The sequence below is a fragment of the Corvus hawaiiensis genome, chromosome 10 (genome assembly GCF_020740725.1).
Source record: "Corvus hawaiiensis isolate bCorHaw1 chromosome 10, bCorHaw1.pri.cur, whole genome shotgun sequence".
NCBI classification, from domain to species: domain Eukaryota; kingdom Metazoa; phylum Chordata; class Aves; order Passeriformes; family Corvidae; genus Corvus; species Corvus hawaiiensis.
In genome coordinates this window covers 25,814,061-25,880,594 of record NC_063222.1, presented here as the reverse complement: position 1 = coordinate 25,880,594, position 66,534 = coordinate 25,814,061, and the positions used below count along the sequence as shown (strand labels likewise).

The following is a 66,534-nucleotide window of genomic DNA, read 5'->3' as shown; positions in this document are numbered from 1 at the left end:
TAAAGGCTTAGGAGCTTCAGGAGCATGTTTAATATTCAGATATTTGTAATAACAACTGAGAGATGTGAACAACATCAGTGCCAAGAAAGTGATTTCCTTACACCTGTTTTTGTGTGGTAATTCAGGGAGCGCTGCCCAGGAGGGCTGGTCTGGGCAAGGGACACTCCTGAGGCAGAATCCAGCAGCTCATCCTGACACCATCCAAGGTGTGGGACACTCAAAGCTCACAGACACATAACCTTCATTGTCACTGTCACCTCCACGGAATTTCAACTTCTAGTGACCTCTAAACCTGCACCCAGGGGTTTTTTTGTATCACTGGGATGAAGGATTCCAATCCCTCATGAAAAAATGTTAAACCATGCCATTAGATGCCTCTGTCTTACACAAATCCTTGCCAATTCTGATCATACCGGTTCCAAGGTTTTCTCTCCAAACAGAGCAGCTGGATGATTTGTTTGTTTGGGGGTTTTTAATGATATTTTAAGTGGGAGTGGGAACGAAAGCATCAGACAGCGCCAGACTTTGAACAAAGCCTCGGGGGCCAGCAGGGCTGTGAGTGTTGGTGTGTGGGTGTTGTTCCTCACACCTTCTGCAGACACCAGTGCAGAGGGAGCTGCACCTACACCCACCCCAGAGAACCCTCACCCCGCCCCCCCAGTGTAAATCTGGGTGCATTGACTGACTTTCAGTTGTTTTCCCCTCTCTGAAGATCTGCTGTGCTCAGCAGGAGGCTGCTGCTCCTTTCCCCTCTTGCACATGTCCAGATCACAAAATGGGATCCTGTTCTTCAGCCCACTGGATGGTCCTCTGCAGGCTCTGAGCCCGGGTGAGTTCAGAGCGGAAGCATCAAGCAATGCAAAGGTCCATGTGGAGGTGTGGAGGCTTTGCTGGGCTGACTTTGTCACAACAAACACAAAAACCCCATCAAGGCACAGAAGCTGAAAATTCTTAAAAGCAGCTCCAAAATCAGCAAGTTTTCCACGTTAAGGAAGACACAGAGATCCCTTCCCTCTACACCCTGAGGTGTTAACACCATCACTCACTAACCAGAAGATTTTATGTCTTGAAGCACATGTGAGGTTAATATCTCTGTCACCAGAAATTTTGGCATTGTTCTATCCCATTAATATTTACCTTGTGATAATTTATTTACCTCGTCCTTAGGAGGTGTTTACCCTCTCCACACGACAAAACTCCCAGCATTTATGCCCGTTTATTTCCACTCTCAGCTGCTCTCTCATCCAAACTCCTCTCCTTTAAACACCACAGTGAAATTCTTGACTCAAGCTCTTGTCATTACTTAATATCATGAAATATAGAGGAAAATACCTTGGGAATCAGTCTGGGGTAGAAATCTACGTGAACCAGGCAATTCTCTGCTCTTACGAGGCAGCTTTGAGAGCAAAGCTCCCTGTCCAGCCTGCAGAAAAATGATTTTACAGCTTGAGCGACCCCAAAGCGCACAGGGGGGACTGAACAGTCTTGATCAGCAGAGAAATGGACACTGAGGTGTCCCCAAGATCAGCAGAAGAGACTCCAGGAAAAGGGAGGGGAGACAATGGAAATGCAGGAGCAGGGAACCAGCCAAACCAAGGGAAAAACCTCAATCCCAGCATTTTTCCAGCCTAAAATTGGTGTTTCCACAGGATGCAGGAGTGGCCATGGAGCACTGATAACGTTTTTCCCTAAGAGCAGGATAACTTTGATGGTAAGAGTTCAGGAGCCAAGCTTGGAGACAGGAGTGCCTGCACCATCCCTGGGCAGACAGGAAAATTATGGATTATGCTAAAGCTGTGTTGGTAATGAATTTCACCGTGAGCAGTAAGAAACCCCCCACAAAATACCCCTTAAATTCCCAACTCAACAGCAGGAGCTCTGCTGAGCCTTGGAAAACATTTATCCTTACAGCTAATATTGAACTGCATTTTTAAGGAAATATGGCTAAGGAAGGAATCGTTTATGAATGCCACAGAATTCCCAAAGCAGCACTCACTCCAGGAAAACTGTGCTCCAAGGAAGGAACACTGGACTACTACAGTGACCTTGTGCTGCCTAGAAAGTTTACTAGAGCTGCATAAAGGATTTCACTGCAGTTGATAATACACATATAATTAACCCAAATTAACACAAAAATTAATCAATAAATTAAAGAGAATGAAGTCATTACCATAGCAATATAAAACTTCCCATAACATCCAGATTTATTGGAAAGGAAATGTGAAAGCCAATGAAAGGAGTGATGGAGGGGTACTGTTACAGGTTGTTGGATCTAAGTTACTATAAATTAAGCACCTTTTTAAATGAAACATTTTTCTGTGTGGTTTGGAAGAATTGAAGCTGGTGGAACAGATCCCAAAGGAATGGGAAGTGATCCCAATGATAAAATAAAAATAAATGCCAGAACCGCTGTGATAATATTGACAGAAATAATTATTATTCACCCACAAGGAAACATCTCAGGATCATCAAAAATGAACTGGCCACAAACACTCAGGTGGAGATAGAGGTGAAAAATAAGAAAGAGAAAATAATATTGTGGCACAAAAATGTCTGAGATAGACATAAATGTCCCAAAAACTTGATGAAGAGAGTTACGTAATGCCATTAAAACATGGGAGAATAATAAGGCAAAGGACAATTGGTGACAATGATGACTCATGGATAGAAGGAATTTTTGATCCTTTTTTGTTAGAAAAAATGTAATGCGCCTAATTTGAAATATAATGGTTGTCTGGTATTTGTACCAGGCTGAAGCAATAACACAATAGACACTTAATTGCATCATTTAAGCTTTACTGTCTGAGTCAAAAAAATTGAGATATTGTCAAATCAATATCACTACCTGGTGATTATTGCAATTAGAATGAGGGGAATGCTCCAAAGAAAAGGGTTAAACTCAGGATCAAGCAAGTTTTAAACTAATTTTTCCCATCCAAAAATCAACTTCCATCACTTTTTCATTTTTAACTCTTTTTTTTTTTTTTGTTTTGGTTCTGTACAACACTTCTAAAGTTCTGGGTGAGATTTAACAGAATGCCAAATTTCAGAGGCAGGGTAGGAAGATCCCAGCAACAGAAGAGGTTGGGGCTCTCCCTCTGTCAGAAAACTGGGAAGGTTGAACACCTCAGCACTTCTGTTCCTATTTGGAAGATTCTCCATAGGAGTGACACCTCCTCAATTCTTGTACACGTTGATTTCCATAAACACACTCATATACATTTCTTTCAGCTGCCTTTAGGAGTCCTTGATCAGGGAGATGCCCTGGTCAGGCACGAACCATGAGGATGGAAATCCATGCAGAGGTTTAGAACTGAGACAATCCAAATGTCGGTTCAACAAATTATTTAAGCACCTCCATTCATTTATTCTTCAGTCATGGAGAAAGCAACACTAAAAACAATAAGAAGGGAACTGAAAAGGGAAAAGCTGATAAAAACTGTGGGGAAATGCTGCAAAAACGTTTAATGCAAGGTGTCCCCAAGGCGTGACACGTCCCCCTGTGCAGCATCCGCCAGCCCCCTGGGCCCGGCCTCGCAGCAAGGGTCTGAGGCACCAGTGACTGACAGCAGGAGAGCTCCCAGTCTTTAGGAAAGGTATGGAACAGTACCTTGGCAAAGTGGCTAAGACTGGAAGCACCATGATAACCCCAAATCTGCATTTTGAGGCTTTCCCAGGCCTGTGGAAGGTGTGTGCTGCGAGATAAAGCACCTGGCTCTCAAAAGGAGGCTTTAATCCATTAGATATTTGCCATCTAAATAGCTCCACTCTGCTAGACTGAAGCTTTCCCTGGAACAGAAGTGCTGTTTCCCTTTCTTTTCTTTTCCCAGTTATCTTGTTGGACAGCTTTCTCCACTCCAGTCCTTAGCCTCCATTTAGGCAATTCTTTCCCTTTCCTTTTAACAGAACTACAATATCTGATGGTGGCAAATGTGCAAAGCACAGAAATTCCTGAGTCTCACTCCAGCATCTTATTCCACTGCCCCATTTTCTCATTTGTTGTGTAATTATGGGCAATTAGGGCTGAGAACACTGAGGTCGGTTGTGCTCCTTGAAGTTTTTGCCATAAAATCTCCATTTTAGCCCTGCTCATTGAAATCCAAATGGCCCAGAGGAGAAAATATGCAGGAATTTGATTCAGTCTGAGCAAAGTCAGAACATACTTCTTTCAAGTGTCCAAATCCCAGAGCTGCCCCTCTGTGGGCATAAAATCAAAACTGGGACTCACCCTTGTTCCTTTCTGGTCGCAGTTCCTGGAATATGGGTAAAACACATCCAGGGAAGACACAGCTGATACTCGGAGTCTCTGAAGAAGTCACAGATATCACTTCTTGTCTGAAAGTTTAAAAATTATCTGATTGCAACACTATAAAACCAAGTAAAACTTCAAGGTAAATCAGTGTAAGGAGATAACTCATTAATTTATGTGATACTCCAGAGAGGCTGAACCTCACACCTGGAAGAAAAATATTTCCTTACACTTCGCCTCCCTTTGGTGTGCTGATGGTCACATAGATAATGCCCATTCAACAATTAACTCCACTCCTCAAATTATTGAATACATCACTCAGTTCATGGGAGTTTCTGCTTCCTGGTTGCTGCAGCAGGGATACAAGAACCTTTCTCTGTCTGGTGCGGATGCACTTCTGCTCCACTTCCTCGGAACAATCCCTTTGCACCCTGAATCACTGCAGCAAAAACCAAACACAAAACAAGTCAGAAAATCGCCCTGATTAAATCCTACTTCTCTCCAGTGAGAGCTCCATAGTTGCCCAAACTGCTGCTTCACTAAGGCACTATTTGCTTATTTTTCTATAGGATCTGCAGCTTTAGTGACACCATAATTACAGCAAAGATACACGTCACTTAAATTACCACAGCAATTAGACCAGACTAATGTGCCACAGTTATTTCCTCCAGGACAAACAGTAACTTTTCCAGGATCCTTTATTCCTTTGTAAGGTGCCAGCCAACACTTCCAGCCTCTCTTTGCTTTCTCTGTGCCAATAATGCTTTGGAAGTGGCAGCTAAAGTTTCAGAAGTGAAGGCAGTGAATGTCACGTGTAGACCTGCTCAGGGATGAGCACAGCTCAAGTGTTTTGCTGTTGAGGTGGCAGCTCTCTGCTCTAGGATTGAACCAAAATATCCATGGAAAGCAATTGTTCATGTTAGAAAGGCTGAACTTATCTCCAAATGGTTCCTGCATTCAGAGTTCTGGCCATGCAAAACCTCATTGCAAAAGAACAGCATCAAGGTGATATCCTGAAGTTCCTGTGTCTCACAGATGGAGAAATGAAGTGACACCAGGTTACATAAAATATTGATGTTCACTTTTCAGTTACAGGGTTTTATGTGTTTTGCATGTAAAAGGTCTTTCCTGCTTGGAAGGTTTACTACCAGAATAAATTATTATTACAACGTGTCTTCATTTGCACAAGTGCTTCTTCACCTGGCAGCAAAGAATAACTTGAGAGCTGATATAGAGACATTTTTTTAAAACTCACATTTTTCTAGAAAATTTAAGTGCAAGGATATCTGTACAAGCTGTGTAATTTATCACAGTGATTTCTGTTACGGCACCTCTGCAAACAGCAGGAAGTTTTTCACTGCATTTCAGTTCATACATAATCCACAGCAAAGATGGTAATATTTCTCTTAGTGTTAAATTATTTCCCTCTTGCAATGCCCAAATCCCATCAGATTGGGCTGACAGGGATCAGACATTCCCTCCTGTCCTGTCAGCAATTTCGCCCCTGCCTTGACTGGCAGGGCTGTGCTGGCAACCTGCCAGTGGAGCATCCTCTCACAAATCCAAACAGCCCTGATATTTTCTCTCTTTATGGTAATATCAAAGTTACCCAGGGCTTTAAGGTCGTTAGGACCTGCACAGAAAATCTGCGCCTTGCTCACTCGTTGAACTGTAAATGAAACAGCCCAGCTCCATTATCATTAGATCGGGTGTTATCTAAAGCAGGCTGAGGACAATTCAGAGGGACAGATAATGACGTTTGCCTTGGAACTGGGAAAAGAAATGCTGAAAAGTAAAGCTTTCCTCTCACACTTTGCATTTTAAAAGTCACCCTTCCCCCTTTTCACTGCATTTTAAATAGAGAACATAATCGAGCCCGTCTGAAATTCACATGATTGAAAAACTCGCTTCATTTTCCCTCACTGGATGTGAAGTGTGAGGAAAACCAGAACCAACCTGGAGTAAACCAGGCAGTCCCAGCAACACCTAGAAACAGTAAGTACATGGTGTTTTAATTACAATAATTATGTGCCGAAAGGATTTATTGCAGGGGAACCATGGAAGCACAGCTCCAGCTCAGCCCTGCACAGACCCCCCTCACCTTCTCCTGCAGCTCTGGTCCCACCTCCCTTCCTGCACCACAGGGAGATCCCTGACTGGAATAACTCCAGGAGCTGCCCAGTCCTTGGAGCATCCAACTCCACTTGGAGCTGGATTGAAGAACCAAATTCATCAGAGTGAAGAGAAAGATCACTCAGGCATCTGAAATAAACCACTGACAGTTTTGGCTGTAGGAATGTAGACATGGAATATCCATTTGGAACACATTTTGGAGACAGCATGGAAGATGCAAAGCACTTACTCCAGCGTGGGTTTGGCTTGGGACCATCCATAAAGGCTGTGGACATCGTAGTGTCTGACTGGGGTCCCATCTGCGAGGTATTGTTGAGCTTCCATGCACATAGTTTTGTAGGGTAATCCTTCTGACCTGTATCCCAAACCTTGTGGAAAGGGAAGAAACATATTTATTATTATCAATAGGCATATACTAATCATTTGAGTTACTTTTCCTTAATTTTCCTAATCTGTTAGGCATTCAGTCTCTTTATACTGTCACTTATTTATAACTATAAAAATGTCTTCTCCAAAATGGACTATTTCCAATATTCCTCTGCAGGTATCTGGGTCTGTGAATGTTTTAATAGTTCGGTTACAGATGCTCTTACTACAGAGGCTCAAAGAATAATCAGAGTAGATCAGAATATATTTCAAATCTTTTTAAACACTGTCACACCAACCACACAAACAGAAAAATGGGTGTGGTGGGGGTATGATCTGTGTCTGAATATTAATTTCCTGGAAATTCCTGAGAAACCACTCATGAAACCTGAATACAACAGTAAGCAGCGAGATATGCTAATAAACCATTAATAAATAATTCCTAATTAGTACAGCATTTCAGGAAAGCCGAGCTAAGAAACCAAAGCATTTCAAGCATTTGACTGCTCACATAAATGATAATGAAAAGAGACACAGGGATATTTTCTAAATTTTTAATTAATTGCATTATTCATCTGAGAAAACCGAAAAACAGAGAGCTCAATTCTCTTCCATGCCTCAAGCAAAGCACTTAGACACAAAATAGGGATCAAAATCCATATGCAGTGAGGAACTGGAAAGAACTTTATTTTTACAAAGTGCTGCACAGCTCCTGCTCCTGCTGAAGTGTCTGGGCTTGCAGTGTGCCCATAATCTCAGAAATAAAGGGCCACATTCAGTGAGGAGCTGTGGGTTTATAAACCCATCTTTATTTAGGCTTTTAGGCCCCATCTACCAGGTAAGAATTTACGTAGGAACCAGAAAAACCTAAAAAAACTGTTCTAAGGAGGGATCAGACTTACCAGGCATATAGGGAGGATTATTTAGGAGGTCATTCCTACAGCCATCCAAGGCACCATTCACAAAAGCTGCTGGTTCATTCATGTCCTAAAAACACAGAGAAAAACCCCATAGTCTGCTACAGAACACCATAAATTCTGAATTACACGTAAGCAGCATTGCAGCGTTCCTCAGGAGCCCCTGCAGCTGCCATCTCAGCTGGACATCCCATGTTCCATAAAGGGGCTGACAAAAAGGCAGGAAAGGGCATGAGGGCATGGAGTGACAGAAAAAGAAAAAGGGGGAATGGCCTTGAGCTGAAGGAGGGCAAGATTAGGTGGGATATTGAGAAGGAATTGTTCCCTGGGAGGCCCCGGCACAGGGTACCCAGAGCAGCTGTGGCTGCCCCTGGATCCCTGGCAGTGCCCAAGGCCAGGCTGGACATTGGGGCTGGGAGAACCCTGGGATAGTGGGAGGTGTGGGAATAGAAGATTTTTAAGATCTCTTCCAATCCAAACCATTTTGTGATTCAGCGAGTCTTTGTTTCAAGGGAACAACCTCCAAGATCATCAAGTCCAACATTTCCTTACTGAGAATTTAACATGGGATACTTCTGCCAGAGCAGTGCAGATATTGGGAACTGGGGCCCTCTCCACCAATGTCTGGCAGAGAAAAACAATCCAGAAATCAGATTTCTACACTTACAGTCCACAGGCCATCAAACTTGAGGCTTCTCGAGGCGTTGGGGTTGCTGTAGGCCTCCAGGATTTCCTTCTTCCACCACTCCGCCGTGGAATTGCGGAAGAAGTCTGGGAAAGCAGCATGTGCTCCGTAGAGCTGTAAAAACAGAAGGAAAACAAGTCAGATAAGGGGACTGAAGACATCCCATTCTGGAAAAATTCTGGAATTTTTAAATGAAAATTTTAAAAAAGACAAAAAATAATTACTTGTTCACTGATTTCTTTTGGCTCTTAGGATGATTTAGCCAGTTTCTGCAACTTATTTTTCCATGAGATTTATCAATGAGTTTGCTGCTATTTTCATTAATTAATTCCATTAATTAATGTCTGTATTTGAGTCCAGAACCAAACCATGTCAATATTTACCTGTATTTGTGTTTGTTCAGGTAGTGACTCATTGACTTGGACATTGGGAAGAAATGGCCAGACCTAGCAGGACAAAGAATATTTCAAATACTCCAACCACACTGAATCCAAACTGCGCATCAACAACACACAGGTTTCAATACTCCTCCCTGCACAGTACCTTGGAATATAAAATTTCATTGGTACCAGGCCGTTTTATGAAGACATCATTGTCCACACCTCTGGAGAAGGTAGGATAATCGGTTTCATTCCCAGAAATGGCTGGATCCTACAATTAAAAACACTTTTGTCCTTATGCTCAAAACTCAAGTTGAATATATCCTCCATTTTGTGATGCCGTATTGAAATTTGAAAGCAATGTTCCAAACTGACCAGGATAATGATAAATCTCATTCCTTCTGCTTTGATTTTGTCGATCAGAGCCGGTAATCCAGCAAAGCGTGGGCTAATGGTGAAGTCCATTTGCCGGTCCATGTAGTCAATATCTGCATACTGGACATCCTGCAGTTCAAAAAAAACCCAAATAATTTTAAATGGGTTTTTTTTCCCTTTTTTTGCCAAATATTGAAAATCCACCAAAATAAGTAAAATACAGAGCTTTTGAGGTGTAAAACTGGAAGCAGTGGTAACATCAGGCTGCAGTTGTTAAATGAATATTACACATCTGTTATCAAGTCCAAAACAAAATAAACCTTTCACTGCTGCATCTGATCTGAGGGTAGGAATTGATACATGATGATAGAGGAAAAAACTGGGTTTGTCCAGATGTGTGTACACAGAAATTGCACCTATATTTCCGTTGCTATGGGGAAACAATGGAAACTGTTGTTCTACCTTGAAACACTGATATTATTATATTTAAAATGAAGACACATTCAATTTATAGCATAATTTTGTTAGATCTCTGTGCTATTCCAACTATCCCAACAACAACCTGGGCCAAATCACAGCTGATTTGACCAGGAGCATTGCAGCACTGAAAAGATTGCTGCTTCATTTTTTCCTTGCTTGTTTTTCTTCTCGATCACTGCTCCTTCCTGTCATTCTTTGGTGTGAATGATAAAGAAAATTAAGCAACTTTTAACACAGCCCAGAGTCTGTGGAACTAAACCTGTTCTTCTCTACCCCAGTGGGGTTTTTTTGGCTGGTTTGTGGTTTAGCGTTTAAATGGTTCTAGTCAATGCTACAAAGCCAAAAAGCTCAAATGTTATTTGCTCCCAACGTACATAGGGAATCTGAGCTGCCTTCATTTCCTCCACCAGCTGGGCGATCTCCGAGTCGTTCGCGTATCCGTAGCGGCACAGCTGGAATCCCAAGGACCAGTAGGGTGGCATGACTGGGCGGCCAACCAGCTGAAAATAGGAAAGGAGGTTTGTGGTGAAGAGGTGAAGAGGAACCAAACCAACCCCTCCCCCCCCCCCCCCCCCCGCCCCCCAAGCCCAGCATTATTCAGGCTCCTACTTCAGTGTATTCTTGAACCACGAGTTCAGGAGTTGGGCCCAAGACCATGTAGAAGTCGAGAATTCCTCCGATGGTGCGGTAGGTCAGGGCAGGGGTGGGCTGGAAAGTCACATCTGGAAATGGAGGGAAGGAAAGGACAAAAGGAGGCCTGGATTTGCCACTAGTGCAAAACACTGACTGTAAAAAAGGAACACACGGAGGAGGATGGAGAGAGACAATTTACAAAGGTCTGGAGGGACTGGAAAAGAGGGAAAGGCTTCAAACTGACAGAGAGGAGGTTTAGATGGGATGTTGGGAAGAAATTGTTCCCTCTGAGGTGGGGGATGAGGCCCTGAGGTTGCCCAGAGAAGCTGTGGCTGCCCCTGGATCCCTGGAAGTGTCTAAGGCCAGGTTGGATGGGGCTTGGAGCAACCTGGGGCAGTGGAAGGTGTCCCTGCAGGGGGGTGGAACAGGATGAGCTTTAATGCCCCTTCCAACCAAGACCATTTCATGATTTTATGAAATAGAGTGAAGGGTTTCTTACCCATCGCATTGCTGTTAAGCAAGAGAACACCGTGGGCATTGCCATCTTCTTCAAGAGCCATATAAAATGGCTGATAACCGTAGGAGTTCATCTTGTACTGCGAATAAAATAAAATACATTTTACTGGGGAAACAGTGCAAACGTTTGATTATTAACATTTAGTAATAAATTCAATAAAAGACGAGACAATTACCAAACATAGCAAATAAACCTGAAATTTATACACCTAAACCCTACCTAACCACAAAACAGATCTGCAGAAGGTCACTTTGAACTCCACAATTTGTCAGTCTCGTCCAGACTGCTCAGGCAGGAAGGAAAGCAAAGGTATTGCTGCACGTAAATGTCACTGATGAGAAGGTGCTTCCTCAGGACAAAACCTTCCCTGCTTTGCAAACAGGACCAAGTGTCTACGTGCTCAGGAGGTACTGGTGGCATTCTGTTATATTTTATTATCTCAAAATATATTCAAAACCTGAACTGGAAGTTAGAGCTATAATTAGCTGCTGCTATTTCATTGGCCATTCCCTGATAATTGGAAATTTGCTATCTTGTAGGAAATAAGATAAATCAATAGAGGTAAGATTTCTGCTTTACCCCTGTAAGTACTAAATTAATCCCCAAGCAATAGGAATTGTTCTGACTCATGTCTAATTTTCAAAACAATGAGCTGAGAGGAATGAAAAAAAGGAGGAACGTGCTGTTACTCCTAAGCCATTTGTCACCTTCCAACATCTGACTGAGGGCCTGAACTCTTCACATTGTTCTTGCAGATCACAAATAATGGGTTTACAGAAGGCTTTTGCCATGGAGACACCATCTAAATTATAAGTGATGATAAATACAGCCAGAGCCAATGCCCAGTACCAGCAGATACTTAGTGGATTTTAAAGTCCTGCCAAATATTTCTGCACTCTATTGGTCCAAAACATCACATTTTCTTCTTCTTTGCCTACTTACAGTTGGAGGCTGGTCCCTGGTGAACATTCCCCAGGTGTGCCAGTCCATGTTGTGTCGGAACGTGGGGTGCTCAGCTTCTCCAAATCCGTAGATGTACTGGGATGCCAAGCGGGTGGAAATCTGAATGAACATGTCGCTGAAGGTGAAGGTGGGCAGGCCTGAATCCCAGCTGGAATGGGAAGAGGAAAGGGAAAATAAGAATAGCGTGTGCTCAGTGCTGTGTTTGTGGCAGACACTTTGTTTTAGGCCACTCTTTTTCTCTGGAAATCAGTAAAAGTGGGCTAAGAGTGTTGTGGTTATCAAGAAAACTTAAAGCACACAAAATGGGCGTGTCTAATAACTGCTGAAGAGTTTAGGGACACGAAGTCCTCTGTGTCTCTCAGAGAGGAATTACACACAGGCATCAAGCACTGCAAGTTGCATCATATTTTGGCAATTTAGTGAGAAAATGCATTTCAGGACACTGCAATCCTATTTTCCTCTCAGACTGAGCACTGGAGCCACATGGAATAGAGTAAATAAAGTGCTTTATACAGTTCGCTGAACTTTCTGTGCAGATTACACTGAAATTCCATTCACAGGTCATATTTATTATAAATCAGCATCTTTCCAGTTAGAAACCAAACTGCAGCCTGGTGGGCTCTGCCAGAGAATTCCATTGTTCCAGGAGATTCAATTGCAGGCTGAATTACTATTCTGGTTGGCAAAAGGCAACTCAACTCACAATTAAGTTTTGAGTACTTTAAGAAATTTTTAAAAATTGTTTTTTTGACTAAAAACCACATTCAACTGTTCTCTGTTTTCTAGCTCTGACTTAATCAAGGAAGAAATTGCAGCTCATGCTAGACTTGTGTATCATGTTACCAAAATCCATCTCAAGGTAGTTGGGACACTACTTCCTTCAATTTTTTTCCTAACCATTTCCCAAAACTGACCCAAATGGCCAACCCTTAATGATCAGTGCTGTGGTCACCCTAAGGAACATTTTAGGAAGTGTAGAAAATCATTGTGCCTGCCAGAAACTTGGGAAGCGCATGAGGAACAGCCTTCAGAGCTGCCAGTGTTCCTCACTCCAACACATGCACCGAGAAAAGGTTTGTCTTGGAAAGAGCTACCAAAACAAGGAGAGATAAGATAAAGGGGCAGTGGCTTACATGACTGTCCCCGTGCTTTTGCGGCGGATTCGGATCCCAAAGGGTTTGATCTGGATTGCGACCTCATAGAGCCGGTCCTGGCTCGTGCTCGTGGGGGAGCTGGGCAGGTTCAGGGGCACTGGAACCTCATATCGTGGGCTTTGGGAATCAGAGATCTGTGAAGCAAAAATCAGGTTATTTCAGCAGGTCAGTTGTCTGAAATATGAACCTGATACCAGTTTAAAAACTCTTGCTGTGATGAGTATTTTCTTTCAAATGCATATTTCTTGAATCAGTTCCTTCACAGGATTTTGTTGGGGAAAAAAAATCCCAACCAACAAACCTTAAAAATTTATTTTGGATCAGGAGCAGCTCGTACAATTATCTATATTAATTTAAAGTATAAACTTATATTTAAAATATAGATGCATATACTTTGCAAGTGTAATAAAATAATTTTCTGGTTCATCTTTTACTCAACTTTTAGAGATCCTTTTTAATGTTTTCTGAAAAAACATTAAAAATGTATTTATTTTTAATGCAATTTAATGTATTTAATGTATTCTGAAAGTGGAAAGAAGTTCGTTTTTGATGTCTCACCACTTGGCTCAATATTATTAAACTCATGGCAATAAATTACAGTTAACCAGTGTATAGAATATTTTAGAATGATTTAGAATAATGGACGTAAAAATAAGTTGTAGAGTCGTGATAGCGCTTACAGATACGTTTACCTGCATATTAACAAAATATTTTCAAAGTTCCTGGTTGACATGACATCTACACACTGACATTACACCTTTGATTCATGTGATTTCTTTGTAAAATGGAGTGCTAGGATTCTAGGACGCAAAAAGATGCAAGCTAAGAGCAATAATAATTGGTTAGAAGGAGAAGCATATTTACACAAGGCTGCTACAGTCTGTGAAGTATAAATTTGGCTACAGAAAGCCCTTTGAATTTCCATAAATAAAACATTCTAGGAGTTCTGGGCTGGCATTACCTTGAACTGCAGCATGTTGTTGCGATGATATTTCACCTCCAGGAGTAGGGTGCTGATTGGGGCCGTGGCATTCTCGTTAGCTCTGACCTTGGCACTGTCCAAGCTGAGGGTGGCTACGATTCCAGTGGAGGAATAATTTAGGCTCATGACAGAGTAAGGATTGTTGGAGCTGTAATAGCAGGCAGGAACACTCGAATTTGGTGTCTCCTGGTGCAAAGAGAAAGGAGTTTCAGGTTAGTGAGCCAGCTGGATTTTTTATTAGGTATTAGCGTGGAATCCTGTTTTTACCAGATCTCTATTAAATGTAGAATTTGGGGGAAGATTAATGGAATCCTGAATAATAAAATAATACAGAATAATCTCTACACTGAAGCAGATATCCAGTGAAGGCTGTACAAATAGTTCAGTCAGGAAACTGAATCCTCATGCAGTGAGGATGGATTTCATTTCCCCATCTCTGTGATCTTCAGGTCAATCCCTCAACATGGTTTAATCTTGGCTTGTGGAAATTCCTAAAGCTTCCTCCCTTTTAATCCCATTGCTCTCTGCTTGCCTTCAAGGGGATGTGCCCAAAACCCATTTCATACTCAGGCAACGTCAGAGCAGATCTTTCCACTGGCTTTATTCACACAAATTATCCTTAATATATCCAGTGAAAATTACATCCTGCTCTTCTGATATCTCCTGACATTTCCAAAAGTCCAAAATTACAAAAACTTCTTTTAATAGTGCAACAAAACCAGAGCAGTTCATCACCCACTTCAGCAGCCAGCACAGAATTCTGAGCTCCATTCCTATGGGAAAGGCCCAAAATGGACATTTGAGATTTAGAAGAACATGGAATAATTTAGTTGGAGGCACCTCTGAAGTTCAACCCTGCCAGGACATGTTGCTCCCACATGTTTATTAATAATTAATAATAAAACCACATGTTAAAGAACTTCACGTCAGGGATCGTGGTTTGGAAATAGCTCCTTGGTGTGGATACAAACAATTAAGTTCACAAATGAACCAAAATTTCTGTGCAATTCAAGGATTTCCTCTCAAACTGAGATCCAGGGGAGTTGGTTTGACTTAAAATGTCCCTCAGTGACTGTGAAGGTGACACAAAGGGGCTGAGCCTTGCAGGCCACGGTGCCAGGGAGAGGCAGAAGGGGCAGCTGAAGATGCAATTCTACTTTTTCATAACTCTAACATTATTTCTTTCCATCTTTCAAAAAATACCACATTTTTCCTCAACTTCTGATATGATTTGGAGGAGAATTTATACATGGTTGCCAACTGGTGAGGTAAATAAAATCCACCAGTACAGGCCAGCTGAGGCCGGCGCCCCCATTGTATTTAAACCTGACAAATCTCCCAGACTACATTTATTCTGTAACAACCACAGAGGAAAACCTTTTATTCTGGATTTTTTTTTTTTTTTTTGTCTAATTAACTTAGAGAAATAACGACTTACTTCCCAGGTACAGCCAAGTTGTTCACATTTTTCTTTTGTTGGATCGAGGTTGGGATAACAATCAAACCTTTCATTGGTGCTCACACTGAGAGTCCAGTTGATTGTGTAAGATTTTCCCAGTTCAAGCTGAAGTCCTCTTATAACAGCAACCTTATAAATATTAAACAATAAACAGTTATTAAATGCCAAACCCCATCCAGCTTTCCTTTGGTCAGAAGACGTGCTGGTCCTCAAGAATAATACACTTAAAACTTGAAAATTCACAAAATCCCATCTTGTAAGATTTGGTACAGTCTCACTTTCACAAACGCACACAACTGATATTTTTACAGATAAAATCTGAAAAATTAAGATTCTAAACAAATGGAATGAATCCCACAGCTTCCTTGGAAGCAAACAGGAATAAATCCAGGAACAACTGCATAACTAAACTGCCTGCTGCACTGAGAGCATAACTGAGGTGCACTTTTATGCGGCGGAGTTGAATGCAATTGTACTTTTATTCTGTAATAAAACTCGCATTGTGTTTCATTGGAGCAACACTGGCACTAAGTACTGTCCTTTGCAATGCATAAAATAAAGGTGATGCAATTGTAAATATATGTTTACTTTCCATTCTCCTGTTATTGCTTTACCTTTCTCACAGGATCATAGGTGATATTAAGGGGATAATTTTGCACAACATTGTCCTGAGACACAGAAACTGCTGTCACTTCCTGGGACAATCCCAGAATCTTGATTTCCTCAAATTTCAGGTTGTTTGGATCAGTGTAATTGCTGTGTGTAGCAGTCATTTGTAGAACATTCTGAAAAATAATATAGTAGTCATATTCTTATGGTAAAAATCTGCCCCAAATCCTCCTGATTTAACCATTTTTTTTCTGTGAAGATTTTCACACTGGAGCATAAATAAGCCAATACCTTTTTCTTATGCATTAATTATTACCCTGCTTGTTGTTATCACAATAAAGCTTTCTATCATATATACAATAATCTTCAGATTAGTTTTTCAGCTTTTTCTCCTTGCTTGGGAAATAAGGAAAGGCTGGGGCGGGTCTGTGACAGGGCAGATAAACTCCACCTGTCTGGGATCTCGCTGGGTTCCAACAACCAAAGGTTCTTACTCACTTCTCTTGATATAAAAATACCACTTCCTAGTCCATGTCATTAATTATTTTTAGATTAAGAGTCCAAGCAGAGGAACTGCACCATGGCTGTCACACGTGAGTAGAACTTCCTTATTGCTCTCCATGGGAACATTTAGGTTTATTTTTAATTCAATGTCATCACAGTCAAGGGATGATTGGGCTACAGGAGTTTCAAACTCCAACAGTGATCAGGGTGTCTTATCTACAAATGACTCTTTGATTAATTATGATTTTAAAAAATAACATTCATGCTCTTCACTCGTGTTCCGCTGCGTTCTCTCACTTGTTCTATGCTCTTTCATCAAGGCAAAGGAATGAATACCTTTACCAGAGATTATTATTATTATCATTATTATTATTGTACAAATACTATGTTATCATGTTATTTGCAATCCTTGTTATGCAATAGTTACTGTCAATGTTGGATAGAAGCACTCTCAGGACTCCACCCTGATGTCAATTAACCCTGCAAAGGCACTTTCAGCTTAAAATAATCAACACAATAAAACTTAACCCTCATGTAGTTTCTGGGGGTTCAGACAAGGTGTGGGTTTTCCTCACTCTTTGGAGACGTTCAGCTGTATTTTCACAGTATAAAAACATATATTTTTTACATTCCCACTATCTTCAGAGTCACAAACACTCCATGCTTCTCCTTTTTTACTCCATTTTAAATGCCTCTTATGCTTTAGAGTTCTCTTGTTCAGTAAATATTGCTGCTGAGTTTATAATGTGAAAGCAAATAGGAGTTATTTAGATATTTGTATTAACTAGGAGGAGAAAAAACAACAGATCTCATCCCAGTTAAATGGGAGTACTTTGAACATGATTCCTCTTGGCTTTGGCAAATATTTTGTTTTCCAGCGAATCTTACAGGAGAAAAAAAGAGAGAAAAGAATGCTCTTGGAAGACACTGGATAAAAATCAAAAATGGAGAGAAGATCATTTAAAATCAAATACTTACATTGGAAACTTTAAACTCATAGTAAATGTAGGCTTTATTCTCAATTGTACCTAAAAGGTAAAGGGAGAAGTTACACTTGGAGTGCAGAAAATAATAAAAATAAAATAGGGCTGTGCCACTGCTAGAGACCAATAAACTATTAATTACCAGGACTGCATTCAAAGCTGCACTAAGCAACCCAAATATTTACTAATGTTTCTTTGAGGAACTGAAATGTCCCTTTTTCTTTTTTCCTTTGGCCAGTCTCCCGGGAGATCTCATTTTTTCTGCAAAAACTCATTGAAATCAGCTCTTCTAAAATGCAATGATTTTTATTCTACTGTTATTTCTTCTCAGTTTGTCTTAAATATAAAAATTTGGGTCAAAACTAATCCTTTTAAGTACCCTAAATAAGGGTTCCTCATGCAAAAATAATGGTGGTGATGATGATGATGATAATAATGATAAATGCCATGGAACAATATGAGAGGAAATAACACATGACCAGGAAAAACAAATATAAAGCGTGGTCAATCTGGCAGTTTTTTCCATGTACAAATCCTGTCACCACAAGCAAATTGTAAATGGTTCCCCCGGAAAACTGCAACCTGTAAGTTTTGGGCAGGCCATGAAATGATCAAATGTTTTATTGCTTTGTTTGGCAGCAGCAGTGAGGGCAGTAATGGCTTTGTTATTTTAGGCCAAAGGAGCTCATCGAGCTGTCACCCCCACGCACAGCAGCCACCCAAGGCCTGCCGTGTTTATGGCAGCAATAATCAGCTGAACCACTGCTCTACTTCTTAAAAGCATCCCTAACTTTCCCTAAATTCCCAAAAGCAGAGGCTTGGGAGTTTTCCTGGGAGATATGATTGGTGTAGCCCACAAGAAGATGGAGTTGTGCGAGGGGAATGCGCAAAGTTTTCCAGTGTTGATATTCAGATACCTCCCTGGATGGGCAGTGGTTTGCCTGAATTCCATGGGAAAACTCTGTCATCTCCTGTCAATCTAAAGATTTCTCCTGAAAACCAGAGGTTTGACCTTAAAGTAGAGCCTAGTGTCTTTTTTCTTCACCTGTGTCATATTAAGTTGCTACTTTAATCTTACATTAATAATAGTCACAGTTTTCTACTTAAAACTGATGCAAACCTGATTTATGAGCAAGTAGCAGTAGTGTGTTACAGCGTCTTCTGTTCAGTGGGGACATTGAAATTTGAGCATACTAAATCTTTGTTAATCTAATTTATTTCACTATTGATGGCTGCTCACCTGTAGATTCTCCATCATCCCAGAACAAATCCCCAGAAGCTTCATTGTTGATATCCAGGGCAATTATGAGTCCCATTGGATTCTTGCGGCTGTGGAAAGAGATTTATGCGTATAACAAATGTTTAAACAGCCTCACTACATCCTCCATGTTCATGTAAGAGTGTGACACCCAGCAGGGTCACAGTCCTTGGAGAATTGCCTTAGCTTAATCCTCGGTTGCCTTTTATTTTCATGCAAATGCATTAAAATACCCAGTGAGTTTACAAATTGCTATGCAAATAAAGCCACAACTCATCCCTGAAGGTGTGGAAGGGAGGTTTGTCTCCCAGCAATTCCCACACTTCAAGGTGAAAAATCCTAAATACAATGGGCTGCTGCTTATTTGTAACCTGAAAGTCTTCAGCCCAGTTGTGGGGGAAAAAAAGAAAGCATAAAAGTTTTCAGTTTGGGAGCCTACCTTGCCACTGTGGTGTTGCCTGGTTGCTGAGTAGGGAAAATGTATCCTCCTCTCAGGTGCAGCCCCATTTTTTCCTTTGGGGTTTGTAAATCGTGCCACAATTTCCTCATAAGGACTGGTTCGCCCTTATGGAATGGAAAAGAGAACAGGAATTTTGTATGACCCACTCCTAGGAGTGTTTTCTTAACACTCTTGAGTTTCATCAGATTGCTCCTTATAAAAAAAGCTTCAGTTATGTAAATACCAATGGGCTAATGGGCACATAAAGGTAAAGTAACTGCATATCACTGTGATTTAATGTCATAATCTGAGCCCTTTCTTTAGTCACCAATTCTTGTGCTTATCCCACCACCCTTCATCCCTTGTCTCCCAAGTAACACCAAAGGCTTTACTTCAGCTCTCTGTCCCCAAAGCAGGGCTGACAATCCTAGCTCATCACATTCCTATTTAGAAAATGGTGTAATATCCCATAATATTGCCTGCATTTCCTTACCGTGTCATACTCGTACCACGCTGCATCAGGAAAGTACACACGAGTGTACTCCATACCCTAAAAGTGAATAAAGAAACAACTCTCATTATTCAGCTTCATCAAATAAACTCAATTCTCCCACAAAGCTAAAGTCCACTGTGAGAAAATCATTGATACTTCTACTCTTTCCTGTTTGCTTTCCTGGTGTTTAGGATGGTGCCCAGACAGGAGGAAGGGCAATCCAAGCACAATTTCTGCAAAGCTGCTGGGCTGTAACTGAAGTGCTGCTCTGCAAAGTGGCAGCTCATTGGAAGCCACCCAAAGTCACAGTGCTTCAAAGCCAGTGAACCAGATCATATCCACAAGAATCTCTCTATCTCCTCTATTTCCACATTTTTGGGGGCTGGCGCCTTTCAGATTTCTCGCTTTCCCTTTCTGTATTTAACAAATGTTTTCTGTTTCTCCATGGCTAACGTGTTGCTGGCAGGAGAGATCATTATTTACAAGATTCTGCCACTGAATAACCCACAATCTTTTTGCTTTCTTGTTGCACCACAGAGAAGCTGAAATGCAGCAAGAGAAGCTGACTCCAAAGGAAGTTCAGAGATGATGTGAGGAAGAGGTAAACCAGAATATCGGACCAGATGTCTTTGATTCCATAGAGGAGTGGAAAACAGGAGTGGGATTTAACTACAAGATTTTCCATTTCAGCAGGGATAAAAATGTGCTGTGGGCTCTCTCACTGGAAGCAATAAATGAAGGGGGGAAACGTGACTCAACATGGCCCATAGTTACAAGATAGATCCCAAAACATCCAAACCTACCGGCTCAAGAACAGGGGAAATCAGCAGCCCAGGGCCCCACAGGAACTGCCTGTCGATGTTCCATGTTATTTCATCAGAGTAGAACCTGGATACAGGTGAAGGAGAGAGCAGAAATTGTCTTTTTTTGTGATTTATATCAGCAGCAATCCCAAGGTTTCAGGGTACTGATTGTCCTCCATCATGAGTACAGAATGTCACACAAAAATCACCCTCCTGATTACACCAAAATGAGATTTCATGAATTGGGAAGTTGTCTACAGATATCCCGATGTGCATTTTCACAGGATAGAGGTTTAGAAAGTCCCCCAACCATATTAAATGTGTCAGATTTTCTCATTGGTTATAAAACTCCCAAACTCACTCGTGTAGCAGTGGCCTCACGACCGTGTGCCCTTGGGTGTGAGCTTTGTAGAGCAGCGTGTACAGGTAGGGCAGCAAAGTGTAGCGAATGTTCAGGTAATGCTTGGAGCTGTTCACCAACAAGGAGTTGGCTCCAAATACAGCTGGATCTTGAGACTGGAAACAAATATCCACTATTATTATTTCCAAGTTTTCAAAAACACTTCGCCAAGCGTGTGAAAAGCTGGTTCAGAGAGGCTGGGGTTCGGCAGGGCAGCTCTGTACTGGTGCTGTGACCTGATGTCCTGTCCCCCATCCCTCCTTGTCCACCAGGGTTATTCCAGATTTCATCCTGGCAGTCAGGTTGATGCCAAGGAGCTCCCAGGAGTCAGCCTGGTGGCTCACAGAAACCTCAGTGTTCCTTGGTGGTAGGAACAACCCATGTTCATAAAACTGTTGCCAAATAAGTGTATTCTCAATTAACCCTTACAAAAGCAAACCTCTCATATTTCATAAAGACAGTTCTGTTTTCAAACTCCGTGAGAGTGATGATTAGAAGTGATATTAAAGGAAATGTGTAACACAAAGTAATTTTTAACAGAAAGCACAACTTACTGTGGAATCTATAGCATTGTGGTTCCTGGAGAATGGGTAAAATGCTCCCACCTGCATCCATCGTCTGCAAAGTTCCTCTGTGGTGTCGCCACCGAAACCACAAATATCTGCTCCAATCTTTAAAACAAAATTTTAAAAAAAAACAGAATTCATTGGATGTGCAGTGTTCTGCACCTCAAAATCTACAACACATTTGTACCTTTCTCCTTCCAAATCCAGCTATGCTGTCCAAAAAATTAAACTGACACCCTGCTAACACCACCCATCATTCTGCTTCTTCCAAATCTTTACCTTCTTGTTTGGTGATAATATGCACAGAACGGGAAAAAAGCTTCAAAGCCGTTCAAATTTAAACCATAAAAAGGAATTTGGCTGTTTCCCTTCTAAATGGATCTCTCTAATTTGAAATGATAAGAAAACCAGGAAGTGTTTCACATCCCTCACTAGTGTTTAAAAATTACTAAAATAAGAGGTGGATTGGGATATAAAAGAGAATAAGTTTGTTACCCACATTTATGTCACCACAGCCACAAAAATGAAAATAAATGGCCTAAATCAAAAATCGACAATTGAAAAGAAATGTTCAAAGGAGATTCCTAAAAAGGGTTCATTTTGAGGTGACAATGTAAGTGGTTATTTAGAGAGTGCTTAGTCAGATAATCTGTTATCTGCTTTGAAAGGATGGCACAAACTGATGTCCTACATAAGGAATTCCAAAGAGGTTAAACTCCAGCATTCCAGGGATTGCCCATCTCAGGTGATCCCACGTTGCTGCATTATCCCCCAGCCAGTGTCCTGAGTGCTTTCCCGATCCCGCAAAAGTAGACCTCGAAATGAGGAAGCTTCTCTTTCCAGGGAAGACCTCCTCAATGGCTCTGAAAAGTAAATGAGACTGGAATTACACAGAGGAACAGACAACTCAGACATCGATAATTCTGTACGAAGCTTTATACTGATTTGCACTGATTATTCATCCCAGGAATGGGGACCTCTTTGCAGCTGTATTTTAGCAAAGTTCAAGATATTCATTTAAAATAATCTTTTTACACAGCTCTGACAACCAATTTGTGGCTTTTTCTGCCAACTCCAGGCTCTGGATTTTGCCTTGGCTAAATTGGCTCAAGTATAACGCAGTGTTTTCCAGGAATCTCATTCCTTTAGGAGTCAAGTCTTGTGGTACTTTGGAAAATGCAGGTCATGCACTGCTCCAAAACCTTTCTGCAGGATTTTAGGATGCTTTCCTTACTTTTTACTGGATAAGATCATGGAATATCCATAAAGATTGTGGACATCATACTGCTTCCCCCAGTTCTGCACTGCGTCCATGCAAATTGTCTTGGAATACAAGAGTCTGTCAAGAATATCTTGAAGAAAGGAATACAAATAGCACTGTTAAGGTGCATTTTTATTATTAATATTTCCAATCTTTAATGCTTATGATATCCAAGCCCCTTTTTCCTCTTTATTTTTGCACTCAGGCAGTTTAATTACTCCAGACCCAAAATGCTGCTCTTGGCTGTTGGTTTGGTTCATCTTTGCTCTGTGAAACCTCCACTCCTGAGCTTTGCACCCATGCGAGGAACTGAGAACTGTGCTCTGAACTCCTGAATCACCACCTGACAACACGCTGGCAAAGGTTACTTAAACTACTATTAATACAAACCATGAACTCTGTTTTAGTTCTGCAAATATCTCAAAAACTACTGACAGTGCAAGAGGATCGTTACGTCATCAGACATAATTAATGCAATGACAAATATCCAGTAGTTATTTGGCAAGAGAAAAGAGGCAGTCCTATAAACCTCACCTGAAGTAAACAAATACAAGCAGATCAATATTTTCCATCAACAGGAATGTCCACCCCCCACCCATAAGAACTACACTAAAATCACGTTGTATCCTTGAAGGCAGTTAAAATTTTATTTGGTATTTTATTGTTCTGATAAAAGCAGCTGGACTTACGGGGAGTGTAAGGAGGGTAGTTTAACTCATTCTGTGCACAACCACCTTTTGAGCCTTGAACAAAGTTGCACACTTCATTCATATCCTGGGAAGGAAAGATGCAGGATGTAATAAAGTTACCTTAATTCCTTTTTTCTAAAAAAAGTCTTCCATTCTATTCTGTCATCCTTTAAGGAATTATTAGTAGCTATTCTTCAACATCTGCTTTCTGATATCAAAAATACCGTCCAATCCAATAAAAACTTAATGTAATAAACATCTGCTATCATCAATATTTTAAAAATAGAAATGAAAATTGTGAATTACTCACAATCCAGAGCCCATCATAGGGCACAGTGTCATGGAACAATTTGCACTCGTTCACCCACCAGCTCGTGCATTCAGGGTTGGTGAAGTCTGGGAACACAGTTTCCCCTGGCCACACCTGGAATATTCAAAGGGAAACGATTCATACACTTTGAGCAAGAATAAAAAGAGTTTATAGGATCATAGATCTGCTCAGGTTGGACACAGAAAGAGGAGTCTAACTTTGGGTTTTTCAATTCTTTTTCTTGTAAGGAACCATGCACAGCTGAGAAAATTCTCAATAGAAGTTAAGAATATAAATTAAAAGGATAATGTGGGGTCAGGATCTTCAGTAGCTACTGGAAATAAATAGGAGCTGGCTGATGAAATGTCCCTTGAGCCTTCAAATCACACTTTAATGTATAAAAATTTTAGTGTTAATGTAAACAAAATGCAGGGCTAATGTGAACAAATGTGATTTTAATTGCAATTTTAATTCTATTTTTCTTTTAAAAACCTAAAATTTTAAAAAATATTAATCTGAATGTAAGATTAATGAAAAATACTGTTTTAATGGAAAAAATGGAAAAAAAGTTTAAAAAGTTTGAGAATTCATTCCGTCTACAAGAGACCTTACACACTTTTCTGTCACTGGTAGATAGGTCCCCTGAGCCAAATTAAATCCTAACAAGGACAACAGATCAGGTCCCAGTGTGTGGAACCACGATTACCTCCCCAAGCAGTGCTGTTACTCCATCTGATTCATTAATCCAGACTTTTCTCTGCGTTCCCCTGACGTAGCTTCCATAGGAACTTCCATCAACCAGATTTTGGGTGCTAATGGCAGGATCCTAAAGAAATCAGAAAGCAACAAAGAAAAGAAGAAATCAGGATATTCCATCAATTATTACAGGCTATACGTGCAATAATTACATAGAATAATGAAAGTGTTTACAAGGGAAAAAATGAGTAATTAAATGCTTACCAATATGATGACATATTTTTGTCCATAGTCATGCAAATAAGCTGCAAATTCAGGGAGATTTTTGAAGTTCACTTTGTCATAAGTAAAATCTTTCCTTTCCTCCATATAATCAATGTCAATGACTTGGGTATCCTGAAAGAGAAGGGAGTTCAGCTTTTCCAGGAGAAGTGTTAGGTAAAGATTTTTATTAGTCCATTTTCTTCCCAAATATTAGCTTAATATCAGGGTATTCTTATTCTGTTGAGGACACCAGATTCATATCCCCCAAAAATCTAATTTTAAAAGTTAATTGTACTTTGCCTATGACTGTCAATTAAGAACAATATATGGTTCCATACCTGTCCACAGACAATAAAAAAAATGTTCCATGAGAAGAAAAATGGATAGAGTTGGAAAGAATAAAAGACAAATTATTACAGTAAAGTGTTTGAATAAATCTTACTGCAGTTCACCCCTCCCCCATCCCATGCTCTGGTAATGGGTCTAACATCAAAATGTACAAAAACATTTGACACCACACATTTCCTAATCCAAACTGATGGAGAATGAACCGGGGGCAGGATCTCTGTGTCCTTCCCTAATCCCATACTCACATAGGGCAGCCCGATGGCCCTGTTCCTCTCCACAACTTCCTTCACCTCATCCAGGGACCTGTAACCATAGCGGCTGAGCTGGAATCCCAGGCTCCAGTAGGAGGGCAGTGCTGGCAGTCCCACGAGCTGCAAGGGGACAGCAAAAATCCCACGTGCTGTTGGACACCTTGTGTCAACTCATCCCCTTTCCCTGCATCCACATTCCCCAAATCTGCTCGAATAATGCACACTAAATGAGCAGCCCGACTCAAAACACAATATTTTTCCCCATTATGTCTTTATTTTAGGAATTACCAGTGTTTTGGGACAATGCCTGTTCTTTAAAGTGCCACTGGAACCTAAAGACACCCAGTGATATCTTATGATCATAAAATCCAGACAGCCTATAAACACACTCTCTATCCCATAACATAGCCATAGGAACAGGAATTTGTCCTTATGGCAGGAGCAAGGAAACATAAATTATTCTAGAGACCACCCGCAGCTCTAACGATTATGGTGTAAATTACAGATTAATGAATGTTGGAGCTCTTGCGCCTCGAGCATGGTCGCCTCTCCAGCACCCAGAGAAAAAATATTATAAATAAAATATTATAAAATAAATCCCAAGCACTTAAAAAAAGTCTTTTCAATGCATAATCCCAGTAGGTGAAGGTACCTTCAGGTACTCCTGGACTACTTGCTCTGGAGTGTTCCCCAGGAAGATGTAGAAATCCAGGATGCCCCCGATGGTTCTGTAGGTCACAGCTGGAGCAGGCTGCACCACAAACTCTGCCAGACAAGAGTGCACAAAAACAGTTCTGAAGGACAGGAAATTCTAAAATAACTTTGCCGTTTTCTAATTGATAATCAGAGAGTTTACTGAAGTAAAAACCACAAAATGCCTAAGGAACACAAACTTTTAACTGAGCAAAGAGGGGGAAATCAGACAACTCTTTATGTGCCCCTATTTCCATTCCTTTACATGCTGTAGAGAAGAGAATCAGAAGAAATCCAACAGTTCAACCTTTTATCTTTTAAGTTTGGGTACAACTTTCCAGCCTCAAGACATGCAGAGCTCTGTAAATATAAATATGCTTATCAGAAGGGACTAAAGGACATTTACTTCCAAGTGTTGTTCACTACAAATTTAACCCTTTCTTCCAGTTCAGACCTGTACAGACTTTGGATCAGTTTCTGACCCTCAGATTTCCATCAAAATCCTCCAGTTAACTGGGAGCTACCCACTGCTTGTACTGTGTATGTGAAATATTATTAAACACAGAGTAATGATGCCTCAGATATTGGGGGTGTTTTTAAGAAGGGACATCTACATCAGCTCAGTTTTGATCACAGTCTCACAGATTTCAAAAGAATTTTAACTGCACTGCTCAGAGCCACAGAGAAAGGTTTCTTACCCATGGCATTGCTGTTCATCAGGAAAACACCAAAGGAAGCTCCAGTGTCATCTTCCAAACACAGGAAGAAAGTCTGGGCTCCATATAAGTTATCCATTGCCTAAAATAATGGAGGGAACAGGCAAGCTGGTTAAAAGCTAATAACAGGATCTGCTCTGGAATATTTCAAGATATATCGTGGGTAGAACTTGAAACGTCTCAAAATAGAACAAACTACAAAAATTTAAGTCCTGACACTTCCCTGTTTCGTATGTTCTGGTTTTCCTGGCGTTATTCTCCTTTATTTTCCATTAAAACAAGAGTTTCCCCAATAAATAGATAACAGATCTGATGGATCTCCAGGAGAGCTGGCAGATATTGCAGCTCTATTTCTGGAGAATAAATGTGCTCATCAAGGAGAACTTGAGAGGTGCTTCCATCCCCTTTCACCATAGATTAGATTTTACATCTAATCTATATTTCTATTCATCCTGCAAGGCAATAATTTTGATGTCTAATCTAAGGAAATATTGCTGCTTTTTCATTTCCTTGCTAATATTTTTCTTTAATTCCTTTCTGTTGCTATTATTAGCAATAAAACCCCTTAGAGCTGTTAACAATTGTTGCAAGAGTTGTGCTTTTTCTCCTGAAGAAGCAAATTCAGTTCAAATGAACAAGGAACAGAACATGAGCAATTTGCAACCAGCCTAACTTAGTTCACTGTTACTTTCTCTTAATGAGTCCACATTCAGTGGAGCCATTGCGTTGAGCTATCTTCAAACCAGAGGAAAGAGTGAGAAGGAATCTCAAGGCAATGGGTACAAATTCCAGATTATTAATTAACTACATCCAGTCATCTCACCCTCAGGTTTCTGTCAGTACAGTTCCCACTGCTGTGGAACAAAAGTTCTCTCTCAAAGCAGGGAATTACTTTATGAAGCTGATGTAATGGTGAAAGTAATCTTAACAGTTATCAAAAAATGGGTGCCATAGAAATTGTTTCATACAGGGACAGCCAGAAAAACTCTAGAAACAAGTAACAGCTGACAGACATATTTTGTCTTGGAAAGAGACACCTGTTAAGGAGAATTTTTCCATAATTTGAGCTTCAAGGATGTTGCTGAATCAGCCTGTGCCATGTGAACTGAACCCTGCGCACAGCAATGCATTAAGACGTATTGTTATTTATTAGTATGTTATTTATTCTGATTATCACTGGAAGCTGCAGACTCATCTGTTAAGGTTTATCCATTGGTTTTCCACTGCACACCAACACAAAAAATCAGGGAGCATCCATCCGTACCACGGAGCTTTCGGTAACAACATGCAGTGCCTGAAAGATCTTCAGGGAAAACTCAGTGGATACAGGAATGTGTTCACTGCCCGAGAGGTTTGGGTTCCAGAACTGCAAAGAACGAGGGGAAAGAACCCCAAACTTACTGCAGAGGGGCCAGTGTCCCTGCTGAAAATAGGCCAGGTTTTCCAGTTGACATCGTGCCTGTACTGTTTGTGCACGTGCTCCCCCACGCCGTAGATGTTGCTGCTGGGCAGTTTGATGGAGAGCTGCAGGAACTGGTCAGAGTACTGCAGGGGGCCAATGGTTGTGTCAAACCTGGTGAAAAAAAGCAAAAAAAAAAGGGGAAAAAGAAGAGTTTTACAAAGAATTGTTGCGAGAACTCTTTCTGCTCCTTTTAGCTGGGGCTGGATGGCAGAGTCAAGTCTCCACCCAGATCTTTCAAGTTTTCTTCCAACTGTTGATGGAATCAGAACTCTCCTTCGGGGCCTCAGGTGGAAAAAATGATGATGGAAGGTCGCAGACTTTATCAGAATAATCAGGATTTTGGTAATGAACTGTTGTAACACATTGGTCCCTGCTTGTCCTTTTATAAAGAGGTCTCTCTTTTGTTGGGCTGTTTAAGGGTGGGGGAAAATCAGTGATCTTGTGCAAACAGATTTATCAGGGATTTATCTCTGAGGGGCTGCTCTTATCCCATGGTAGCAACAGCTTCCTTTGAGATCCTCAAACTCAGAGTCCAACATCACTGTCATTTTTTTTTAGAGAACCAAAAGCAAACACATTTATGAAATTAAGCAAAGGCCTAAGGAAAATTTTCCAGAGACAATATCCCAGAGAATTGTTTCAACATGGTCCCACAGGTGTCTTACCCACCTCCCTGTACCTGTTTCATCAGCCAGGCACTGCTGACTGCCAAGTCCATCTTCTGTGCCCTCTATAATTGCAAATCAATCATTACAGAGGATTCCAGGCAAGAAAACAATGCTAAGAAGAGCAAAAAGTAACCCTTAATTAATTAAACTCAAAGCCTTGCTAATCCACATGGCCCAGCCCTGTGACAGGTAATCATTCCTGGCTGATTTAATGAGCACCTTCATCCTGGCACTTCCCCTCTCTGAGGGCACTTGGACACCTGTGGGTCAGTAGGTTTGGTTTATTTATTTATTTATTTATTTATTAGAACCTAAAGGGGATGAGAGAATTCAATGCAAAAGTCCATTAAATGTTTTACATCCAGAGTCACTTACAGGGGAAGTTCCTTTACAATTTGGGAATTGTTTGTTTGGAACTGTGAAGTGCAGGGATGTGCCCTGGGCTCAGATGGACATGCTCCCCCACATTTGCCTCTTTGCATCATCTGCACTTGTGCTTTTTGCTCAGGGAAACTGCTGCTCATGACAGAAACAGGAAAAAATCTGCAGATCTTGGTCTGGATGGGCAGTGTTACTAAAACACCGAGGTGTTTGCTTTGTATAAGCAGTAATTTTTATTTTTCTGCCATTTTCACCTCCAAGCTTTTTTGCTTCAGTCCCTGTGTGTGAATGGAATTACACAAGTAAAGCAGGTGCTCTGTATCACATCCCTGGAAGGAAGTGGTTTCTGAGGAACCAATACAGGATTTTATGGTTATAGGGGGTTTCCCACACAGTTTTTCTGCTCCCACAGTCTCCTGATCCTTGATCGGGGTGTTCTGATGCTAAAATCTAAAGAGGACACAGATGTGTCTGTCACCAGGCAGAAGAGGGTGATCAGGGTGAACTCCAGCCCTCTAAATTCCTCTTGCCCATCCAGACCTAGAGAAACCCCACTGGCAAAAGGAAAATGCAAGTGACAGCTTTGAAAGCTCTGTAAATTACATCCCTAATTTATTAAATTAGCAACATTTATAAATAGTTCATAGTTTAAATCGTGCCCCCTAATCTCAGGGTTTAGACCATACACTCTCTAAGGACCACGTGAAATAAATCTCTAATTCAGGACAATTCACCCAGCACAGATTACAGCACGATTACACCAGTGGGCAAGCACTGAGAAATGTACTTTATTCCTTGCAAAGCACTTTACACACAGAGAACAATTTTCTCCTGAGATGAACTATGGAGTTTCTTACAGGTTACTAAAATTCCTGAAAAGGATAAGAAACAAAATTATGTTGGGGGCCATTTTTGCATTTTTTCTCCTCTTTTAGGAGTAATATTCTGCTGAGGTTGTTGATTTGTTAAAAATGAATTTACCACAACCTCTAAGGAGCTCTGATAAGATGTTCAGGCCACGTGGGAAAGCAAGACAGAGGTAACAGGGTAAATGTCTTATCTGCGAGGTGGGAGAACAGATCCTGTGCACAAGCCCCTGAGATGTCACCAGAGGTGCAGCTCAGTGAAAGCAGAAGGAACAGCCTCCAGAGCTGCACTGATTGCTGCTGAAATCCCAGTTGAAATAGGGGAAAATATTTAGATGGATCCCAGCCTTAAACTGCTGTAAAACCTCATGGTTTTCCCAAATCCCTTTTTTTTAGCGAGGCAGAGTGGAGCAAAGAGTGCTGAGCCAAAGGGGCTGTGCTGGCTCAGAGAACAACCCAGAACCATCAACACTGAACTGTGCACCAGCAATCAAACTAATTAAAACTAATCTCAGCAGCCAGATCAATACACACACTGGCAGCTACTACTGCTTTTAGCTTTTGGTTAAGGGCATTTAACCTCATAAAACAGAGTTAAATTCAGAGAAATTGGCTCTTTTTAGTTAAGAAAGTGTGGAATACCTGTGCCCAGAGAAGCTGTGGCTGCCCCTGGATTTCTGGAAGTGTCCAAGGCCAGGTTGGAGGGGGCTTGGAGCAGCCTGGGACAGTGGAAGGGGCAGAAAAAGATGCGTTTTAAGGTCCCTTCCAACCCAAACCATTCTGGGATTTGTTCTATGAAATAGTTGTAAGACAATCAAATTCATGAGAAAGGAATGAACAAGGAGTTACCAATTTTTATATTTACATGAACAGATTGAAAGGCACTTTAAAAATAAAGGTCAAATGCATAAGAAGAAAAGGTGAAGGATTATCATGGAAAAAGAGTTTCCAGGGAAGAAGTTCAGCGATAATTGAAACATGAAATCTTTATATGCCACCGGCTTTGGTCTTCTCCTCACAACAGACTTCATCTTCAAATGAAATATTTATTTTTTGAAGCAGAGGATTTTTGTCTTCTTCTGACAACAGATCTGATCTTAAATTAAATATTTTCCAAAGTGTAGATATCCAAGAGCTCCGTGTGGCATCTCCATTCCCACGCTCCCTCCCGCGCCACTGAACCTGCACTGCAACCCCTGAGCTTTGCCTCGCTCTGATGAAGGATTAACACCCTGAAATGTGAAATAATGCCCTGAAGATGCTTCTGGTTTAGACATTCCTCAGAACTCCTTACCGATTCTGATCATGCTCATTGCAAGGCTTCCTCCCAAGCACAACATCTAGGAGCATTTTTTTTAATTAAAAAACCCCCAAACAAACAAACTAAACCACCAAAAGTTGGTATTTTACTGTCCCTGGCCAGTATGTGACAGCAAATACTTTCATAGTGCACAGAATGCAAGAAGCACCCTAAAAAATACCCCTAAAATTGCCAAAGCAGCAGCTCTGTGGGAACTTGGTTATCCCTACAGCTGACAGAGCTCCTTATCCATCCTTCCCTAAAAACGTGGTTCCATCTTTTATTAACTCCCTGGATTTAACACATTCACAGAGGAGCAGCTTTACTCCTGGTGTAGCCTCGTAGTAGAGGTTTCTTGCTGCCTCTGATAAATTCCTATGGAGCAGATGGACCAAGATCCCTTTAGAAAGAGGAGGACATTACAGAATCCTTTCTTTCAGCCCTGCCATTACTCAAAACAGTTGTTTTTATGCTCTATGTGACACTGCTCTCAATGAAATATTACGCTAATATCTGAAGAGACATTTCTGTAAAATGCTCCTGGGATGCTGCTTAAATTCCTTAAGGGCAATTTTTCAGGAAATGTAGGGCTAAATATTTTTTTCCCTTTCAACTGCTATCTGCTTTCAGCAGAACTGCCAAAATATCAGAGAAGCCCTTTAGTTTACAGCAACTTAAAAAAAGAAACTCACCATAATGAATAAAAATGAGCAAATCCCCATCTAAAGGAGCCAATTACATCTTTATCAAAACCAAGCATGGACCAAATTTTCATTCATTCCAGTGACACTGAGACTGATATTAAGGCAGTGAGACCTAACCCTTGAGCAGAACTCCTCAGATGTCCCTCTTCCCAAGTTTAAGATAAAAACAACCAAAACACAAAGGAGATTTAATCAGGATTTATGGGAATGAAGACTCATATCTCACACAGAATCAGCTCTGTACTTGCTTTGTGACTGTGATATTTTCTGGGGGGCCATGTCCTGCTTGGGACTTCCATTGAAACAGAGGAAAAAACCCAAGATCCTGCCTTGGTTCTTTGCATATTCCAGTTCTTATTTAAAAAAAAAAACAACAATATCCTTTCATTGGGTTTTAGGTGTTATTCAGGATAAGACAAGTTCCCTCTTTCTGCATGAGAAAGAAAAGCCAAACCCAACACATCCTCCTCTTCGGGGCCATGGATAGGCAGCAGATAAAAACTGCAATCTTTAAAATTAAACTTCCTTAAAATTAAACTTCTTTAAAATTAAACAGCAAACCATAGGCAGTTTTATTTAGTCCCTGTGGTTTTTAAGATACCATTTGATACAGAAACCACTGGTTCTGCCTATTCATGTGAGGAACGCAGAAATACAGCAACAATTTTATGTCTTTACCCACAAGCAGCACCTCAGGAAGAGAAACACAAATATTTCCAAGCTCCCTGTCTTTGTGATGAGTGTGGGTCAGACAAAGATTACAAACTGTTAATTCCTGTGCTGTAAACTCAAAATCCCCAGGTGCAAGTTGCCAAAGTCAGGTCCATATTAAAGGCAGGTTGCACGAAGAAAATACAATTTATAGTGAAACCAATAGGATTGAAGGGAAATCCTAAATACATGGGGAAAAACAGAGGGTAAAGTATTGAATCATGTTAAATAGAGGCTTGGTAGAGTTTTGGTACCTCTACTACAAATACAGGACAGCTTTAAAGGAGAAAAATCCATCATATGGCCAAATGGGAAGAAATTGCTACACAACCTTCCCATTTTCCAAGGAGAATTCTCATTGTCTCAAATTCTTGGATCACAAATTGGTAAAAACATGGTTATTAAGTTAACCCACCTCTCGCTGAACCTTTAAAACCCTTTAAAGGGTAGGAGAATATTGTCATTGATGGCAAGGGCCCAGAGGGATTTAAGTAGATGGGATTGTCCTCAGGTGGGGACAGGGACTTAAAAAGCCTGAGACTCCTTTCTGACAAGGCAGTTTTCCAAACAAGCCCCATCTTTTTACTTCCCTGGTGATCCCCTAGGACTGAACACATTTTGGTTTTCCATGGAATCGTAGGGGTTGGAAGGGACACCTGGAGATCATCTGGTCCAACCGTTTTAGGGGTGTTTGCTTTGCTTTCTTAAAATGAGTACCCAGAGTGCAAGAATTCTTTCCCAATCAATAAATTCCCCACGTCTCACCTCAGTGACAGCAGCAAAATTGCCAGCACCATTATCAGCCTTCACATCCCAGGGGAGATCCTGTTGGGACAGCTCCTAATTCCATGGCTGCCACCAAAATCTCCAGTTGCTGCAGCTCCTCCACATGAAGGGACTCATCAAAGGTCACCACAGAGAGGACCTGACCACACATTTCCATCACCAGCAGTGGGAACAGGTCCCTGGAAGGAGCAGCACAGCCCTTGGAATGCTGTTCCCAGAACTGCAGCACTTGGGCAATTATTCAGAAGTATTCAGGCAGCTGTAAACCTGAACATCTACAAAAGTCTTCCAACTCAAGACCTTGAGTTTATCTCAGGTAGAGAAGTCAAAGTGTTCTACCAACATCCAGGACCTCAGTCCTGGTCAGCCACATACCCTGAGGGTGGGAGTTCATATTGGCCAGGTGTGTTTCAATTTGCAGTTTCTGCAGAGCAGAGACACAAAATCTGGGGAGTGTGGCTGTTAACAACCCCAGGCTGTGGTTTTAGGGAATTTCCCAGGCAGGAACATCAGCTCTGCTTGCCCAAAAAGAGGCAGAAGTTTAGGCACAACCACGTTTTGCTGTCAGAGACAGTGGGGAGAAAGATTTTAAGATGCTTTCCAATCCCCCAAGGAATATGGGGAAAGCCAGGAAATAAGAGGAGGTAAGCAGTGAGTATAAAAAAGTCTGTTGTTGTACAGATTGTGAAAGAAAGCTTAAAAAAGAACAAAACAAAACAAGTGATGCTACGTATCTTTTACCCTTAAAGTGGTTTGCTTCAGCAAGAAACAGGGGAAAGGATAAGGAAATATTTAATATTACATTTGGCTACTTATTGAGTTGTTGCTGGAAAAAACTACTGGGAGTTTAAAATATTCCATTCAAGGCAGCAACCAGGAGCTGCAGCCCCCTGGGCTGACAATCTAACCAAAAGTGAGATTATTTCTTGGGCTCCTGTGCTTGTATCTCCCCTCTTCCTGGGAAGATGATAAGGTAAGTGGTTCCTGTCACCTGTGCTGCCACTCATCCATGGTGCCCTTGCTCCACAGATTCCTGATTTCTCCATTTCCAGGGCTGCTGTCACAGCTTTCTGTGGCCTCTCTGCTGCTGCTGAGCCTCTGCAGAAACAACCCCGTGTCAGAAACCTCCTGCTGTGCCTCAGACTAAATGAGAGATGTCACCAAGCTCCTGCCTGTCCCCGTCCCTGCCTCTCACACAGAGGGCTCAGCCTTGTCCTCACATTTCCTATTTGCTCCAGGTAAGGACTCAGACATTTCTCACACTTTCATCTCTGGGTGCTCGTGCTGGAGCTCCAGCTGTCTGACAGCTTTCACAAAGCTGCTTGCACTCCCCAGGGAGCAGCCCCAGTTTGTAGTGTCACACCTGTGGGCACAGCTCCTGCTCTGGAGTGACCTGGCCCTGCCATGGTGACATTGATGGATCTCTTCTTTTTCTGGAGCTGCTGTTTTCTCTTCCCTTTCTCCTGTCCACTGTAAAGGGAACAAGTGAAAAATTGGCTTCCTCAGGGCGAGGTGAAATCAGCACATGGAATTTCCTGGCGATTTGCTCAGCTCAAACCCCACACTGTGCCTGGCCCTGGGACAAAATGGACTTGCAGCTTGTCCTGACATCCTCCCTAAACACTCTGGCTGCTGGAGGAAATGCACAACCAAATCAGCTCCAAGGAAAGTTATAAACATTTTAAAACATCTGAATATTCAGTAATTTGTCCCAAAACTACTTAAATCAGAGAAATGGATCTACTTGTGACAGAAAGCACAGTGGAGGGCCCAGGTGCCTGACCCCTGCCTTGGGAAGGATGGTTTGGAAAAGCAGGGAAAGTTCAGGTGTTGTTTCCACCTCCAGCCTGGGCAATCACTCCAAAGTCATTAGCTACTTCCAAGTGATGATGACATTCCAGGTACTGGGGTAGAAGGAATTTGATCCAGGCCAACTCTTCAAGTCACACAGACAAGGAACCAGAACAACTTTTTGACCAATTCTAAACAATTTAAATTCCAAAAAACGTGCTAACAGCCACATTAACACGAATCTTGCTCTGAAAGAGGAAAGCATTATGTAATTGCAAATTATTTTTAGACAATGAACTGTTGGTTCTTAACATGTAATTTTTCCTGTCTGAAGAATAACACGGACAATTTTTTTTTCTAGTTTTCTAAAATAAATCCTACCCTAAGAGTGAAAGTCAAAGCTGGTTAGATGCACTGTCAGACAGGAGGGGGAGTGCACCTGATTCATTTAAATTAATTTCATTTACCCGCCAAATACCAAGAGCTGAGGTGGAGAACCACTGGGGTCATGGGGAAAATCTCCTGTTTTTCTCATGTGACATCCAGGAGACCGTGAGAAAACTTTTCCTCAGCAACTCCTACCTCAGCTGCTTTTCTTTTAGTGGTGTTTTCCTTCGGCCAACTTACAGATTTAGGAAGGAATTCCTCCCTGGGAGGGTGGGCAGGCCCTGGCACAGGGTGCCCAAAGAAGCTGTGGCTGCCCCTGGATCGCTGGAAGTGTCCAAGGCCAGGTCGGATGGGGCTTGGAGCAGCCTGGGACAGTGGGAGGTGTCCCTGCCCATGGCAGGGGTGGCACTGGGTGAGCTTTAAGGTCCCTTCCAACCCAAACCATCCTATGATAGTTTCAGTTTGGTCAGGGGTAATCTCTTGGTAGGGTTTTGTCTTTCACCCACACTTAACCAGGACCGTGTGGCCACAGATGCTTTGTTTAAAACTCAAATAATACTGAAAAAAGTCTTGGAAATGTGTGAAATCATTCCTTCACCTTGCTCTTGAAGTTTCCATCACCTGCCTTAAGCAGCCGCTGTCATCCACATAGGGTGGGATGGGATTTTTATCCTCGAGATCTGCACTTTCCAAGCCCGTAGCTTTACATTGTGTCTTTGCTCCTTGACCAGGAACATGCCAGGACATCCCCAAGGGTGGCGGCTCTCACGCCCTGCAGGAGCTGCCTCTCCCGGCTCGCTCAGGTCTGCCAGAGCAGCAGCTCCCGGAGCAGGAGGAGTTTCCTCGTGCGTGTGGTTTCAGACAGGATCCCGGCTCCTCCCCCGCAGGAATCGCTGCTGGGAGCAAGATGAGGGAGCAAACCTTGCTTGGAGGCTTGGAGCAAGATCAAGTCTGCTCCTCAGCTGGCATTTGAAGCATTTGGAAATAAGGGAAAACAGCAGATGCAAACAGAGCAGCACAGTCTGTAGCCCAGGGTGGGAGAGTTATTTCTGTTGATTTAATAAGTGGCTGCTCGGTCAGCTCCTGCTCTAAATGAGGAGCCAGTTCCATTTTTCAGGTGTACGCTGTCAGTGTTCAGAAAATCACCTGCAGTTTAGCTGGGAACATTGCTGGAGATCTACCCTGTAAATGGCCAGAACTCCTGGGTGTCTATTAGGGATATTTGCCCCTGCCAGGAGGAATAAAATAATTGATAAAAAGGCAAATAGTTGGGTCTTATGCTAGTAAAAAAAATATTGTCAGTTCCAAAAGGATTAAGTTCTTGCTGTGTCTTCAAAAAACTTCTATATTTCATCTTCTGACTAAAAGGAAGAAGAAGAAATGTTTGCAATATGGAAGAACCAGTCAGTTACTGTTCCATGTCAGGAGCATTCCCTGTGTCCTCCCTGCACAGCCAACCCTGACTGAGACACTGGAGATTCAGCTTTGGGAGAATTTCACTGTCTGCCCTGACATTTTACAGTTCCCCATCCAGATCCACATCTTCAGTTTGAAACTGGGAACTGTAGAAATCTTTTAGGCTCAGGGCTTCTTTTTGTGTTTTTGGGGTCCCCCAAAACTTATCGCTGCAGCTGGAAATCCCCATACAGACCCCTGTCTCAATCCTTCTGTACTTGCCCAAATTCTCCAGCCCGGGAGTGTTTTATTGAATGAAATATGTGCTCCTTGTGCTTTAGAACCTCATTTACATTCACTTTTGTGCTTGTGTGGCACTTACACAAAATTCAGAGAGTTCTCAAGCAAATGACTGTTGGTACTTAAATACAGAATATGCTTTTTAAACATATAATTAAACCCAAGATATTTCCACCAAGTGCACTGAAATCCACATGCCCAAATTCGAGGCTAAATCCCTGCCACGTTTTAAATTCGTGTTAAAACCAATTTTTAACTAAAAATCTGGGTCTTTTTTCCCGGTATGTTCTAGGCATGATCATCTTGCATAAAAGGTAGAGATTTGGGGGTGTTTCCTCAAGGTAATTTTCAAGTGGGGGATCAGATTTCCTCCTAACTCCTTTCTATTTCTGGCTAACCACAGCTGAACATTTGTTTATTTCCCAGGAAAAATATTAAACAATACAAGGTTGTAAATGTAGAGAGCATCTGATGGAACAAATTCTTGTTTATAGACCAGGCCTGTACATTGGGAATCTTCTCCTGACAGTTCAGAGCTCTGCATCAAAGTCACATCTCCTGAAAATTAACATCAGAGCAACTCAGCTCGTTAGGGTGTTTTGGCAAAGTCTACAAGATCTCTATAAATTAAAATGGAATTACTGTTATCAACTTTATATTGAGTCTATGACAATGATATTGTATGGGATGCAATCCAATGGAGAGAAATGTTGAAGGAATTAAAAAGAAATCTATTTTAAAAAGAACTTAAGTTGGGTTTACGTTCCTACTATGATATTTAAGAAAGAGTAAAACCACACAAGTATTTTCCTTTAAAGAAAATACAGAGTGCACAGCGTGGTTCTGAAGGCAATAAAATAGGACATGATCAGCCCTAGACAGGATTTTATTTAGGGAGACAAAATCCCCAGTCAGGGAGTTCATGAAACAATGACAAATCTCATCAGAGGCCAACGAGCAGAATTTGTGTCTCTGTGGTTACGATGAGCCAGATGATATTTTTAACAGATTTTGATCATTCTGGAGAAGAGTTCAAGACCCACAGATCTCTGGAAGTCCTGAGGACATCTCAAAAATGATTGCAGTGTGTATGGTTTATATCTAAAAATATTCATGTGTATATAAATGAAATTACTAGGGTATTTATACATGGTTCACATATAAAAATGAGTGCATTTGAAGGGGTGACTTTTTATTTGCTTAAAACTGCTGCTGACATGTCTGGAGTTTATGTGGTTTCTTTTTGTGAAATAGATGATTTTAACATATTTTTCTGTTGAGTTACACCAATAACCAAGAATTATCCATCAATCCTAGTGGAGATTCTTATCCCTAGGTCAGCAAGATCCTCTCGACTCAGAGCCATGACCTCCCAGTCACAGCCTTGATTTGGCCATTTTTGTAATCTTGTGCTTTTTTTATGATTTGAAAACCAATTTCAAACTGTAAACAGAAGCATGACTCATTTTATAGGCACATTCTCCAAAAGATGCTTACCCAGGGTTTCTAAATGCTTGCTAGTTTATGCTTCTGTTTCCTGGAGATATTTAGAGAAGTAATTATAACTGGGAAGATGCAAAGCTCCAACTTTTATTAATAATGCACAAACTCGTGACATCCAACACAACTTGTACACAGTTAGAGCATCCAAATGCTCCAAAGGACTCCATAGATTTTACATTTGATATTATTTCCTTGGAAGCTTTAATATTCTGGATTTTCAAGTCAAGGTCAAATCAATCAAGTTGTCTCAATTTTTTGTTTAGACTCAGATAAAATATTAACAAATGTGGGGATTTTGCATGAACTAAAATTTAATTTTTCTTCCCTGTTTTGTATTCTATACATTTTTCTGTTGAGTACATGCCTTGAATCACGGTATATTTTCTGTTCTAGCTGCTGAGATAAAACCTTCATGATCGATGCAGCATCAGCCCTTCCTCTGACTGTAGTTACCCTCATTGGAATTTCTGATCACACACAAATCCATCTCCTCTACTGAGATTTTCCAGCCCAGCAGATGGGAAATTCTATTGAATAACACTAAGTACTCTTACAAAAGAGACAAACCCAACTGAAACCTGACTTTTTGGACTTTTAGCCTTTAAAAGACAGTGAGGAATTTGGAGGATATTTTGCCTACATAACTTCTGGGAGCTTTTTTGCTTTTCATCAGCAACATGCACAATCTGGCACAACATGATAAAATGGTGAGGGAGTCCACCAGGAAATCATTTCAGTGCTTCTACTGAGTGTTGCAAACTGCTTTAGTGGCTGGAAAGAAACTTCTTTCGTTGAAAGGACCTTTCTGTTTCCATGAATTTCTATGCAGCTGCCAGCTCGCTTTGCTGGGCTCCATGTGTCCACAGGGATGTGCCCACACAAAGTCAGGGGAGGAACCATGCCCTGGAAAAGCAATCAGAAGAATTCTTTCCCAACCATAGGTGGTTATTTTTTCCCAAATAAACAAAAAAGAGGCAATGCATTATTTTTGTGTTCCTCTTGTTAAAGGCTATTCTTGTGATTTTTCAGTTCAGATTTGCCTGAACAAAATATTCAAAATAAAACACATTATCCATAATCCCTTCTGGCCTAATTCCATTCCGAGTTTACACATGATGCAAGCTGACATTCCCAGTAACTAAGTTTAGGCTCCAAACATGCATGTTGCATGCAGCTTGATCAGTGTTCTCTGCAGACACGGATCTGCCGTGACTCGGAGGGATGGAATCTGCTCGCTCCGAGATGAGCAGCGGCTTCCAGCACGCCGGAGCAAAGCAGATCCTCTGTGGCAGCACCCCCAGGCCATGGGGCACATCTCTGTGTGCAGCCTTGTCCCCAGGCCATGGAGCAGATCCATGTGTCCAGCCTTGTCCCCATGCCTTGGCTCTGCAGGTGCCTGTGCTGGCCCAGCCCTTCTCTTTAACTACTAAAAACACTCAGCTGCTGCAGAGATAAATCCCATAGGATGGGAAAGGGTGGAAAAGCTGATGCAGAAATATTGGCCCAAATACAACCTGCACCCGAGGTGGGAGGGAACAATTTTCACCTGGATTTAATTTTAGGCTGGAAAACAGGGGGTTTTTATGTCTGATCATTGAACATCAGCACAATGCAAACCCCTAAAGAGAGGCAAAAAAATTAGATCCAAAACATTGTTCCCCTTTTAATTTCCCACCCCAGCTGGTTTGAGCAGAAACCCCCATCCTCTTTCTCACCACCTTTACTGGGGGATGTTTCCCAGCATTTCTGCAGAGCCACCATGGCCTCGGTGTCACCAGTCCCTGCTTGCGTGTCTCCATCCCTGCTCCCCACTGCTGTTCTCCAGCCCTTTGGCAGCACTCAGGACCATGGGATTTCTGCATCTGGCTCTTGGGGACCAGTGCGTCCCCTTTAGGGAAAATGGGACTAATTCCCAGCTTTCACATTATGCTTTCCATATACTAATTGGTGCTTTTTTGTGTTAATAGATAAGGAGAGGGAGACGTGCAGAAACTACAGAATTTCCCCACCTAGTTGGTGCAGACTGAGACCTGGAGCTCCAAAATTCCAGTAAGTCACCCCAGAGGCCAAGCTGCTCTGCTGTCTTTTGTTTTCCTTCTTGCAAAACATCTTTATTCCTATTTGCAGACTAAAAGTGACGAGCTATTGACAGCAAAAAAGCCAGTAGCTGGAATAGTAAATAAATCTTGCCTGCCACACGGCTGCCTCCGCAGTGAGAAACTCGAGCTGACACGTCTCTCATTACTCCGTGTTGTTTCCTGTATAATTTATGACTCTCCATTGCATGTGTTTGGAGTTGTAAATGTGATCTGCAGCTGCATCTGACATCAGGCATGCAAAGGACAGCTCCCAATAATGCTGTTAGTCCTTTGTGGGCAGAGTTACAGTAAATAACAAAAATGTGAAGTACGTAGAGCCATAATAAACGTGACAGTGGCTGAGGTTGCTTCTGCTGAGGATGCTGAGCCTGCTGGCAATGAAGGGAAGGAGCTGCATCAAGGACAGGGCCCACAGGTCTTTGCAGACTCCTCCCTTCTTGTTGCTGAGGTAAAACACCACAAGAAATGTGTTTTGATACTTCTGTTACAATAAATTCTAAGAGCTCTGTCTGGATAAAAGAATACCTGGTCTTCATTCCATTAAGGCAGCTCCAGGCAATCCAAGCCAGCTGATCCAATGGAATGTGGATGTATCTCATGCACTGCTAAATACAAACACAATGTCCCCATCCTCGGCAATTTTTCACCACATTCCAAGACTGGTCTCAGCATCATCCCTCTCTGCTTAAAGCCAAACAGGAGCACTAAAGAACAGCCTGATTTTTTCTGCTAGGGTGCAGTTGTGGATGGAATTCTGTGGGGTACGAGCCACTGCAGGTTTCTGAAACCACTGTAGAAACAGCTTTTGTTATTTCCCTTCTTGAGCTGCTGAGTGTGATCGATTTTCACTCTTAAACCAGAACTAAAACACTGCTTTTTAATTTCAGCAAACCACTGGAGGTAAATTCTGCTTTAAATTACACTCACCTGAACCTATAGAAACTCAAGGGCTGATCTTGCAGTTTCTGATATTAGGAAGAAATTCTTTATTCAGAGGGTGGTGAGGCCCTAACACAGGTTTCCTAGGAAATGTGCTGGGTATCAGCTGCATGGCTCCACAGTTTGGGACTTGCTGAATATTGGGGTTTTCTTTCGTCATTACAAAGTGCCGCAAAGTTAAGAATTGGAAACCAGCCCAAAACACAAGCAACTGGAAAGTTTCAGGATCAAACATCAATTAATCTCCAGAAGTTCATCTCCCTGTTTGGGCTCTCTCCAGCCAGCTCACCACAGCACTGGACAACTTGGGAAACACAAGAGAATCTTAAGTTTTTCTCGTGCTCTGATTAAGCTGTGCAAAGAAACAGGCGAATGTAAAGAGATCCACCCACTCCAGGCACATTAATTACAGGCACTGAAAGTCAGCCAATAACGAAGGTAAGACAGAAATTCAGTGCTTTAACACCTTAACAATGCCCGTTGTTCTCTCGTTTACCCACAGCTGCAGGTGTGTACAGCACAGCCTTTGTCTTCCCAGGGGCTAATTTGAGCATTCTGAGCCTGCGACATTGCCAGCAAGAATTCCTTTATCCGTGAATATCGTGCTGCCAGCCCTGTCCTAGGCACACACACAGTTTCAGCCTCTCTGCACATTTTTTGGTTCACGCACAAATAAACAGATGAAAACCTGTTTGTTTGCCCTCCTTCAAGGACCATTGGGTTATTCAGGACAAGAGTTGTAGCACCAAAGCTAAAATAAATATAAATTAGGCCATTGAGACTATTCTCCTCATATTGCAGTGACATTTTCCTGTGGAAAAAAAAATAGGATGGGTAAAAGGGTCAAACTTCAGAAAAAACATCTTATTTCTGGTGTTAACCAGTCAAGGACCTGCCCATACACAGCTGAATGCTACAGTGCCAACTAAAGACACACATTTGGCCTCTTTCCCCATTCTCTCCATAATTAGTCATTCAATTTTACAGTTACTTCATTAATTTGATTATACATAGCACAACTTTTGGGTGTAGTATTGCCTGTCACTGAAAATAAAAAGGAATTGCAATTTTTCTCTGGGTTCTCCTATTCTCAGTTATTCATCTGCTAAAAATATTACTTGGTGGCAGCAACAAAGATCATGAACTCAGCCATCATTTGCATTTGGATTAATGTAATATCAGAAGTGAGAAAATTATTGGATATTAATTCCAAAGGATTAGGCATTCCCAAGCCCCTGTTGATTACACCCACATTTCTGGCAGTGGAAACTCAGGTTTTTTAAATTTTAAACCCTTTGCCACTGCTACTTTAATATTCTTCCATTCAATACTTTATTCCTTTGTTTATACTTAATATCAGAGAATCCCACACTGTTTGGGTTGGAGGGACCTTAAAGCTCATCCCATTCCACCCCCTGCCATGGGCAGGGACACCTTCCACTATCCCAGGTTGCTCCAAGCCCCTTCCAACCTGGCCTTGGACACTTCCAGGGATACATCTTTTGTTTGTCCCTTAAAACAGTCGATTACTGAAGTTTAATAGATTATTAAGAACTAAGATATTCTTTTAGATTTAAAAAATGATAACCTTCATGTGCCTGAGTGGTTTTTTTTTTTTCACAGTACCATTTTTTCCCTACAGACAAAACTGACACAAACCAAAGCGCATAAAAGTTTGGTAATAAAAGAGAAAAAAAAAAAAAAAGAATTGCACTTTCTATGAGTAGAAAGGTTTGTTAAAATCATATTTTCTTCTAAATTAGTATTATTTTCAGAAAGCTTCTCTAAGCTTCAAAAGGGAATTTTCTTCAGATGAAAAATGTGGGGCTTTTCTTAAGATGAAAACAATTTTGAAAAGGTTTTTGTTTGAAGTAACATTCAAGGAGTCACATTTTTTTCAGCTACCAAATAATCATCATAAAAGTCAGCCTGAGGATTTTGTTTTCCAATTAAAAGCAGACATTTTCTGTGGAGATTCTCATGGAGAATTTTTGAAGATGAAAAATCTTCAGCAACTTAATCACAGCCTTAAGTGTTCAGAACTTAATCCTGACACATCTCTATCCAGATTTGTCAGTGATTTATTACCATAGTGCAGTATTTTGATATGTTAATTGTTATTTGGATATTAATAATGTAATCTCTTGTTTGTTTAGTTTTTACTTAATTCCTAAAATCCCTTCCTATGAAAAGAAATGCCAGTAACAAACTTTTCCCCTTTTTTGGTACATATGCAAAGTTCCATTAAATAGAGGATCTGGACATTTCATAACACACATTCTACTCATAATATTTTTATGAGAAAAGAAATTTTCACTCTCTTCCCCATGGAGACATGAAAATGGGAACAGAAGTTTAATTCCAGTTAAACTCTAATTAATTTGAAGATGTTTAGATACAACACAATGCCCCACAGTTCCAGGTAGGATTAGTGGGTGGGAGAGGCCTGTCTCTGGGAATGTTTTGCTCTCCTTGAGACACAAACCTCTTAAGATCACTTTCCTTTCCTATTTTCTGCTTTGGGAACAAACTGTATCTCAGTAAAGTTGGATGAGTCTGCACCAAAATGATTTACAGAGGGAAGAGGAGGAAAATATTTTGTCAGAGGAAAAATTAGGTGTTGTGTCTTATACTCCAGACAAAGCCTTGGTGGTCAATACTTGCTTATCTATTAATAAAATGTGTTATATAGAGCTTTATCCTTATTATTACTTTGAAATATATTTGGTTTAAGCAGGATTTGGTAAAGGGAGATTTCCTTAGGGATTTTTTTCCAGCACACAAGTACAGGAGCAGCTTTTAGTGTAGGTCTTTTTAGTGGGTGTAGAAGCTCGTGCAGAGATTGAACAGGAGCCTGAAAACCTCTTGTGAATTTACAGCCTGTCCAGGGGCCTGGGGACACTGTTGCCACCAAAGGCCATACCACAGCAGTGACTTCTTTGCATTTCCGTGGGTGAAAGGGAGAAAAATGCCTCCTACAGAGTGAAGCAGCCCAAGAACTTTGCTGGGTGAAGACAGCTCACACGAGCTGAGAAGTTGGGCAGATTCATCTTAATTATTTAAAGAAATTCTAATGGCTGTTTAGAAAGCTCCAGCAGCAGGTACCAAACATCTCGAGTCCCCTCAGCAGCACAGGGACAGCAGCACTGCTGTGCTGGGAGCAGTGGAGCTCCAAGGATTTACAGCAAGCACCTACAGGCTTTGGATCAGGGCATTTCTTTGGTAGTCCATGTCTAGCATCCACTTGGTTTGTAACTCCGATCCTAAAATCCACTGTTCCTTTCCCAAATATAAAGTGGCATGGCCAAATTCAACTTTCCAGAGGCAGGGTGGGTTTGTTGTTTCTTTAGAGCAGCAGTGCTGGGAGCCCAGGTTCATTTTAGATGAAATTCATCCTGTGAGGAAGAGATTGCTGCAGAGCACGAGGAGATTTGCAGAGCTCATCACTCCTCTGCTGGCTTCAGCCTGTGGGTTGCTTGTGTGAATGGCTGCTCCCCAGAGCACACAGACATCCAGGCATCTTCTTTAACAGTGACAGCAGAAAAACTTCTTTCCCCAAGTCTCCAGACTCTCAGCAAAGCAGCAGCTCTCTGAGCTTTGTGAGTCACTCTGCTCAAAGTCTGATGCTTCTTGCTCAAAAGACAAATCAGCCATTGCAGGATGATTTTCCTGTGCATGCCCCACAGACACTGCCACTCAAGTGCTTAGTCTGACATTAGGCCTGCATGAGTTAATTAAAAAATAATCTTTTTTTTTTTTGCTCCTCTTCTGGTTGTCTCCATTCAGGCAAATATGCTGAAATCACAAAACCAGCAAAGGGATTGCTTTAACTAGAAGATAGGGTATGAATTCAGCATATTTTCTGCATAGAAATATGACATTTGTATGGAAATGACCCATTTTCTTGAACAGGCAGCTATACATCACAGAAGTTTCACTGTAACATTTATGCAAAAGAGATTGGAAAGCACTTTCCCATAAAGCGCTGATTTCCCCCAGATGAAATAATAACGCAAAGCACAATCCAGAAACTCAGGAGAAACATTTCACTCAGTGTCATGTGTTCTGGGTGTTTGTTTTGATTTCCATGATGATTTTATGTTTGCTTGCCTGTCTTCTCCCCTAAGGGAAGAGAAGGACTTAGGAGGAATAATCCATTCTCCCTTTTTTCTTTCCTAATCACATCCCAGCTTCCAAACTATGGCAGAAGAGCAGCAGGACATTTCCACCCTGCTCCAGGGACCAGGACAGCCTGGGAATGGTCAGGGTGGAGGCGCAGGGAGGTTTTTCTGAAGCACTGGACACAGGCTCTGCCACAGGGAGCCAAAATCCCTGTGACAAATCCACGCTACCGTGACCTCCATTTCTGGGAATATTTGCACAATGGATGTGGCAATTCAGCAATCAGCCACCACTCCGGGCACACAGCTTAAGGAATGCTGAGGGATCATTACTTTGCAGCTTTTCCTTTCAAATGCAGCGTGTTATGGGCTGTTATTCCAGGGGCTCTGCTCGGGGCCAAACTCAGAGTAAGGATTAGCGACACAAAATCAAAACCAATGCCCAACACAACCACAGGAAGGTGTTATAGTCATAGAATACATAACTAGCAATCATTTTTAGGCTGCTTTTATTACAAAATTACAATTTTAATTAATAGTTGCACAACTACAAGATTGTTTTTATGCCAGTGCTGAATGAAATGCTCTGACCTCATTCAACCCCACCGAAGTCAAGTGCAAAATTCACCCTGATATGAATGAGAAATTCTTTGAGCTTATCATGAATTAAGGTATAGCTTGTTCTGATAATGAATTGAAATTATTTAAAATCAATTAGAACATAAAAACCACATCCCAAACTAGATGTTCACTGAGCTCAGATTCTTGATTTACAGCCCAACATCCTGACCCTAAATGGAAATCCATACATCACTGAGGCAACATAATCAGACTTCAGATAACTTACTTTAGAGCAGGAAATTCATCTTTTTTTCCCTCGTTCAAGCCAATAGCTGGGAAATTAACAGCAACCAGAGTAATTATCAGTGCAGATATTTCACCTTCAAAACTCTGAGAGCATAACAGAGGCTTCCAGTGCACAGTCAACAACCCTTTCCTTTGCCTGTAAAACCAGCCCTGAGTCATTTTGGCCACCACTTTATCTCACAAATGTGGAACAGCTCTGGAGCAAGTCATGATTTACTGGAAGTCCTCTGGAAGAGTAAAAACCTTCCAGGCTTGCACTCAGCCACTAAGCACCACTCCTTTCTAAACAGAAAATTGAAGACATTTGTGCAATATGACATTAATGGAAGCAGCTTTTTTTTTTGGGGGGCGGGGTGTTACAGAAAAGGACACGCTGTGGAAATGTGATTTCCCATAGTTGCATGACTATTTATATAGAGAAATATAAATTCATATAAATGTATACATTTCTATAGATACACATATTGTACACTGTAGGCATATACATACATACATATATACACAGGGTGTTATATACACATCCAGATTTGTATATACATATATATAAATATATATATACACACAAATGCACACACAGCTTGCTTTGGAGTGAGCTAGAGTTATAAATTCTCCCTCCCCCACAGAGACAAGATGATCTGAGCTGCCTCTGCTCAACACCCCACGGTTGCCTCTCCAGCCCGAATTAAATATAATCCTCATTATTCTGCCTCTCTGGTGCCTGAGAAACTTGGCAACCTCTGTGGGTGACTCGAGATGCAGCAATTCCTCCTGCCTTGCCTCTCCTAACCTATTCTAGGAGATGCAATATGCTGCTAAGATTAAGTGTCCAAAATGCTAATATGTCTGAGAAGTGCCTCCACTGACCTACATCGGGAATGTAGGTCGGAAAGGAGCTATTTTTAATCAAAATGCCCATATTTTAATTACAGTCCAAAGCAAGCCACATTCCTGAATCTCCCAGAAGTTTGCAAGGATTGAATTTTACACTTCAATAGTGTAATTATAGGTACATACTTAGATACACACACAGTATATTCTGCACATACTCAGCGTTTCCGTGACACACGAGGCACTCACTCCTGCTTGGAGCTGACAGCAACTAATTTTAGGAACATCTCCTCCTTATCCCTGAAGCGTACCTGTTAGAGATCCTTCTTATCAGGGCTTTGTGCTCTGAAGGCTTGGACAGACTCTGGTTGGCTCGGAGGGGCTGGCAAAGGCCTGTGACACCACCACGGCCAACCTGGCGAGGCTGCCAGCAAGCTGAGGGCACTCCAGGCAGGGCAGAGGGAAGTCTTGAGGTGCAATACACCACTCTACAGAAAAACCCAACAGAGAGAACCGTGTTTTCAGCTGGTCTCCACGCCAGGCACAAGCAGAGGGGTCAGGGTGTGTCCTCAGCCCAAGGAGGACCTGTGCATGCAGACAGGAAAAAAGCAATTCTGGGAATGCCAGCGACCTGCAGGCTGTTGAGAGCTTGGGCCAAAAGCAGGAAAAATAGGGTCTGGGTTCTATTTGTTACCTGCTCTAAAACAAGGGTTTTCAACAAGAATTTCATGTAGTTATTGGCTGTCTCTAAGCCAGCGAGAGGCACTTCACTTTCAGGTGCTGTTCTCACTGTCAGCCTTGGCAAGACTCCCACTTGTCACAGCTTAACAATTGCCATTCTTTCCATCAGCCTCCCTGGCTGTAGTCACAGCCCCCCACTGCCAACAGGAGGAATACACATATATATTTTCTGTATAAATTAGATCCATCCACAATTCTTTGTTGGTTTAAAACTGAAGGGGAGAATTAAGCACGGACTGAACAAAAAATCTTTGCCTTAATCAGTGCCTTTACTCCTTGTCAGGACCCCTCAGGGCTGTGACATGCCCTTCCTTTGAAGAAAACACTGACATCAACTGGATCTAAAAAAGACTTTTACTTGCCATATTTCTTTGCTTGCCAATACTATCCACTTTCCAAAGCAGCCAGGTTTTTGGGTCACTGCAAGAAAACATAACAGAAGTGATGCCACAGGAAATGTCTCTCTGATTAAGAAGAACGCATTTAGCTACAATCTATTCCAGCAGTGCTTTGAGGACAATGGATCAGTCCTGCCCTTTCATGGCAGTTTAACAGCACCAGAGAAACCTGGATGTGTTCCCTAAAAAACGCAGACAACTGGCCAGCATCCATTACCAATGCCTAATTTTTGTAAAGCTCATTTTTCACCAAAACACTAAACATGAGTTTTCTATGTGCTCCCTGTGCACGCTGGGCCAGTACCTCCAGTGGTGCAGGACCCCAAGGACCGGATTTCTCAGGTGGAGCAGATTAGCTGGTCCCATCCAACCCTGAAATCTCACTAATGGGAATTTCTAGCATCTCCCTTTGAGTCAGACCATGCTGGGCACTCTCAGGACACAGCAGAGTGAACACATTTCAGCTCTGAGTGGCAATTCCTGTGCTCTTTGGAGCAGAGCTCCTTCACTTCCCAAAGAAGCACAAGAATTAAAATTTAAGTCCTATTAAAAGCACAGTTTGATTACAATTTTCACACTGCATTTCTTCCCTCTCTCTGGTCATACTCCTGATAAAATCAAACCAAACAATCCCAGAACAAAAGAAAACCCCAAACCATTAATTAACTTTGATTTGCAAAGCCAAAGCTTCCAAAGTTCAATGACAAACTTTGGTACAAGGGTTATTCAGATAATGGACATCTTATATATATATTTATACACATAAAATAACTTAGAGACCAAGTATAAAACCAAAAATTTATGTATCTTTCTAGAAAACTCAGTTTAGGACAGTTACTGTCGTGACTGACCTAGTTTTAAACAAGTAGAGCCTGAAAAATGATCAGCAAATACATTCCTGTAATTCTTTAATGTGTAAGCCAGCTACTGTCTGTGGAAAAGCAACGGAAAACAAGAAAAAAAAGCATAAAAGCCCCATAAGCAGTATATTAATGCCACTGTAACATCTGGGGAGAGTCATTAACTTCAGATAAGATGGTTCCTGTTGGATAAAGACTCCCAAACTTTTCTTCAGCTTTTTTTTGGTTGGTTGGTGGTTTTTTTTTAGAGTAACTTTTACAAGAGTCCCTCCTCAGGAATGGTGCCAGGTGCCACCAGCACCAGCAGGGATGGCAGTGCCGCCAGAAGCAGCAGCACAAATGAAGTCTTTCCCATTCCAATAGTGACTTATCACAATTCAGGAAATTCTGCTTGGAATCATTCAAGCCCTACTGCAAAATCTCATCACTGCAGAGAACCTCCCTCCCTGGCACCGTGCTCCAAGGACAAGCCAAATTGCTGTGCCACATGCCATGGGCAGGATATTCCTCCACAGGCAGTGACATTTGTTGGAATTCCCAAGTACAGAGAGAGTCAGTCCTTGGCTAACCTGAACTATCTCTTCAGGATGCATGGAATATGTAGGATATTCTTGAGAGATTTAGAAAATTCTAGTGGAAAAATAAAGACGTTAGGAAAAGTAAATGGACATTAAAGATTCAGGATAGGACATAGGACTTGGTCATGAATATTTTATATTGTGCTCTGCTCTTTGTTGGTATCTGTTCTTTTTGAGGCATCCAACAGCTGAGTGTTGCATGTCCATACCCCTAAATAATGCCCAGAAATAACCCCATACTTCAGATTATTGTCCTTAACATTCAGAAATATCAGGATTGATGCACCATCCACCCTACAGAGACCACCCAGCATGAATGTGGGAAGAGAATTCCTATAGCTCTGCTCTTTGAGCCTTTTCCTCTCATTTTCCCATAAAAAAGAACCATTCTGAAAACCATCACAATATCAACCAGTTGAAATGCCACCACAGGGAAGTGTTTCCAAACACTTTCACAGGAATCAAAAATAACCTACAAGTGTCACGCCAGCACTCCTGGGGAACTCTGTGTGCAGCAAAGTCAATGCTTTCATAGAAACCCCCCAAACTGCCCCAACAACCTGAACAAAAATGAGATAATGACAGAATTTTACAACTGGGAAACCATAAGGCTCAAGGAAAAGACATTTTAAAGAAGTTGTATGAAGCACAGTTGTCAGTGCCTGTCAATCATAGAATCACAGGATGGCCTGGGTGGAAGGGACCTTCAAATTCTTGGTCTCAAAGAAAAAGATAATACTAATTTCCAAATACTTTGCAATTGTTACATTAATAATATTCTTGGTCACTAGAGCTAATTTAATTCTTGGACATTAGAGCTAATTTAATTTGTCTTGATGCAAATGTTCTTATTTTAAAATCCAAAGCCTTAAAGAATGTTTGGTTAATTTGTGAGTGAGGTCAATCATAAAAATTACTGAATTTGTGGCAAACCCATTATCTCTGTACCATCACTCATTTTATTCTGAAACAGTCCCATGGAGTACTTGTCTCAAAATACTTGAATCCACTTAATAGATGTAATTTTCTGAGATCAGATTTTGCTCTTCATTCAAGTCTGTTGACTAAAACTGAGCATAATGTGGTGTTTCAACACTGGCTTTCAAGGGTGCAGAATTGGGCCTCCAGTCCATTCCCACTCAAGGGCTTGTTCCAAGCACATTCCAATTCTTCCACTGCCCAATCAAACCAGAAATATTTCCAGAACTGGAAAAAAAAAGATGTATTTCCATTCACACCAGAATTAAAAAATAGGAATTTTTGCACAAAGAGCTGTTGTGAGCTCCATCCTGGGTGGATCTGCATTTCTTCCATGGAGAACAACTCTGTTGTACTGTGCAACCCGCACATAAATACATACATACATAAATTCACTGAGAAACTCCGCTATGGATTGAAAACCAAGCCTTGGAAAAGCTCAGAAAATAGGAATATGCAGCACACAGCAGTCTGATTTCCGAATGTCCATAAATCCACATTGTAAAAGCATTTGGAAGAAGAGCAATCCTGGAACAAGCTCACACCGGAGTGGCTGGAGCGCTGCCAGAAGTCGCACCCCGTGGTTGAGTAATGTCCAGAGCAATGAACTCCCACACTTAAGGCCAAATTCTGCACACTTTTCTTCACATGAGCATTTCTCTTAAACCTAAACCCAAACCATCACATCTTTTTTTGTGTGAAGTGGGTACTTGAAGCAAGTGGAAGCAGCACAGAGCTCATCAAGTGCTGCTGGCACACCTGAGCGCTTCAGGAATGCAGCCTCACATTTTGGAGAGACCTTTCTCTCCTGGTTCTCTCAAAGTTCACAGAGAGAACACAAGTTGGACAAAACCACACATTTCTAGCTTAAAACCAAATCAGCTGTGTTGCCACACTCAAAGGTGGTTTTGCCTGGAAAGGTCTCTGACAAAATCTTGAGCTGCCACAGCTTAACTCATGTTCTCTGAAATCTCCTAAGGAATGAGATTCTCACTCTCCAATAACCATCTAACCAGAGCAGCAGGCAACAGGCTTTCCAAAATTCAGATTATTCATAACAACATTTAACATCTTTCTGTTGCTGTTGATGCACTCAAGAACTCCATGAAGCCATTTCCAAACAAATCCTTGAACCCAGGGTACAGTGTGATGGTGACATCAATGACAACATCCAGGAAATACAAAAAGCACCAAGAATTGAGCACCAGGATCATCCTTTCCATTTCCCTGTGTGCAGTTGTTGGCTGGGACTGGGGCTTACCTGGCCTTGCTGTTCTTTTCCACCTGTAGGAAGAATTTCAATGATCAGTGAGGGAATAAACCAAACACTTGCTGAAGGCTTTACTACAGCACTCCACAGCTCAAGCTGATACCAGGTACTTGTATAACAATGAAATGAGCTAAAAATATATTTATTTCAAATAGCATCCCATCAAACAGCTCTAGTAAAGCTGCAGATCATTTGATTTTATTTGATTCCTTCCCAGTAGCATTAATGCTACCAATGTTACTGCTGATAAAAACAGAATTATCATTAATACTCCCAATTATTTAGGAGGAATCCAGGTTGGAGCATGCAAAGAGTCACCCACTGTAGGTCAGAGATGATAGAACCACTTCTGTTTCCTGCAGTGGAGGAATGCTGCCTCCCACTCAGCCTCAGCTCAACACAATGAAAAAGCAAAATAAGTCATCAAAACACCCTTTAGACATCACACTTAGACATTGTCAACACTTCCAGAGCAAATCATCCCCAAATCATCTCAGTACACAAGGGAAAGGAAGTTTCCTACGCAAGGAAAGAAAAATAACTCAACATAAGCCAAAAATTATCTCTTTTAATACAAAATTCCATTCTCATAGAACAAATTTATTTCCACTGAATAAATAGATCTGCTCACCATCCACGGGTGAGATTACTGCCTGTAGTCAGGATGAAATTCTCTTTCCTTTCTGCAGTCTAATTAAAATATAAACATTATTTGCAACCAGCTTTACTCTATTTGGATACAAGTATGAACACTTGGGGCTTTGAGGACATTGCAAAATGTATACAGCACCACTCTCACTGGGGGTTGTACTTTAACCTGATTTATACAGCTCCACGCATCACTTGCATGTAGGCTTATCAGTGTAATTATTACAATTATGATAAGAAGGATCTGGCCTTTGCACTTGCATGTTTAATACTCTTGGCACGTGCATGCTCTTCCACTATCCATTAAAAACCCAGCAAAACAAACAAATGAGCAAACCCCAATGGGTCAGAGTTGAAGGCAGCAGTGAGAAAACACAATCTCAACTGAACAGAGGAAATTCTAACGTGTAATATTTTTACTGATGGCATGGAGGGTGATGCCAGATTTACAGACGTTCGGAGCTGTCCCTCCATCTCCAGACACACACAGCTGCTACCAAGGCTCGGGAAATGACTCCCCAAGACAGATGGACCCGAGAAAGCTCACCATGAGCATCCTGGCTGGAGCTGCAAATAGCGACATGGGGGGAAAACAAGTATTTATGGGTTTATCTCTGTTAAAACACATTGTGCGGGATGAAACCGAGCTGTTCCCCAAGGAAAGAGGGCAGGTGGGTGACCTCGGGAATGTGACCCTTCGCCGGGAGGGGACAGACCCCGGTCCCCTCGGGACAGCGGCAGGAGCGCTCCGAGCAGCACCTTTGGAATTCTGTGGGGGAATAACCTCAATTCACCTGGATAAAGCACCCTGACCTCTGTTCAGACAGATGACATTGATGGACACATTGGGTATTTCTAGATAAACCCCATTCTGAAGGACCTCAGGGGAGCGCCTCGGCCACGCGGGCGCCCGGCTGTGCGGGCTGCCCTTGGCGGCCCCGCCCGCCCCGGGATAAGGCGCCCGGGGCTACATTGGGCGGGGCGGGCGGGGCCCGGGAGCGGCGTCGGGAGAAGATCCAGACCGGGATCGGCTCCGGGATGGAATCCAGGACTGAGTCCAGGATCAGCTCCGGGATCAATCCCGGGAGCGGGTCCGGGATCGGGCCCGGGCGCTCCGGCCCCGCCGCGGCCTCAGCGCTGGGGCTGTGGCGCCACCTGGCGGCCGCGCGGGGCCGCGCTCCGCTCCCGGCCCCGGCCCCGCGGGGACACAACAGCGGCGGGGACACGGGGACACCAGCGGGGACACGGGGACAGGGACACGGGGACACGGGGACACGACACCAACGCGGACAAGATACCAACCGGGACCTGCCCGAGCAGGGAAATCCCATCGTCTTTGGTCTCGCTCCGGTTGCAGCCGGAGCAGGGAGAAGGGCCGCGCGGCCGCTGGGATGCTTTCCCAGATCGCATCCCCCCATTCCAAACTGGAAATGCGGTTTAAATCCCCGCTCCGGAGGGCTGTGAGCCCTCTGACTGCTCTCCCCGCTGCCAGCAACGGCAACATCCCTGCGATGCCTCCCAGTGCCTCCAGCAGGCCGGGAAGCAGCGCTCCGGCGGGATGCGCTCCCAATTTTCCCGATATTTTTAACTGTCAGGACAGTGCGGCACGGATACAGATCGCAAATCGCATTTGTGACAGTCTCGGGTGGTATCTTGGCAAGAGACGCTGTACAGGTTTTTTTTTTTCTCTGTTAACATCACAGTGCATCGAACTGTTATTAATAAAATAGCGTTCAAGGTTTTGGGGGGAAGGAAATCTCTGGGAGGGAAGCTGAAGTTTCAGGTTCAAGCTTTGCATTCCTATATATATATATATATTTGGGGATGTATATATATATATATATATATATAATCTGCATTTTTTTTCAAAACGTTTTATTAGGAAAGCTATACCAGACGCATCACTGTACAATGATTAAACATTACCTTTACAATTTATAGTCACTTGAAATTACAGAATAAATATATGCACATTGTTGTACCTTTGTGTGTGTGTGTGTGTGCGCGTGTGTGCGTGTATGGGTGCATGAGAGAAAACATTAAAAGTGCTTCCTACAAAGCTGTTAGTGAGAGGTGCCCATTAGCTTTTTTTTTTTTTCCTTTTTTTCTTTTTCTCTGTATATTTGCATGTCGCTTTTATTAGGAAAGTGCGGATGTCCTCCAAGAAACCATGGCGTCATGACGAAGTGTCACTGAGCATCCCCTAGGTGTGTGCGCCACGTGGTGACATCCTTTGGGCTGCTCGGCTCCGGGTGGCTTCCCCCAGCCCCCGGGATTCCCCCCGCGGCCCCCGGGCCCCGCTGGAGGGGCCGAGCTGGCGGGGGGTGCGCGGAGGGTGAGGGTGAGTGTGCGTGCGAGGAAGGGAGAGAGACAAGAGTGAGACATTCGAGCAAGACCCTCCCCTCCCTTCCCTCTTGCAGTTTCCAGGCATGCAGCAAACTGCGCTCGTTTGCTTCTTTGCATTTTTTTTTTTCTCTTTTAAATAAATGTACAGAATCTGTGCCATGATGGGCAAGAAGAAAGCAAGCCACAAAATGCCATCTTCCCTCCCCCTCCCCTCCAAGGGAAAATATCAAGGAAGTTTACTGCCAACGAGGAAAAAAAAAAAAAAAAAAAAAAAAAAAAGAGCCAACCAACGAACAAAACAAACAACAAGAATAAAGAAAATAAAAGGGAAAAGAAAAAAGAGAGAAAGAGACACACATAGAATTTACTCAATCAGGATCAATACAAAGATCCCCGATAATAATAATAATAATATAATAATAATATACCTTTAGACATGGCACAGTCAAAGTCTCAGTTTCAGTATAAAAAATAATGATTGATTAACATCTGCTGGCAAAAGTCTGCGAAGGCACTTCGTCGACAACTGATCTGAGAAGGGCCCTGCCCCGCAGCGCGCACATCTGGCGGGGCAGAGCGCACAGCTGTATCCTCTGCTCGCGGGCGGCGGGGCCGGGCGGGCGGCGGGGCGGCGGTCAGAACCGGTACGTGGTCTTCTCCAGGACTTCGAGGTAATCCGGCTTGGTTTGGAGTTTGGCCCTTAACTCGAGGTATTCGCTTGTGGGGGTTTGGTGGTCCGGGAAGCCCTTGCCGGCCGTGAAGAGCAGGGTCTCCTTCAGCCTGGCGTCCTGCTGCAGGTCCGGGTATTGCATGCCGGGGGGGTGGACGTGCAGTTCCTTCAGCTTGGGCACGGTGCCGTACAGGCAGTCCACGAACCCCACGGCGCAGGGCGGCGGGCGGTCGCGGTCCCGCGGGGCTCCCCCCGCCGCCGCCGCCCCGAGCCCGCCCGCCGCCAGCCCTCCGCCCGCGGGGTGCTGGCGGTGCACGGCCACGATGGTGTTGAGCTGCGAGCTGGACACGGCCAGGCTCCACTCCTGCTCCTTCTCCAGCAAGGTGCGGTAGCTGCTGCCCGGCTCCGGCGCGGCGGCGGAGGCGGCGGGGTGGGAGAAGCCGCGCTCGCCGCCGCCCCGCAGCAGCTCGGCCGCCTCGCCGCCGCCGGCACAGCCGCCCGCCGCCTCCTCCTCCTCCCGCGGCTTGTAGATGGGGTTGTTGCACATCTGGGTCACCGGGTGCGGGATGTAGTCGTAGACGTGGCCCGCCGGGGGCGCCTTCTCCGGGGACCGCTCCCCGGGGCCCCCCCCGCCGCCGCCGCCGCCGCCGCCGCCGCCGCCGCCCTCGGGGAAGAGCCGCGGGCAGCGCAGCGGCACCGCGCCCAGGTCCGCCGCCTCCGCCCGCGGGCCGCGGAACGGCAGCTTCCGCCGGCGGCGGCGCAGCACGAAGGCGAAGAGCCCGGCGGCCACGAGCACGGCGGAGAAGAAGAGGACGAGGAGGCTGAGGATGAGCACGGAGAGCGGCACGGCCGCGGCCGCGGCGGCCGGGGGCAGCTCGTAGGCGGCCGCGCCGGTGGCGGCGGGCGGCGGCGGGGCGGCGGCGGGGGGCGAGGCGGCGGCGGCGGCGGCGGGGCGCAGGGCGGCGGGGCACAGCGCGGCCAGCTCCAGCGAGCGCAGGTCGCGGCGGGCCAGCGGCTCGGGGCTGGCGCACAGCACCTCGCCCACCACGCTGACGGAGCTGAGCGCCTCCAGCCACTGCTTCAGCGGCACCAGCTCGCAGGTGCAGTCCCAGGGGTTGAGCTTCAGGTCGATCTGCACGATGGCGTGCAGGTGCTCCAGCACCCCGGCCACCGGCAGCGCCAGGAAGTGGTTGTTGCGCAGGTTGAGGCGCGCCAGGGAGGTGCCGGCGAAGGCGTCGGTGGGCAGCGTGCGGAGCAGGTTGTCGTTGAGGAAGAGGAGCTTCAGGTTGGGCATGAGGCTGAAGGCTGCCGGCTGGATTTCCCTGATCAGGTTGTACTCGAAGTACAGGTAATGCAAACTCTGCAGGCCCCGGAACATGCCCGGGGTGAGCCGCTCGATGTCGTTCCCATTCAGGTACAGGCTCTTGAGGTTCGGCAGGTTGATGAACGCCCCGTCCTGCACGTAGGAGATCCGGTTGTTCCCCAGGTGTAAGAGATCCAAGGAGGAAAAATTCCAGAAATCGGAGCGGTAGATTTTCTGGATCAAATTCCCGCTCAGGTACAGCTTCTTGGCGTTCAAGGGCCTGGGCAGGAGCTCGGAGATGTTGTGGAACCCCCGCTCCTTGCAGTTGACCGTCAGGCCCAGGTCGTTGATGTGCAAACTGCAAGAGCAGCCGGTGGGGCAGATGATGGGGATGGGGGGCCGGGTCTGGTAGGCAGCCACGGGCGGTTGGTTGGGCCCGGGGTACAGGCCACGGGGGGTCGGGGGAGGCCGGGGCGCCCTGGGCTGCTTGGTGGGCTTGGGCTGCTTGTTGGATGTTTTGTACTCAACAGAGGAAGCGGTGAAGTGGAAGGAGGACAGCATGGAGGAAGGCTTCGTAGGCCACGCGGTCTCCTTGCTGGAGGACAGCTGAGGGATGCCCAGGCTGGCTTCCACCTCGGAGTCAGACAGCATGGGGCAGAGCTTGCTTCTCTTGATTTCCCGCAGGTCCTTCCCGTGGAAGTGGAAGGGGGTCTCGCAGGTGATGTCCCCCACCAGAGCGGTGTAGGGGATGCGCTCCAGCCAGCTCTTGAGCTGCACGATCTCGCACGTACAGTTCCACGGGTTCTCCTCCAGCTGGATCTCCATCAGGCTCCTGCCAATGTGGTCCAACATCCCGCGGTATGAAAGGACTTTGAGGCGGTTCCCGCGCAAGTCCAAGTGGGTTAAGGACACGGACTTAAATAAGTTGGTGGGGAGCATGGGGATAAGATTGTCATTTAGGATAAGGACCCTCAATTTACTTAGGTTTCGAAATGCCCCGCTTTCAATCCGTTTAATGACATTGTAATCTGCCTGCAGATATTCCAGACTTTCCAAACCCAGGAAAGTGTCGTTCCTGAAAATGTCCAATTTGTTTTCGTGCAAATACAACCTCTTCAGAACTCGGAGCCCGTTAAAAGCCCCCGTCTGAATGTCCTGCAGTGCATTGTTCCCAAGGTTAATAGATACAGCATTGTTCAAGTGAAGAAAACTGTTGGTGTACAATTTCCTCATGGAATTCCTCTGCAGATAAAGTTTAAAAGGTCTTGACCACGACTCTGTTATCTGACTAATATTTATAAATCCCTTGTTGTCACAATGTATATGGAAAAGGCTCTCCTTCACTTCACAGTAACATGGATCAAAGCAGGGCTCATCCAGTTCCTCCGAGTCCTCTATCAAGGGAATAGGTGTAGTCCATGCTAGAGCAATTGTGCTTAGAAGAATTATCCACAACATCCTTCCTTTATGAAGCGTCTCTGCCGTGGAAGGTTTCATAATTTGTTGATGTTTACAAAACTGCAACGGGAAGAAAAACGCAGATTTCAGTATTTCCGCCCTGCCCCTCTCCTTTCCTTAAGCCCCTACCTGCTGGACTCATGTCAGGCTCCTGCAAAGTTCAGCAATTGTTGGGCAGACGTTTCCAACCAACTCCAGGGGTGTCGGCTGGGTGAGCCTTGCCCTGATTTATACTTCAGAGATGTTAGACGGCTCCATCACGCGATAGCAGCCTGCCTTCCTCCCCTCCCTGTGGTAAATGCCACCTATAAAGAGGACAGCACATGCAGCCCCACGCAGCACCACGAGCACACCGAACGTGTTGCGTCTCTCCACGTTTCCCAGGCTCCGGAACTGCCCCGATCTCATCCCCATGTGCAATTTTAGCCCAGGAGCCATCACAACCCGCCTTGACTCGGGGGGGGGGAAGGGGGAACCACACACCAAGTGGGCACATATCTCCAGTGTCGCACCACATCCTTCATCCATGCAAACTCCCAAAGTTATTCAACCTCCACCCTCAAATCTCCCTCCCTCCCGGCTTGATATATTCCACACGCGAGTTCCGAGGAATGTGTGAGGTTTGCTGATGTCCCTGGCAGAACGGTTCCCCCCAGAAATCCCCACAGTATCTTTACCGGAGTAAATGGTTAACGACCCTGATTGGGAAGGAAATCTTCCCCTCGCAAATGCACCGGTGAATTAACGCAACTGGTCTATTATCAGGTAAATACACGCCACATATTAGTCATTTTAGCTGATTAAAGCATTTAGAGATGATTAATCTTTCTAAAGCACATGCCCATGCGATCAGCAGATCTAAAGGGAAGTGACAGCTGAAGAGGCACCTAGGATTGACACGCTCAGCCTGCCTTGGATTAGGGCATTTTGTGCCCCCAGGACCAAGCAGGAGACCCAGTTAAAAAGCTGAAAGTGGAAGAAAAAAATACCTTGACACTTACCAGCCGATAAATTCTCTATCCTACTATACACGATTCCGAATGAAGACACCATTCTTCTCCAATCAGATGAAAATAATACTGCCCTAATGAGATGCAGCTCCTTCAACATATGGTTTCACCCTTCCTTTCACCAGATATTTTAAATGTATGGGTACAGGGAAACGCTAAGGATGGGAATAATACCGGCGGTGATGCAGCCTTCCTTGAATCCCTGAAATGCCCATTAGAATGATTCGGAGCGATCATTGCTTTTAGTCTCAATCTCCCAATAAAAAGGTCCTTTTTTGCCTTCCTCGTGTAAGAACTAGAAAAAATTGCCCCCCATCCGCAAACTTAAGAGCAGAAAGATGCATTTAGGGGAGAGAAATGCCAGAGGAACAGAAATCCTTAGGATCAACTTGCAAATGAAACCCTCCCCTGTGGGAAAGAGGAGATGGTTGAAAGCACGAAAAGAGAAATACCCTCTGCAATTAAAACCAGCATCTAACTGGGGAGAAGGGAAAGAGATGAGAGCTATATTGCAGTATCAATCTGTCTCCTTTGCAAAATATTAGCCACTTAAGTTCTTTCTCTTCTGCAAGGGCTGTAATAAAAATAAAAAAATAAATAAGGAGGATTATTATATCTTCTTTTTGGAAGAGGGGGGTGTCTTTGACCCTAGGCGGAAACAAAAGGATCCAGAAAGGTTGTACTTACCGGTTTGCAGGAGAGATTTTAGCACATCGTTACCAAAAAAAAAAAAAAAAAAAAAAAAAAAAAAGGCAAAAGAAAGGAAGGGAAAAAAAAAAAAAAAGCTCGAGTTTAAAGATTGCTGGTTTCTCTCTGCCTCTCCCTCTCTGTGGCTCTCTCTCCCTCTCTCTCTACTCCTGCTGAAGCTGAGGCAAAAGGAAAAAAAAAAAAAAAAAGGAGAAAAAAAAAAAAAAAAAGGAGAAAAAAAAAAAAAAAAAGAAGCAAGCCTGAAACGTGCTGGGAATGCAATGAGCCCCTCAATGATCTTCTTTAGGATGCAGAGCTGCTGTTTGGCACACTCAATGGAGGAGGGAGGAGAGGGGCTGCTGCAGGCTCCAGCGCCGCCGCCGCCGCCTTCTCCGGGCAGCGGCAGCGCGGAGCGGGCGCTGGGGCGCGGCGGCGGAGCGGGTGCGCTGCCCGCCCGCGTGCGCGCGGGTGTGCGCGGGGTGCGGGGCGGGTGCGGGGCCGCGTGTGCGCGGGTGTGCGGCTCTGTGTGTGTGTGTGTGTGTGTGTGCGCTGCCGCTCCTGCCCTGGATCAGGCTTCTCCACGTCATGAAAATCAGCTTCAAGAAGGGGAACAAACGAAGGGGGCGCGCTCGGCTCCAGGTCGGGGGCGCGCATTTGGGAAGCCCTGACTACACAGGTTTTTTTTTTTTTCCCCTTGCCTTTTTTTTTTTCTTTCTTTTTTTTTTCTTTTTTTTTTTTTTTTTTTTTTTAGAGAGGGAAGGTGGGGGCTGGTTGGCGGAGAGGAAGGGAAGTGGGAAACGAGCAGATGGGGGAGGAAAAAAGCCTGAGAAGAATCAGAGAGGAAAAAGCCGCCGGGATGGGGCAGAATTTGCACACCCCCCTCCCCTTTCCTGAAAAAAAAAAAAAAAAAGAAAGGAAAGAAAAAAAAAAAAAAAAGGAGGGGAAAAAAAAAAAGGGAACAAAAAGCCCAAGTCTGGAGGAAATCAAAGCTGCTCTGACTGCGAGTGCCAGCCGAGGGCTGCGGCGGGGAGCAGCCTGGGGGTCCCGCTCCGGCCGCCCCGCTCTCCCCGCATCCAGCGCCTCCTCCGCTCGGTGCCGCTGCCCGCCCGTCCCGGGGCCGCTCCCGCCCCGACCCTCGCCAGGAGCCCGCAGCTTCCCGCAGAGCCAAACACCTCGGGGAGACACCCGGCACCTCCCGCATCCTCCCGGCGTGTGCGCGGAGGCGGAGGGGCCGCGCCCGCGGAGCACCGCGCGGTGCCCGCCCGCCCCGGGAGCCGCCGCAGGTAACCGGGCTGCGCGGGGATCCGCGGAGGGGGGCGCAGCGGGAGGGCTGCCCGGGTTCGCCCGCGGGTGAAAGTTGGTGGGTGAGAAACGCCGGGGGGATCGGGGGGCTGCGGGCTCTGCGTGCCCGGGGCTCCGCCAGCCGAGAGGGAAGGGCTGCGGGCAGGGCAGGGCAGGGCAGGGCAGGAGGTGAGCCCCGGGCATCTCCGCTGTCCGCATCCGCGCACACTGCTGCGCGTCCCTGCGCACCCATCCCCGAGCGCGCACACCGCGCCCGCCCATCCCCGCGCACACATCCGCGCGGATCTCCGCGTAACTCCCGGGGCATCCCGCACCCCCCGCTCCGCGCGGAACCCGAATTCCCCTCCCGCACCCCAGGGTGGCTCGGCCGGGAGAGACTTAACTGGAACCGCGGCTCGGTAGCAAAAAGTTCAGGGGCAGAGCCGCGGGAGCGGGCGGGAGGTCCCGGGGGGCCCGCGGGGTCCCGCCGCCCCGGGGCCGCTCTGCGCGGGCAGGGGCGCAGCCTCCGCGCCCGCGGACACGCACCATCTTCCCCCGGCTCCCGAGCTCTCCTCCACCGGTGCAATATGGACGCACCGCTCCCTCCTAATTAAATTGCTGCATCATTCATTTTCTGACGCGGGAACGACATGGGGTACCGGCAGGCTCCGTGCACTGACACCCCCCGTTCGGAATGGGGGGAGGCGGAGAAAAAGGGCGAAAGGGGGAATCACAACAGTTTGTTCTTGCAACAAGCTCGCGCAGCGGGTTTGGCAGCAGCTCAGGAAAGCGACCTAAGGGAGCAAACCCCGCTGGGTTTTGGGGGGCTAGCCCCCCCCTCCCCTTCCCCATGGATGCCGCCCGTGGGGCAGGGTCGGGATGTGAGGGGGGAGCCCTGACCTTGCAACTTTCCCAAATGCCACCGAATATCGCTCGCTTTCATTGCCAGGGCTCCTGCCGTCGGGCTGTGCAGAGGGGCTGACAGACGGGAGAGAGAGGGGGGCTGGGGAGGGATAGCCCTGGAATGCGGAGCAGGGAGCGCTGCGGGGATGGACGGACATCCCGCCGGGTCCCCCCCGCAGGCAGGGCCGGCCCCGGGACCCCCGAACACCCCTGCGCCCTCCGCCCGGCTGTGACACGGAGCAGCCCCGCGGGATGGCCCAGGGGAGGAGGAGGAGGGGGATCGCCCCGCACCTCCCTCTCCATCCTTTATGTCCCCGCAGTTTCCCAGAGGGGTGAGGAGACTCAAATCGACACAGAGACGCGGCTCTCCCACGGTTTGTCCAGGCCATGTCTCCTTGTCCCTTGAGCCGGGAGGCAAAAGTCACCGCGGGCCATCCCCTGCGTCTCCCTCCAGCCACAGCAGCTCCCGGCCCTTCTGTCTGTGCTCCACACGCGCTGCTGGGGACAGGGCCGGTGTGAGTGTGACTGGCAGCAGCTCCAGCGAAGGGTACGGCTGATGTAACCAAGATTAGGACGTCACTCGGTTATTAATGATAATTATTATTATTGGCAAGCGAGAGATTTCCTTGCGAAAGCCCATTCTGGAGCTGTGGGGATGCTGTCAGCAGGGTGGGAGCTGGCAGGTGCCCTTCATCTGCCTCTTACCAGCCTCAGTTGTCATCACTGAAACACACCTTTCCCCCCTGACAGCCTTGTGAGAAAAAGGGAGAGACCCAACTTAGAGAAGGATACTTGGGCAATTATTGTACCTTGCAGAAATATCCTTAAATCGCTCTGTTGCCACCGGAGGCGAGCGTTCCCCCTGCTGCAGTCGCTGCTCAGCAGGCACTGAGTGCTCCAGGCAGCCTGCAGTGGGAACCATCCCCTTCCCTTCCCTCCCCTTCCCAGCAGAAGTGGCAATGGTGGAGAGAAAAGAGGGAGTTTTCTCCCAAAGCTCACCCTGCCTGTCCAGAAATAAATATTCCAAGCTTTAATAGTCTCTCTGTCTCCAGCAACCCATGGCAAGGGTAAAAGGAGTAAATAGTGCAAGGGCAAGGGAAACTCTGTTGTAATTATCACAGATGGGAGCTGCTCCCGGCTCGCTGTGCTTTGCTAAGGTCGGGAGCAGTTTGGAGGTGCTGGGTCCGAGTGTTGGGAGGGTTTGGACACAGCTCCAGCTACATTTCTGCCCAAAAGCCAAGCCAGCTTGCCCTGGGCACTCCCCCCCAGCTCCCCGGGACAGGGGTGGCCTCCAGCTGCCAGCTCTGGGGGCAGGAGGACCTGTGGCAAGCCCAGGGTGGCAGGGAGAGACCAGCGGGATGTGCTGCTTATTAATCCCTGACGCAAACCCCACACGCACCGGGTGGCAGAGCTGAGAGGTGCTCCCGGCAGAGATGCTCCAGGGGCAGGGCAAGGCCCAGGGCTCAGAGGGGGCATCCCATGGCTCTCCCTGCCTTGGAACATGGAAATCCTGGAATTTAGGGAAGGCCGGGGTGCTGGGCTGTGCACAACACAGATCTGAACTCTCCAGCGCACAGAGGGTGCAAGGGGCAGACATCTGCTCATGCTGTTAGTCTGGGCTCAAAGCTCAGCTTAAAATCCCTTCCATGCTCTGATGACCCCTCTCCTTGTCCCCCTGAGATTTCTATATTGCATGATGTCTTCATATTCAATATTGAGGTCCCCCTCCCCCTTTCAAATATTCTTGGGTTTCTATATTAGAAATTATTCAAGAAGGCATTTCAGTGTTTTTAAAGTGTTGATCGAGGGGAATCAGAATTGAGAGTCTTCTCTGTGCAGCAGTTAGTGAAGCAGTTCATGAGGCTTCACTCTTCTTATTCCCTCTCTGTTCCTTAATTAATTTATCAGACACGGACAGAGAAACATAATCATCAGCTGCAATTTACCTGTAGTCCTTCTCTGGAGGAGACTGTTTCTGTTAAATCTCTGTCACATTGTCCCAGTGGTGTTTTAGGGACCACGACCTCTCTTGCTGATGCATCAACAGCTCAGCCTCACTGCAAGTGGTCCCACATTGGACTGGGGTGTTGTCCTGTCCCCCTCAAGCCACTGCAGAGGTTTCCCTGACTGCTGGAGGGTCCTGTTTGCACTGGGAGAGCTCAGCCCAAGGCTCAGGTGCTGCTGAGGTCCCTTCATCCCATTCTGGCTGCTCTGCTGAGGGCTGGATCCTTTTTTCCATACACTGCTGGCATTTGCAAGGCCATATATAAAGTACAGGCACAGATTATTTGAGATGCATAAGCACTGGTGAGTGCACATGAAATGGAGGAAGTGTAAGACTTTTAAACTGGGCTTTTCCAGCTGGAATCCTTCAGGCTGGAGAAGCTTCTGTCAAACTGATGCTCCTGGCCACAATTTCTCTCAGTCACCTCATTGTCAGTTATTTATTAAGGCACAACTGTTGATTTTTTTTCAGGACAGTTGTGCAATTTCCTGATGAAGTTAAGAAATAACAATGCACCAAATTATATTAACGTGGATTATTTCTAACATAAAAGTGTTCTCAGCTACTTGAAACTCAGTGGGACACTGGAGCTGCACAGAGAGCCCAGCCATGCCCTCAGTAGCAAGTTCTTTGTAATTGGTTTGCACTCATGGGATTTTTTTTTCCGGCAGAGAAATTTTGCCCAGCATTTGGTGATATGTGTAAATATGAAAAGGAAAGGAGGGAAGAATTAATAGACAGCATTAAAACAGAACAGCAAATACCAGCAAATTGTGAGTGCAGCATTTTTAATGGATGGTTATTAAAAATAAAAGAGAAAAGCAGGCAAAATAAAAGGGAGGTTTTGTTGGACAGAATTGACAGTTGTTATCCTCACTGATTCCTGACATTTCAAGATCAGTTTTTTATCTAATGTTTCAACAGCCTTGGATATTTCCTTCTAGTGAACCACACTCAGCTGTAGCTCTTTTCTCACTTCAGGCACGTAAGCCCACAAATTTTTTCTGAATGTGCTCATATTTATTACAGCCAGTGTCAGAAAAACTCCACACTCCACTTATATACGACTTTCTCCTCAGCCTTTCCTGGGATGATTCACAGCCCTGGTTGGGCACACACAGCTTCCTCTGGCAGCAGCTGGAATTTCATGGATGCAGGGCAGAGTAATGCCCTTAGGGTGATGTGTTCCCACCAAACTGAGAGTTGTGAGCCACTCACCAGCACTGAGAGGGCTCCTCCAGCCCTGCCCATCCTTCAGAGCAGCAGCTCTGCAGCCACATCCCAGGATCATGGAGTCATTTATCTTGGAAAAGATCTCTGAGATCGTCGAGTCCAACCATTAACCCAGCACTAAACCACGTCCCTAATGGACATCAAGACATTTTTTGTTCAGTTCCAGGAATAGTGATGCCACCACTTCTCTGAGCAGCCTCTTCCAGTGCTTGACAACCCTTTTGGTGAAGAAATTTTCCATGATATCTGATCTAAACCTCTCCTGGCACAACTAAAAGCTGTTTCTTCTTGTTCTATCACCCGGTACCTGAGAGAAGAGTCTGACCTCCACCTGTTCACAGCCTCCTGTCCTCCACCATGACAATGTGCTGCACCTTTTTTAACCCTTTTTATTCAGTGGAGAGAATTCCTATCACATGGGAGCCCAAGTGAAGGTTTTAATGTCCTAAATGAGGCTGAACACAGACCACAAAAAGGAAGA

At 44.2% G+C, this 66,534-nt stretch overlaps 2 protein-coding genes across 9 annotated transcripts; both read right to left on the bottom strand.

Moving 5' to 3' along the window:
* Nucleotides 1–6,603: 6,603 nt before the first annotated feature.
* Nucleotides 6,604–36,379, bottom strand: LOC125330917 (sucrase-isomaltase, intestinal-like). The gene is made up of 32 exons (XM_048314668.1): nt 36,231–36,379; nt 27,978–28,149; nt 26,559–26,658; nt 25,820–25,932; nt 25,162–25,287; nt 24,569–24,700; nt 24,315–24,434; nt 23,609–23,722; nt 23,299–23,383; nt 22,583–22,700; nt 22,040–22,211; nt 21,337–21,453; nt 20,744–20,898; nt 20,383–20,467; nt 19,580–19,636; nt 19,087–19,211; nt 18,630–18,718; nt 17,385–17,434; nt 15,908–16,078; nt 15,273–15,422; nt 13,814–14,020; nt 12,832–12,986; nt 11,678–11,846; nt 10,718–10,814; nt 10,195–10,307; nt 9,960–10,085; nt 9,106–9,234; nt 8,894–9,001; nt 8,734–8,796; nt 8,333–8,464; nt 7,651–7,735; nt 6,604–6,750 (listed from the first exon to the last, which is right to left on the bottom strand). The coding sequence occupies exons 1-32, from the start codon at nt 36,377–36,379 to the stop codon at nt 6,608–6,610; spliced, it is 3,927 nt and encodes a 1,308-aa protein (XP_048170625.1). The 3' UTR covers nt 6,604–6,607.
* A 10,102-nt stretch (nt 36,380–46,481) lies between these two features.
* On the bottom strand, nt 46,482–62,939 carry SLITRK3 (SLIT and NTRK like family member 3). Of its 8 annotated transcripts, XR_007205693.1 has the most exons (3): nt 55,932–60,625; nt 52,501–52,523; nt 46,482–48,845 (listed from the first exon to the last, which is right to left on the bottom strand). XR_007205693.1 is itself a non-coding variant. In XM_048314225.1 (2 exons), the coding sequence occupies exon 2, from the start codon at nt 58,971–58,973 to the stop codon at nt 56,139–56,141; it is 2,835 nt and encodes a 944-aa protein (XP_048170182.1). In that variant the 5' UTR covers nt 58,974–58,994; nt 62,317–62,939; the 3' UTR covers nt 46,482–56,138. The 8 variants fall into 8 exon arrangements, 4 of the variants coding, with proteins under 4 accessions (XP_048170182.1, XP_048170179.1, XP_048170181.1 ...); XR_007205691.1 differs by having other exon boundaries at nt 52,501–60,625; XR_007205690.1 differs by having other exon boundaries at nt 46,482–52,523.
* Between the last annotated feature and the right edge of the window lie 3,595 nt (nt 62,940–66,534).

Bases quoted from the DNA above. Each gene is read 5' to 3' on its own strand.
- LOC125330917 (XM_048314668.1), bottom strand. From the start codon at position 36,379: ATGTCCTGGCATGTTCCTGGTCAAGGAGCAAAGACACAATGTAAAGCT. The intron at 22,212-22,582 runs GTAAGGAAAGCA...TTTACTTTTCAG, and splicing joins ATGATCTTATCCAGTAAAAA to AGCCATTGAGGAGGTCTTCC. The intron at 20,468-20,743 runs GTGAGTTTGGGA...ACCTGTATCCAG, and splicing joins GTGAGGCCACTGCTACACGA to GTTCTACTCTGATGAAATAA.
- SLITRK3 (XM_048314225.1), bottom strand. From the start codon at position 58,973: ATGAAACCTTCCACGGCAGAGACGCTTCATAAAGGAAGGATGTTGTGG.